The sequence below is a fragment of the Polyodon spathula genome, chromosome 22 (genome assembly GCF_017654505.1).
Source record: "Polyodon spathula isolate WHYD16114869_AA chromosome 22, ASM1765450v1, whole genome shotgun sequence".
Lineage (NCBI taxonomy): Eukaryota > Metazoa > Chordata > Actinopteri > Acipenseriformes > Polyodontidae > Polyodon > Polyodon spathula.
Genome location: NC_054555.1, coordinates 5,772,399 through 5,844,487, shown reverse-complemented (window position 1 = coordinate 5,844,487; position 72,089 = coordinate 5,772,399). Strand labels below are relative to the sequence as shown.

Genomic DNA, 72,089 nt, shown 5'->3' with positions numbered 1-72,089 from the left:
TCATATCACAGAGTCAGGCTGTTACTGTGTAGAACTGCAGAGCAACAGTCTGGAACCACAGAGCCCTGTATTAATTGATTGTGACAGTTTGTGATTATGAGTCACCTTGCGACAGGTGTAACTCCTAGCCATGGACACTTCCTGTTACTCATAAAATGCTCTTCCACTTGTCTGACTGATGAAGAAAGAGTAGCTCTGTCTTAGACTGGGACATAGAGTAGTAAACTGAAAACACTGCCTAGGTTCTGATAAACTATTACTCGTTTATCCCATTAAAGTAAACACTATAACATAATAGATACCACAAATGGCGTAACTTCATATCAGAGTTTACCATGGTGAATTTAAGGGTTAAGATTAGATTTTACAGTACAAGGGCCTTTACTTTTACTGCAGTGTTGCGTGTTTATTTTTGGTTTTACATGAACTAGCATAACCTGCTTTTCAAACAGCATGTCCACCTGTAAACTCACCCAACCAGATCTGACAGCTGGTCACGAGCAAGAAAACGGAGGTACAGTATCTACTGTTTAGGCTGTGGGACTTTAAACAAGACTTGTTTGGGCAGCTAGCACACTTTTGACTATAGAAAATATGAAAAACTATAATTCTAGTTTATCTCTAAATGTATAGTAACACTTAAAACAGGGTAGTGCTGCTGTAGTGTTTTGGATGAGGTCCAAAATACTATACTGTTAGAGTTTTTAAGTCAGGCTTCTTCAGTGGTGTTCATGTAAGTTTCAGTTTTGAATAATGTCAAAGGACATAATGTCAAAGAACAGCACGTTCATGTGCTATTATAATCAAACACATTTAGGGAGTCCCTACCAGCTCTTCTGGCGCATGAAAAACACAATATTCACATTGATATTCCCTGGAGTGGGCATCTCGTAGCTGTTTATTAGGGTCACCCCAAGGTCGTCCCTTTATCACTGGTGTGGAGAGTGAAAGGTTTAGTCAGCTGAATTATTAGAAGTCTTCTGTCTCCATCGATTAGTTTTAACAGGGAGAGCACTCCTTTTTCCCTGCAGCCAATCACACAGCTCTGAAGAAAGGTGTTGTTTCATTTTTACCAGAGCAAACCAGCTCAGTGTAACCACCACGACAGCGGCACCAAAACAAACTCAGCTGTTCCGAGGAGGTCACTGTTTTGGAATGTTTTTGAAGCTCTGAGTGCAAAGAATGGAAACAATGTTGCACTGGAGGGCTAGAGGAGACACTTCAAGGAAACTGTCAAGAATTCTTGTCATAACACAATCACAAAAGAGACTCGTGATGTTTTGCTAAGTGGGGTGTTGCAATAGTATAAAAGCAATTTGGATATAGTCTGACGAAACCAGCTCACAGGGTGGAACTAAAGTACCATTATTCATAATAGGGTGGGTTCTAATAATATGACTTTATGTCATATTATTGATTATAATATGATTATAAGAAAGTGAGCTGATAATATTATGTTAGGCCAGGGACAAAGTTAAGGATTTTTTTATAATGCAGAGAACATTTCAGTAGAAAAACAAAAGCACCGCTGAAAACACATTTGAGTAAGCTTCTGTTTTGTTGCGGTTGCAGCTTGTGTATTTTTAAATACTGGCTCATTCACAGACAAAGTTCTCCTGAGGATAGCTGTGATGTGATAGTCTACGTCACAGACCTCACCTAATAGCTTCTAGACTGAGCTTGTTAACTTGACAGACAGTCTCGCCCCGAAACTCTTGCTTCTTGACTCAGAACCAGTGGTGTGAATTTGATTAACCCTAATCTGTGTGTGTGTGTGTGTGTGTGTGTGTGTGTGTGTGTGTGTGTGTGTGTGTGTGTGTGTGTGTGTGTGTATGTGTGTGGATTGAAAACACTTATAAAAAAATAGTCCACAACAACTATACTTAGGTCAATCACGTCTACCTTAATATAAATATTTTAAAAGAGCACTAAGAGGATAGGATGAAAGTATTAAATGATACATAATGGACTTATTAGGACTTTTATACAGGAAGCAAAAATTTCCTAATGTGTTAGAATACTATTAATAATAAAAATACTACTCCTAATATTAATACTACTACTACTAATAATAGAAAAAAAGCATTATTATTAATACAGCAGGGGCTACTCCCCTGTCCTTATTTTGAACCCCCGGTGCATTCCCTGCTTACACTGCAGGCATGGGAAGGAACCGCGGTCACATGGCAAGCACACCAAACCACATGCAGTGTGCATGTGCAGCCAGCACTCTGACTCAGACAGTGATCTCTGCTTACAATCCCACTGGAGTCCGGATTAGGCATCCTTGGTATGCATAAAAAAGAGTGCCGAATCTGCATCAGTAATGTCACATCCAAACCGCATCATAGGATACTATAAGCCAGTAAAAATGTGAATATTTATAAATTCGTACTAATAAAACCATCATTCTGTTCTATATCTAATTTGTACGAATGTTGGGGTTTAATGTATAATCAGTTGATTACCAATACATGTTATTTCATACAAACACAACAACTGGCAACAGGCACTGCTCAGCTTGGCTGGAGAAAATGCTTTTCTTTTTTGATTAAGTGTTAACAGAACTTTATATATCTCTATTTGAGATATTAAGCTGTAGGTTAAGCAGCTGGGATACACTTTAACAGTGTAGACATTTGGTGCAGCTCTGTATAGATCTCATTGTTTCCCTGCCTCCCTAATCCAGTCATGGGAGCTGAGGAATCACATGCACAGTCACATAAGAGGACTCTCAATGCAACCTTTAATGAACTGTTACTCCTATAATCTTCCAAGTATAAATACAAAACCCTGGTTAATCAATACTCATAGGATTTAAATCAGTGTAAGGCTATTATATCTGGCGAGGGAGGGGTCTATCTATATAGTTCTCTCTGGTTTACTGTGCTGTATACAATTCTAACTGCTATTGAAATGTTCACCAGGATATTGATGTGTAGAGACATACATTTTATAAGAAAGGGAATCCTTAACCCTAAGCACACAATAGATGATAGAATATGCTGTCTCAATTGCAAACCTTCAACAAGGACATTTTGTACACACTGTAGTTCCAAGGTCCCACTGCCTTTTTTGCACCTGCACAGCAAAGAATATTTTTCAGTAGAATTCAAACATAGTATTATGTACCGAACTCTACTTTATACATATACAAAAGCCACGTATTTAATATTCATTTATTTTTTTATTTCTTTGTGTGGAAAATCTTTATTCTTAAAATGAAAGTTCTTAAAAAGTTCCATCGCAATTGGACAAGCAGATATATCCCTGGACCCTGTACATCAATGTCAGTGGCTGAATAAGCACTTTGAAATCCTAATGCAAGCTGAAAAAGAGGACAAGGCAGTGATGTGAAACAAATGTACTAAGACAGTGTTTGTTTTGAAGGGAATAAATACTTGCATTTATAAAGCCCAAACCACCCCCCCCCCCCCCCCCCCCCCCCAAAAAAAAAAAAAAAAAAAAAATTAAAGGGAATTAAAGACAACAAAAACAGCATGCTTAATGGCTGTCTAGAACTCCGACCTCACTGTGGCGAAGAACAGCATGTTTACTGTATATTGTGAATCATGTGAAATAGTGGTGGTTGAATGTTGGTGTTGTCTTTGTCTGTAATGGATTTAAAGAGCCAGGATTGTGTACCATTGTGATAGGTACCAGCAGTCCACAATCATGCCTTAGTCATGCCTTGGAAGGACCCCTTCCAGACTTTGGCATGTTTTTCAGACATGTGGCAAGTGTGCCAAATTGCTGGGTCTTGTCTTTTTATGGTGTCTTCTAATATAACCCAAAATAAATAAATGAAATACAATTTCAAAATCATCTTTCTTACAATGTAATTTGTCTAATACTCATTTTTGTACTCTACGTGATTATGTATCAGAAGCTAAAAAAACTCTCTAGCAGCTCCTGTTTCTAAAACACCTGTCCACAATCTATATTTAGTCATCTCTTGGATTATATCAGTAAAAATCTTGATGGCACATTTTTCACATGGCACAGAGGGGAGCTAACGTTCTTTTTTTTTTTTTAATTGTCAGTGAAATTCTTAAGCAAAAAATTAGCTGACGCATTGTTGTCTTCAACATTTCAGACCATTTTATTCACCTTGTACTAGTTTGCTTTATTAAAATAACAATGGAATTAAAAAAAAAAAAAAAAAGCTTCTTATCTTTACTTCCTGAGCTGTGGCACTGTAGCTACAGCTGACAGCACAATACACGCAAGAATGACCTTAGAAAATCCTGCTGGCCATGCATGCATAAAATAGTTTGGAAAATCAGGCTCTGTTTGTTTAATGCAGTCAAGGCTTGCTAGTTCTGTTGTGCAAACAAAATGCTATCCCAGTCACCCTGCACCAGTGTGACCTTTGTGTGTCTAAACCCTGGCAGATGGGTGATACACAATCAAGGGAGAGTCAGGCAAATAAAGCTCCTATACGCAAAAATCCATTCAAGATTGAGGAGTCAGGCCTGGCCCCTCTCATTTTAAATGCTCAGTCAGGACGTTCTGAGAAGGCACTGCAGTAGATGTGAATGTTCATGCCTGTTCAGGCAAAGCAAGTCTTTTTACCTGAGGGGCTGACAGAAGTGCATCAAAAGAGGAGAACACTTGGCACCACTTCAGTTCCCTGTGCTCTGTTAACACCCTTTCTTCCCTGTAGAAATGACCTCAAACAGCCCTATCCTTATTTAAGCATTTTGCTGGGAAATAGTTTATTCTGTTTTTCTGTACTGACAGTATGCAAGTCTCTTAGTCACTACTAATTAATTACTAAAGACGTTGCAGTTCCAAATTTGAACTTTTTCTCTGTTATAAATAGCACTATACAACATCTTCTCAGCATTAAAGACATTTTCAAAATCTTTCTCTAGAACCAGATGAAAACAAATACCTGGATTTGAAATACTGTGCTTCTAACAAAAAAAAAAAAGTGTCTACAGGCCCTTCAGTCAAAGTCCTATCTGCAGGAAGCCCTCTCTCATTTTGTAAAAAGGCTTTTATTAGAGCTCTGTTATGTAATAAGACAAACTGTAGGTCGTTCATGTTATATAAAATAATACATCATCTATCAAACATAAGAAATAATAAAGTCAATGAACCAATAGCTGAACACTTGACAAAAAAGGAACATTACAAGAATGACCTAAAATTTGTGGTTTTAGAAGAAATTTAATTAAATTAAATAATGTATAATACAATAACGGAACATAAATGGATAAATAGACTCACTATCGTGATGTCTGAAGGTTTAAATAGAAAGGAATAGTAGATTGTTACATCATTAACCATAGAGTAAATGACATCACAAACACATTCATAGATTTGAACTCGAAATTTATTCACCTTGTACTGGTTTGCTTTATTAAAATAACTTTATTAAAAGTGTAGTTGCCATGGCATCAAAAGCCTATAAGTGCCTCCACTGTGTTTTCCAACACCTTCCCTTGACAAATATATGTTAAACACATGGAAAGGTTGGGAAGTTGTCTCATTTTCAATCCACAAAAGACTTCATTCTTAATTCGCCCATTCACAAGGGCATTGTTTCTATTCATGTTGGTTGTGGTTGTTTAGTTTGTAACTATGGTTTTTAGCTTTAGTTCCCTTATTTGCCAGTGTCTTTTTGAACTGCGTGGTTGGCCTTTGCCTTATCTCTTGGTGACACTTGTGTTGTGAAGGTGGTTATACACCACATCTCAATTAGCCTCTTTGTTTTAGTAACCGAAATCAAAAAGCTGTTTGCAACATTCCACTTGTGTTGCCTTGTTGATCCTCATGCTTTATGCATTAAATTTTCCACTCCCCTCTCCAGAATGCTAAGAGAATCTCACTCAACCATTAAGAACATGCATGGTTTGTGGCAGCCAATAATAGAATGGGGCTTACAGTTTGCCTACAGTACTAATAAAAACAGATCAAATTACCACCTGTTCAAGGATTGTTATTAAATGTTAAGACCTTCAAACTATGTTTTGGGTTACAGTTTAAAAGGGGTGTATTTAATTTAGCACAAATGCTGAAATGGATGGGGCTTGCTTTCTAGGTATTGTACAAAAGTGATTAAACAAATGGATACCACATTTTAATGGTGGAATCACCACATCATATCACCTTTAAAGTTATAAAGTATACTTAGTATCTGCACAATATGCCTGTCGTCTGTGATTATTTTAATCTTCTTACTGTGTACACCGTGAAGCACATCACAAAAAAGCTTTTCCCAAAGTTTTATATTAACTGGCTGGAAAAAATGTCTGTTTCCTGTTTTCGCTGGTCAGCTGAACAAAATGCATCTGACAAGGAATGTGGTTAGACTGGTTTGTTTACCTATCTCTTCATCTAAACTGATGTGCAGTGTAGTGCAATGCAATGCATGGATCATTCACTTCTAGTGCTCAAACGTGCAATAAATACAAACAGATATATTCTATTTTCAGCTTATGTTATATTCAGTATATATAATGTTATGTTATGTTATATATATATCAGTACTTCGTTGGAAACATGTCTAATCTATGTTTAGGTTGTCAAAACGCACACGAAGAAGGCAATTTATGAAGCCTCCAAATGGGGCCTGTCCGGTGTACCATTCCCAGTTATTTGGTCAACCATTTATAAAATGACTATTACTGCCACCAGCCACATCACCTTGCTTCACAGACAGCCAATCTAGCAACAGTTCCAAAAGAGGCAGGCTCCCTGGAGAGCGAAAAGAAGCACTATATGGCTGACATTTCCTGCAATGACTGTATTATATCTTTGCCTGAATGCAAGTGTGTTTCTTTTATTTTAGACAATATCAAGAAATTATCAATAGGCCCCTGCAATTTGCTTGATCTCCAAGAGTATTATTATACTAATTGAATTTCAGTCCCTTTATACATTGCAGAGTGCAATCCCAGCTGCACACTTGCTAGTAGTTTGTGCTATATCCCTGCAATTTCACACAAGACATGGAAACCAAAGTCACATTATATATGGTTTCACTATATAGAGTCACATTATATCTCTTTCCAACTTATTTTTATATGACAAGATTTTTTTTTTTTTTGCATACATCTTAATTTTAAAGAAGAGAACATTTTGGAAACCATGATTCTGTCTTTTCATAAGAATATGCTTCATCTACAGCATAGGCTTCAGTGCACAGTGCAACACTAATGTGCTTACCTATCTCAAGTCCTCACAATTAGCTTTCATGAGCATTTTCAATAGCAATAGCTAGCAGGCATAACAAATCAGCAAAAATCAATAAGGAGAAGCATACAAAATACAAGGCCATAGACAGCTAATGGCTTCATTGACAGTCGTCTAAACAGTTTTATTGTTACGATGGATAAGTAGATTTTATAAAACAGGCTTTGAAAAGCATTTTAAATGAGTTAGGATAGAACCCTTAATAAGACATTAAACAGGTTAAAAGTTAAATATTTTAAAAAAAATAATGCTTAAAGTATATCTTTAAATTGAATAACAGAACAAAAATTCCCCAAAAAGTTTTTGCAATATGTGTTCAAAATGTTTGGATTCTTGTCTTAGTTCCCTATAAGTTTTACTTTATACCACTCATTGCATTATCAGCCATCTTCAACTGGGTACTTTTGTCAAGTTGCTTCTGTCTTGATAAAATGCCTCCAGTGAATACCAAATGCACAAACCCTTTTAGCTAAATTTGGCATACCCAACACATCAATATCTGACATTCTTAAGCACAGCAAAACCCTCTCTTTCGAGGCCTCACGGGGGATTTGAATGATTTTTTTTTTTTATTCACTCAGGAAACAGTGCTGTCAGAGACACTTGCAAAGGATGGATCGCTAACATTTTATCAAATCTGTGGGCTTTGCTCTGATGACAGCTGCTGTGCCTTCCTTCTATATTAACATGGTAAGTTATGGTTTGCAAACTACAAAGGAGATCTATTGCTGTGTGTATGTGTATATGTATATATGTAACCCAAAATGCCATAATTGCCAAATTGGTTACTACCCTATATTCCAAATCCCATTGCAGGAAGCTTAAGTAATCTCAATTAATGGGCATAGGTAGAGATCAGATATGACTCTGCAAAGAATAACAATATTAGCTGAGAAGAAATTCCCACCTCAAGTGTTTTCTCTCATCAGCAACCTGCACCATTTAAAACTGGTTTCAGCAGCTGTACAGTATGCAATGTATTTTTATGCGCTCTAATCTCTGTCAGCACACAGCTCCTGCTCCTTATACCTATACAGACAGTTTTGTTGTTGAAGGTCATGAGGTCTGTAATTGGAGGTGTTGTGGTTGAGCTGTCAGGGCTGAGGACTAGGAGATGGAAGATTGAGGAAATAAATACCAGTTTAGCCACTGACCTACCTCTCGTAAGTGACCTTGGTCAAATGACTTCCACCTTCCTGTGCACAAGACAGAATTCATGCAGCTGTACAGCTGAATGCAGGCAGCAACACAGCTACACCGAGTTAGAGAGGCAGGAAATAAACCAGGAATAAAACATGTGAGTTTTTTTTTTAAAACATTTTATCTTAAACTGTTTAAGGTGCATATGTATATAATATCAGCTCTATAGAATATTAAACTCTCAAAGGAGGGAATTCCCTTTTCAATTTCAGACACAGAGTGACTTAGAATTAAATTATATTAGGTATAGCTGTGCAAAAACATATTTTTGAAAACTCTAGTTCATCAAATAAACAGAGCAAATGGTAAGACTTCATTGATTAATGAGGAATCAGAATAGAAATGGACCCACAGGCCCTATGTTGGTTTGATTAATTTGCATGTTTCTAAATCCCCTTTCCCAGCACATAGTGGCAGTGCAGATTTCATAGAGTTTGTGTATCAACAACTAAAACAACCTTTGTGCAAGAAACCATTGCTGAATCATATTTTACTGAAAATGATCCTATTAACATGAGCTTTTCAAAGCATATTTATTTTTCATATTTGAATGGGCAACTGTTGAGAACAAAAATATGTTACGAACACTAGCCAGCTGTGTGGAGTTTCATCATCCTTGAGGAAAGACATGAACACCACAGGATGCCTTCCATCATTTGTTGGTTATTTGTTTGCTTTTCCCATGCAGAATCATCACCTATCCTTCATATGTAGCATATAACAAGTGTGGGTCAAGGCATATCCATGTACTACAGCCTGTAGTACATGGATATTATTATTATTAACCAAAAGGGATTTGTCATTTATTTTTTCAATGCAGCCTGTTGGAGCCAACCATTCAATCATGCATATATTTAGTGTGGACTGTATCAAACAATTAGGATAAGAATGTATTGTAATGAATTTCATCTAAGTGATCTCCTGACAGAAGCAATTATTGTTGTAGCAATAAGCATAATGTCTCTATAGGGAACACACAATAAGACAGTGCGTGCTACCAATATAGTAACCTTAACTTTTCTTAATTAATTAATTAATTAATTAATTATCACGTGAGACTAAAAAAGGAAATGATGCCAATTGTGGTTGATCATAACATATATTGGCACAACCAAAATAACAGAAACCAAAAATATATATATATATATATATATATATATATATATATATATATATATATATATATATATATATATATAATATAATATATATATATATATATATATATATATATATCATATATTATGGTGATGAAGAGTGTATAATTAAATATAATCAAATATATTCATCATTATTGAATTGCTCCTCTCAAAAGACACAGTCATAGTGTATGGCACGTCTTGTACAATTTTAGGAGGAAAGAATGCATTCCATTTGAATTAAAAGCATTGGAAATAACAATTTGAGTGGAAACAGAAATTATTGCATTAAAGTGAATTTTCTCTGGGTACGGTAGTTTGCCATTATGGGCTGCGTTTGTCCTTAAACCCAGGCGTTTATCCTCTAAATGTTTAATGGAAAAAGAGGGCTTGTTAATTATTATGCTCTGATGTGCTGCACCGAGCCATCTGGCCCATGTGTGCGCCTGCAAGATTAGGGGAAACAGGCAGGGATCAGGTTTTAATAATAAAGGTGGAATTTAGACTTCCACCAAAGCGTTTCTGTGGAATCTTTGAATTCAGAAGTTTTGCAGAACTAGTTGCTCTTCTTATTTCTCATGTACTCCCTCCTCTAAGCTATGCTGTTTCGTTCTTTTTGGTAACAACCTTAATAAACATACATATTTACATTGGCCTGTATTAAATCAAAATTATATCCATTTGTTTATAGATATGTATGGGTCTATACTGTTGTAGTCATAGTGCTGAATCCAGGCTATAGACCTAAGACCCAGCTAAAGCCTATGAAGTTTTTATTTTATTTTATTTTTATTTTAGGATCTATCTTTTTAGAACAATTAACTTATTCCTAGAGGTTAATGGCCAGAATATGATCTCCAGGGCAATGATAGAAGATTAATGTTTTGGGGGTTTTTTTGTATTGTTTTTTTTGGGGGGTAGGGAAGAAATATTTTGTAATTTATCAAATCTCTTTGCAAACCTCTGAGGGTAATTTCCACAAACTCAAGCAGTAAAAAAGTCATATATTCAACATAATCAACTGGGAAACCATACGTGCCATTACCAATAGCTACAGAGATGAATATCAAACAAGTGCATCTACTGGTACTGTGTTATTATTAACCTTAGCTTGTTACTGAGGAGAAAGTAACAATGCCAATGCTACATTAATATGAAGTGCACATGGCCCATTCCAAACTTGTTAATTTGTTAATATCAAACCTTAAGTTAATTCAACATTAATCACGGACAGACACAAATAAATAATAACAAAAGGGCATACATTAACAATGTCTTTCTTGATGTAGTAATCAGAGGAGATCCAGCTGGCTATATAATCTTTCAGAAGAGAGAAATTAGAGCTGGCATCTCCACGGATATTGTTCCGTGGAGGAATTTAAATTATTGATGAGACCCTTTCAGACATCATTCGGTGGAAGATAAGTTCCAGCAGCTTCTTACTCAGCAATTCTTTATCAAACTGTTTCAGCACACTCAGCAATGTAAGAGCAGAGATAGGTCAATCTACATGTGACATCAATATCCCAACAGGAAGGATCTGCGATGCAGTGCTTTGATGCGCCGGCCTGTCCCTTCTGCAGTTCCATGTGTTTAATTTAGCAAGGCATTGAGTGATTAAAAACCTTCCAGTCCCGAGGCTCCTGCAATGATAGGGAATGCAGCCCTGTTCTGTAAATGCAAAGGCACCAGTAGATATATAGTATAGGTATATTTATTAGTAACATCCTCGGCAGAAAAATAAAACTATTGAACAAGTAATGACATTATTTAATTTCAAGGCAAATTAGCAATGCTGGTTAGTGACGTTACTTATGCACTCTTATGTAATTATGCACTATTTTGCATGTGGCTTGTTAAAAAATCTGGGTTGAAGATGCAATTCAAAACTACTGTATAAGGTAGATTCCTCTAATTAACTCAGATCCCAGCTTTAGTCTGGAAACCAAAGTATATTTTGTAGATATTCTGAATGCAGGAGCAATGGCACACTAGCATGTTAAACAACCAGCACTTTATATGTTTTATTGAGCACATTGTAGATTAGGAAACTAAATAAAGTAAAAATGAACTGTCTAAAATGTGTGTGCTACATGTCGGAAATCTAGGGTTTGAAATCTGTAATATTTTTAACTCAGGTTCTCATAGACAATCCCTCATACTGCTGCAATACCACTAATGATAGCATTGTCTGTTATATATATATAATACATTATGCAACTTTTGAGGTTGCTTTACAGAATAAAGCTATATAATGTACAGTATAGTATGTGTGGCTTTTATAAATACATTTGAATCCTTCAAATCTTCTTGGGTGCTGCAGATGCTTTTCAGTAAAATGTACCAGCACTAACAGTCCTAATTTAAAAATCCAAATTGTGGCAGTATTTAGATCTGCCTCTGTTCAGAGCAGTCCACTAACACAACCCTGAAGTCTTCAGTTAATGGCAGAAGCAGCCATGTTGAACAGCACAATGATGCAGCAGTTTAACATGCTGTACATTGATGAAGGCAGATTGGACCGGCCTCGTTTTCATTAAGTTATGTGAAACAAAGCCTGCTTCTGTCCGTTGTACCAAAGCATTTACTGGGCACCACATGCACAAAATGCTTCAGCATGTTTTGATAGAGAACTGGGATGCAATTTGTATTTATATCTTTTTTTTTTTTTTTTTTTTTTTTTTGGCATGAATGCTCAGTGTTTACCTCATAGTGTATTTTATATAATCAATAGATCAAAGGGTGATGATGCAGAAGGAAAGCTGACTGATGGCACAGTGAGTTCAGAAACTCGATCTCCCTTCATCTTATCCCCTTAATTTACTGGCATAGAGAATTGAATCATTAGTGTATGACTTAAGGGTCTGATGGTGTAAAAGATTATTTATTGTTTCAGTTTGCCATGAAATAATGTTTTGATATTCTTAAAATCTTCAATAACTTTAAATGATATAATGATGATCAATTTTTTCTACTAGAAAAACCTTGCCAATTAAAGCCTATAGGCTGTTTTGAGAAAAGAGCAAACGGATATTTTCTGAGAGGAATTAGATATGTTTAATGCAACACTGTTTAATATAATGAGCTCTGTGACTATTTCTTGCTAGCTTATTGCCTTAACATTTAATGTTGCCTGTGCAGTTCTGCATACCACTATTGTTCAAATCTTAAAATATGTCTTCATTCCCTTTGTGTATTTTATTTTATATATATATAAAAAAATACACCCTTATTGGACAGAATTGCATGGTATCAGGTAATACAAGCCAAGATAATGGTCACTTCCCATTATTCTGCCTATGATTACCACCCTGAAATGCAAGGTCCAGAGTTTCATTTGGGTAAGCCCAAACCACACATATGCCTGTAACATTGACTTCTGCTGCATGTACAAAATAGGTGATACAGCCTTAGTGCAGAGGAAGATGTGCATTCGTCTTGTCCTGCCCTCAGTGAAAATAATCAAGCCGTAAAGCTCTATTACAGGCTGCAAATAGCAGCAGCTTACTTTAATGAGATTTCTGGCTCTAGCCCCAGCTGTTGTACACAAGGCACTCTCCATGCTCTATGACCCATCAATTTGCACTCCTACTGGTAATGAGATTGATCCTGTTTCCTAAAATGGGAATTAAAGAAAGCAGGTGCTCACCCCATGAATGTGACCCCACCCCACTTCTTTACAACTGCACTGGGACAGGAAGAAGGTAAGGAAGATACAGGCAATTTGGAGCTAAAATTTTTGCTTGTACCCACCTAGTTAAAGCATTCTGTAAATACTGTATTGCACTGCTCTAGAAACATTATAATAAAGACACACACCCCTCTTCATAACTGCTATTTAATTGAACTCATACTTTTACATCCTATATCCTTTATTAATAATAATTGATAATTATTGATATGAAAATGTAAATAATTATAATTATTATAATTAGAGTATGTATTATTATTATTATATTATTAGTATACTATTATTGATTATTTAATTATATTACATAATAATATAAGAATAATTAATAATAATAATAATAATAATAATAGCAACAGTAGGTATTTATTATGTTTAGCTTGACTGTGTTAGAATAAAATGACATTTTTATGCTGTAATAATCCACCACACTAAGAGCGTAAACACTGGCCCAATTCTTTTATCTGTGTTAACAGCACTCAACTTACTGTTAAAATGGACCAGCACATATGAGAACCAAGACCCAGAGCGATGTTAGGCTCAGACCAGCACCTTGTACCTCATTGCAATACAATACTTGACATGCTCATAAATGTGCTCACAAATGATTCTGTGTTGGTTTGCAAACCTGAGTTAACATCTCCATGTCTATCATAGAACATGTTCTTTGAAAACAACAAAATACAGTGATCAAGTGGATCTCACAGAATTGTATTTGTTGGAGCTGGACTTTTCACACAGTGACTTGCATTATCACAGAGGCAGTATTTGTGATGCAGTGCCATTGTTAAACATTATAACCAACATTCATGTGCAGCAACGTATATCAATATAATAACCGCAGTGTTTAAAAAAAAATGAACGTAAAGCTGGAAACATTTTGATAACATCTGTAAATAAGCATAGGATCTCACAGGTATGCTTATGTCATTTCTTTATATAAAAATACCTAAAAACATTCATTTTTATATTTAAAAGGACTCAAAATTTATACAAAAATAATTTTTTTGGCATTCAAGATGCATTCCAGGGTAGTGACATGTGCAGAGCAGCTTGAATTAAGCTTTCATTTACAAATAATTCAAAATAATCATTCAAGTTTGCTTTATTGAGGAGTAATGCAAAAAGAATCTGCATTTAATCAAACCTCACTTTTTAAAATGAATTTGTTAAATAATTATTTTGGATTAAAAGAACTAAAAAAAAAAAGACATCAAAAAGAATATATAATGAGGAACATAAAAGCCAGATACAGGGTTTGCTTACAGTGTGTATGGGCTTACTATTGAGTTCATTAAGATTTAATGGCTATTTCCTTGTGGGAGAAATCCCCTTTAAAAGCTGTTTAACCAGGAAGAGGAGCCTGTTAACAGCGACAGTCTACATTAAAAGCTGAAAACACAGCAATAACAGTGGCAGTATTGCAAAGTTCTTCCTTGCTTCCTGGCTGTAATATGTAGCTTCACATGTACTAAAGCTATGAGGCACTGTTACAGCAGGGCATGGTAAAGGCCTAGTGTTATACCTTAAATATACTTAAATATACCCCCTGGAGGGTGTGTCCACACATGCATTCACGAAACTGTGTTTCACAGATAACATGTTTTAATACTCTGCTTTTAGTTTTGTTATTAAAAAAAAAAAAAAAAAAAAAAAAAAAAACACAAGAGAGGCATGAATGTGACCAAGCAAAAGCAAATGCACAGCAAGGCCTTTTCTTCAGGTCTCTTGTCATGTTTCTCATTTGCATTTGTGCCAAACAAGGTTTGAAAGGATTGCACATTCATTTCATACGGATGGACCTTCAAAAAATGAAATACGCTGTTAAGTTATATCTGGCAAGCTTTTATTTGGTTACTGTACAAACAGGAGTTTAAAAAAAAAAAAAAAATAGGTCCCTTACTGTATTTGTCCTTTACACAGAGGTAATTGCTGTAACGTCGCAGCTAGGTGGCGCTTTCCTAAGACGATTGTTCGTAATTGTTGCTGTTACAGCAAATAGACTCCCTCAGCGCCACCCCCCACGATCACTGGGAGATCTGGCTTTTAAATGGGAGGGACTACAAGGGGCAAAAGGTTGTAATTTGATCCGCTGACCTTAATGGGCGTGCACTAAGTAGCTCATAGTTGTGGGGTGAAATTAGACGCGTCTCCCTTTCAGCTAGCCAATGAACAGCTGTGAAAGCAGCTGAGGGGGGCGTAACTAGGGGGGGGCGGTACCGAGTGACCTTGGTGGGTGTGGCTTGAGGAGGGGAAGGCTTTAGCCGGAAGTGTCTCTCGGCTCGTCTGGCTGTCATTTAGCTGCGGTCGGTTCTCAGGAGAAGGGCAGCGGTAAAGAAACGGAGAATAAAGAGAAAAAAAACAAAAAAAACAGAGAAATATACAAATAGAAAATGAAACCAACAGAGTAGCATAAAATCTGTACATTAATATTTCCATGTGAACACTAGATTTGAGTGAATTCAGGGACCGGCCGATGACGTAATTTATGTTTTTAAAATAGTTAAAAAATACGATAAGATACGGCTGCGTCATTGAGAAGTCAGCACTAGGGAAGACGGAAATATTTAAATAAATCCTATATTATAAGAAAGCAGTACAGCAGCAAAAAAAACATCACGGATTTGTAGTTTGCATTTGGAACGGACTCGTCAGAGGCGTCGCATTTATATAAAAAAAGGAGTCAAAGAAGGAGAAAGAAGTGTCTTTTACAGAAACATTGGGTTTTTAAAACAAATAGTCTGATAAGATATTTATGTAAGCGTTTTCGTTATTTATTTCTGTGGAGAAAAACTGGCCCAAATCCTGAACAAACAGAAGACGTCATCAAAATTTTCCTTTATTTATGGCGTGTCAGGATAAGGTGTTTGCTTAAAAATAAAGAAAACACGAAAAGGTACTGATTATTTCTTAATATTGATTTTAAAAAACAAAAAACAAACTTGTACACAAAATTGTAGCCAAGAAAATCTAGTTATGTAAATGTCTGTAAATGCAATGTACTTTTTTGTAAAATCGACATCTCATTCTATGTAAATGTATCAAGGCTAAAATTAGGATAGTAAAACTGCGTTTCTGTGTGACAACAACTGTTATGTTTAAATAACACGACAGAAAACGATATCGGATTTAATGCGCCATTGCTAGACATTTGCTTACCGGTAACAAATCAAATAGTAAGTACCTAATTGAATTTGGAGCTGCTTATAATTAAATAATATTTTTCGTTTTTCTTCTAGGGGGGAAAAAGAAACTGAACAAAAATACTGTCTTGTGGGAATAATATTTTGGAAAAGATAAATGGGGGATTACGGGTTTGGAGTCTTAGTACAAAATAACACTGGTAATAAATCGGCTTTCCCAGTAAGATTTCATCCACATCTGCAACCTCCACATCATCATCATCAAAATGCATCAGCAAGTTCGACTGCTTTTATAAATAACACGGCTGCCAATGGCAGTAATGGTGGATCAGCTTGGCTCTTTCCAGCAGCAACCACCCACAGCAACATGCAAGATGAAATTCTGGGTTCTGAAAAATCCAAAGCCCAACAGCAGCAACAGGAAATACAAGAAACACCAGAAAGACAGCAGCTATCTCCCAGTCATCAGGAAACAGGTATCATAGCTGATCTTGAAAAGGCAAGACCAGAGGAAAATAAAGGGGAAAATGGCTCCCCAGAAAACAGCAATGGGAAGGAGAAATTAAGAATTGAGTCCCCAATTTTGACAGGATTTGATTATCAAGAGACTTCAGTGCTCGGGACTGCTGCACAGTCCACCACCTCTTCTACTTCCTCTCTGACCGGTTTTAATAACTGGTCAGCGGCCATACAGCCCTCCCCTTCCGCAGTCATTAATGAAGATGTTAGTTTTTTTAACCCTGCTGCCTCTGCTAATAATGGGCCTCTGCTGTTTCAGAATTTCCCACACCATGTTAGCCCCGGCTTCGGAGGCAACTTTTCCCAACAGATCGGACCCCTTTCACAGCATCACCCACCTCATCCACATTTCCAGCACCCTCACAACCAACATCAACAGCACAGGAGGTCTCCTGCTAGCCCCCACCCTCCCCCTTTTCCACACAGGAATGCTGCTTTTAACCAGTTGCCACATTTGGGCAACAATCTCAGTAAGCCGCCCTCTCCGTGGGGCAGCTACCAAAGCCCCTCACCTACCCCGTCCTCCACTTCTTGGAGCCCTGGTGGTGGGTATGGTGGCTGGGGAGGTTCCCAGGGTCGGGATTACCGCAGGGGCCTCAACGGTGGGATGACACCCATTAACTCCATCTCCCCCTTAAAGAAGACATTCCCAAACAGCCATATGCCATCACAGAAGTATTCCAGGACAAGCCCAGGCTTTACCCCGAAATCCTGGATGGAGGAGAGCATGAGCCGGAGTGAGAATGTATTCCCATTTCAGGTGAGGCTGAGAAGCTGCCTTTTTTGTGAATTCTTCACAAAAGGAAGGCTGGCTTGGGCAGACTAGCTCAAAGCTGTAACTTTAAATGCCACAGGCTAATGTAACTCTACCACTCTGTACTGTTAGATGCTCCTTATATGTAATAAAATACAAAGAATAAGCAAGTCAAAAACAGAGTTTTTGATATATAAAGTAAGAAAGCTGATTATTTCAGGAAAACAGGCAAATGAACGATATGCACCTATACTATACTGTAGTCCTATACTGTAGTCTAATCCTCTTTTTTATTTATTTTTTTACCAGCAAGTAATGCACATGAAAAAGGGCAGATTTACATTTTCCTCATACAGTAAAGGTGATTAGTAAAAGTGTAACTTTCCTTTTTTTGCAGTGTCAGCCTCTTGGATGTTAAAGGTAGAATCAAAATGTTTAATCTATAATGCCCTATCTGAGAAGGATTTGGAAGTTGACCTTTTAATTGGTGGTAACAGATTGCCTTGCAGTGCCAGAGAACAAAATCTGCTCAATAAGTGATTGCTACTAAAATAATCTGACATTGATATTCCAAGTGTTTAAAAGCAATCTTATCACAGCGTCATGGTGATGTCATTTTAATGTTATAAAAATAAATTATTATCAAGTATTGTTGAGAATGTGTAGTTTGCAGCTCTACCAATCCAGGAAATGTCATTTTAACCAGCAGCTTCAAGTATGTACTCGGCAAAATCATTATTGGTGAGAGGCCTATATCCATACTAACCCAATGCCAGAACTCACAGGAGGAGCACTTGTGTTTTTTTGTTTTTTGTTTGTTTTTTACAGGGCTGAAACATTCCTTGATGAATCTCAAACTCATTTCACGAAGAATGTGGTAGACAATTCCCTGCTTTAGAGGCAATTTAATTTTTGTAGTGTGATACAGACATCTTATAATCTGGCCATTCTAAAAATCTCTTCTGTCTGTCTCTATCTATCTATATCTATCTCTATCTATCTATCTATGTGTGTGTGTGTGTGTGTGTGTGTGTGTGTGTGTGTGTATATATATATATATATATATATATATATATATATATATATATATATATATATATATATATATATATATATATATATATATATATATGTATGTAATTTTTCATGTGTGACTGGAGGATGATAGCATACAGTTAAAATGTTATCCTAGTTTCTTTGCGAAAGGTTAAAGAGTTCAAGGTATAACAGAAAATAGCTCCTCTGTAGAACATTCGTTACTAACCAGAGGAAGGTTTTTCATCGTCTGTGTGGAAATCAAGGATGTCCTAACCGCATTCAATCTGAAATCAAGAAAATGGAACATCTAGCTAATTACTGTTACCGTACCTGGAATTGTTACACAACATTCAAGCACATTTGGATCACAATATCCTTAGCAATACAATAATAATTTAGTTTACAAAAATGAAGTTTTGCACTGTACAGAATATCAGTCTAGATTTGGTTAATTTGGCATATACAGTAACAAGGATATCATTGTTTGTTCAGGGATATTGCACAGCAGTAGTCGATCAGGTGTGAAGGTTATGTGCATGGGTAACCTTTTTCTGGGGTTGGGAAACGAAGTATATAAATTAGTTAGAAGGTTCTTGAGAGAGCCAACAAAAACTGCAGTGGAGCTAAACCAACAAAATGGCTAGTGGCCATTATTGATTTTGACTTATTTATTAAGAAATAAAATACTGCACATTGAGAGAGAGTATCTCTGTGTATTCCAATATGTTTATTTGATGTTTCACTGTTGGACACCAAAGGTAAGGAGTCCCATGATACAGTATCATATAGTAGGTCAACAGTATATTATCAGTACTGGAATGTAGAATGGGTTTAGTACAGTCACATGTTACTGATTTACTTTCTTTGCTTTTTTACTTTTCCTATTTCGGCTAAAATTGTTCCAACATTACAAGTCCCGTTCGGTCATTTCTGCCTTGCAGCACTTACAGAATGTTTGTACCATCTCAATCAGAAATAATGCATATCAAAGAAATCTGGCTCAATAGTTAATCTAACATTTTTTGTGCAAAGTAGAGTTACTGTAGTAAACATCTGAAACATTGTATAATTTATTTGGAACCTGACATTGTTGACAAATACCAGGATTAGAAACTAACGCTTGCACAAAGCGAATTAAAACTGATGAGGACTAGTTGATGTCTGTGTCTCAGTAATCCTGTGCTTAAAGTGTACAGATATACTCTCACGTTCACAGGCTTGTGTTTAAAAGTCAGTTTTCTAACAGGGTGTATCAGTGTTGAACAAACATTCATAATGCATACAAAACAGTTACTCAGAACTGAAACCTCCCTTCATTGCCCCTGTTCATGCTGAATTTTACATTATTTTGAGAGATACGAATGCGTCGGTGTTTCATTTAATTTTATCTGTGCAATTACAATATTAATTCATTCATTGTCGTGGTTTAAATGTGAACTCTAGGTATAAATAAAATGTACATTTTAGACATCAAAACAGTTTAATAACATCCATTTAATTCACATTACGTAACATTTTTCAATTATGTGTTTCTTTTTTGAAAATGCCCAATTGCTTGAACACAACACACTTATTTGGTAGGTCGATCTTTAATCAGTGTAAAATATTAAAGTATTTGAAACTATAGATATAAGGGATAGTTGCTTAACTATGTCTTATAACTAACGTATTGGTATTACAAGATTTAGTGTAAAATATTAGAATAGCAATTTCATGTCGTCAGTTGCAAAGAAATGTAATGTGAGGAAAATGGCTATTCACTTGAGCTGTTTTGTATTTTGATGTCTAAAAGTACATTTAGTTTATAATACCGAAAGTTAACATTTAAACCTCCGCAATGTATAAATTTGTAGCATATTGCATCTTTTGAAGTAAGTATAATTTGGCTGTTCCATTACTGAGGCAGTGCTATGCAGTGAAACCCAGGCTATGTTTCTGGGAATGAGCATTAATGTTTATTGTATCTGTTGTTGTGTATTTTTTTTTTTAATCCAATACAAAACAAATCAAAATTTATTAGTGTTCATTTCTTAGGAAAATAAAATTTAAGCCTAATATTTTAGGGACCCCATCAGCTGTTATTGATTCACACATATGTGGTAATTCACAGGAACTTCACGTAAGGACTAGCAAGTTTCAGAAGGTACTAGTACCACTATTTTGTAATGTATAAATTAGTTAAATTATGTATGCAGCTTCTTTCTTGTGCGGATCAACACATAAAATATGCATCTCACGCAGCTGATCCTATTACAACTTCATCAGTTTCCCTCATAGGTTTATTGAAATTAACTGCATTAGTACACCAGGTAAACAATGTTGGTATCTTTTAGGTATAATATTTTTAAGTAATTTGTTTCTGTACTTCCAATAATTTAATTGGTTACTATTTTCAGTGTCCAACTCTCACTTTTTAAAATACAGGGCTATTATAATATTAAAGGGGACTTACTTTGCTCTTGAAGGGTGTGCATCGAATATTTGTTCCTTCTTTGCTGCTTTGGTTTCTTATTCACTGAACTTGCAAGCCAGAGAAATCCTAAAGGTTTAATAAGTAATTGAAATGCTGCAGAATATGCATGGTGTCTTCAAAGTATCCTGCTTTTCGTATCCAAATTCACAAAAAAAGTTGACTGTTTCCATTTTAATTCATAGTCCTATGTGTGTACAAAAAAACAAAAAACAAAGATGTTTTGACTCGACGCATTATGAAGGAACTTTGGTTACAAAAATATCTGCTTATTGAAAAGGAAATTCCTGGTCCAGTGACAGGATGTATATTTTACAGTACTTGTGGCTGCATTTTAGCATCACAGATGTATTAATTTGTTTTATATATATAAAATATGGTTTTGTACAGTCTTTAGGCTGTTTGTTTATTTATTTAGTTACTATTGTTTACACTACCAATACTTGCATAACATCATAATTAAATTTCAGTGCAATGTTTCTCTTTATATGATATGCAGTAAACAGTGCATGTAAAAGTAATATGTAGTACTGGGATTCAAAAAGGCTAACTGGTTGGTTCACATCCAGATATACCCATTCACACAAAACAATAAAAAAATCAGCCTTGCTCCTCTTTTTCAGCGCTGGCTAGTACAGAAGTCACAGTTGTAGGCAGTATGATTTCTTTATAGGTCAGAGGTGTAGGAACTAGAGACAGCACTTGTGAGTCTCAGGATCTCGGAACAGAACACAGGAAGGAGGAGTATAATGAATCAATAAGAGAGTAACTTGCAACAAAGAAAAAGGGCATGAAACATAAAGAGGTCATAGAAAAGCAAACCGTTGCAAAAAAAGTATAGGTAGGCTGATGGGAAAGTACTGTAGCAGTATTTGAGCAAGCCCCAATGTATTAAAGTATCTGGCAGTTCAAACAGTAATGAGACCCGATTTTACATTTCATCTGACTTTGTACTTGGTACTGCTTTTGTTTTTCAGTGTAAAATTTAAAGAAGTAGTTAATGTGATTTATGAAGGCATTTACCGAACATTTACACAGCTTCAATGTCATGAAATATTAAATATTTAATCCTACATTCATGGCAAAACCTTGCTGTCGACTCGTTTCGTAGATAGATTGTTGCCGGGAACAGCGGACAGAAATGTATATAAATCGGATAACTGACAAAAAAATGAGTAGTTAGGAGAACAGTAAAAAAAAATATATACATATTCAGCACACATACAGTTTGTGTATTTGTTACTTTTTGTATCTTGTCTGTTTTTGATACAGTCCTATTTATTTGTGTCTATCAGCTAAACAGAAGAATACAGGTGAACCAATGTAGTTAAAGGTCAAGTTGACAGAGCCACAATAGCAAGTGAATCTAAAATAGGTCAACCTCTTTGCGTTGTGTTTCCTTTTTTTTGTTGTTGTTGTGTGTAAATTGGCTGTTGCTGTGAATTTTTAAAGTTCACTTTGAATAATTGCCTGTCTCATATATTACCTGTCTGGTAAAGTAGTGGGGTGGTAGAACAGTTAACTGCCCTAGAGTATAATAAATGATGTGTGTTCAAAAACAGTTCACTTTACAGGATGGATCCATAAAAACAATATTGGGTGAAAATATATACAGTGTGATTAGAAAGTAAGTTTACCACATCAATGATATGGTGCATTGATGTGGTAAACTTACTTATTAATCACCCTCTCTCTGTATATATATATATTTTTATTTTTTTGGATCTGCAGTAAATCCCAAATTCTACTATACTGTATAATTTATTTGACTGTTGTGTGTGGTTTCTTTTTGTTTTTTTTAAATGTGGCTGACTTTTTCCAAAGACAAATTACTGTATGCCATCTTTGAGTTGCCTGGTTTCATTTTGTTTTTCTGAATTTGGAACATGAATGCTAATGTCCTGTGTCGCTGATATTCAGTAGGTCAAATACTCTGCAGTTCAACCCCATTCTGTGCAGATTGGTTGTCTCGTCCGAGAATAATTACTGATAGTTATGTTTGTTTAAACAAGGTTTCTGTGTATGTACCCACAGGAGCGTACAAGGTCATTTGATGGTTTCAACATGCACTCTTTGGAAAATTCCTTGATTGACATTATGAGGGCTGAGCAAGACTCGTTAAAAGGTATGTTTTTCCACTACCCACTTCAATATGACAGTTCTGTACAGGGCATCATACATGGTGTTGGATGCAGTGCAGTGGGTATTCAGTCAATAAGTTCGTTTTGCAGTGTATGTTTTTTATAAGGTAAAATTCACACATCTAAAAAAAAAAAACAACCAATTTTTTTTTTTTAATTGCTTTTTTTGTCACTTTTTACTCGCAAATTGATTATTTTGTCCCAAGAGGGCTGGGTTACCTTTAAGTATACATATCAAGTCTGAAACTTTTTTTTTTTTTAGAGCTTGTTGTCTTAGCAGTGTACTTTTAAGCTGAAGTTTACTTTTAGAGTTCTCTCAAAAATTGCATGTCTGTTTTACCCAGGGGCAAATACAGTAATAATTTCTGTACATTTATAAATGAGTATGATAGTTAATAAAGTTGCTGGTGATGAAAATGATCGTTTTATCACCATTCTTGCTCATCAAAAGATAATTGCTTATAATAACCTAGACGTTGCCTAACATAGACGTTTCCTAATTGCCAACCACTGAACATTTTTACAAAATGATTGTTAGTTAAAGTTAATTAATGTTAATTACATGTGGCATTGATATAAACAAAATGAAACGGACTGTATTTAACCTGTGACAGTCACATTGAAAAACTACAGTATATACAAGTGATTAATCAATCATCTCTCAAGTAAGCTATATGTTTCGAACTTAACACATTCACTGAATGCAGCAATGTGGGCAAGGATAATAGCAGAAAAGTTAAGAGCTGTGAGAACAACTTTAATACATATAGAGCTGAGGATAATATTCTGAAATAGGGTGTTTGTGAACTCTTATCTGATCTGTTTCATAGGAGGGAGTATCCTTCAAAGTTAGACAATGCTCAAAATAACACATAGGAAATACTAAAGTTTAAAAATATATTGATTATTTATTTATTTATTTATTTTTTAGTAGAGGTGGTAAAAGACCCTTAAAGATACCTACTTCATCAATAAAATGCGTCATTGTAGGATAACATTTACAAAATATTCACTTTTATTTAACCAGCAATACTTAGCATAATTTTGGAGTTACATGCTTGTCATTTCCTATTCCAAGTTCTGTAGATTGCTAGTATTAAAGGAGCCCTTCTTTCCCCAGCCATACTTTGAAAATCAGAACAGTATTAAAACAGGCCGTACTCTTGTACTGTTACTCAGGATGCTATAACCACCAACAGCTATTTCTATAAGGAAACGCAACTCAGCTTGCACTAGGTCAGAATTGTGCAAGGTGTTCACAAAATTCCTATACATAGACAACTTTTAACTGAAACAGGCAATTGTGGCAGCATTTGATATAGGGGTGTTAATCGTTTCGAGTTTAAATGCCAGTAAAATGTCAGATGTTTTTAACTTTGCTAATCGTTTAAACTGTCAAAAATGTGCAGGTCAGATATTAAAAAGAGGATGTCTTGTCACATAGCACCATTGCCACAGGTTTTCAGCTCCATATTGCGATAGAAAGGGAGACCAAAAAAGTTAAACGTAGACTGTGCTCTGCAGAGCTTAGTTACAGCGGCAGTAGGGGAACAATGTTAAAGCACATGAAAATAAATTATCCTGTACATATGATGTCTGCTTCTACTGCTGGTGCTGGATCTAGCACAGAGGACGTGGGTCTCGGACAAAACAATGCAAGCGTATTGCTAGTAGTGGTAAGAAATGTGGTAAAACTCGGGCTGAAAACATAACACGGTTGATTATTAAGACGATCGCAACTGACATGCAACTAATTTGAATTATGGAGGATACCGGATTCAATTTAATGGTTTTTGTTGAGCCAGATTACAGAGTGACATTTTGTGTTTTTATTTATTTATTTAATTAATTATTTTTAGTTTGCACCATATACCGAGGGAGATGCCGGTTTAGTTTGCAACTGCTAATCTGGGACCATTTCCAAGCAGAAAGTACAAAAGAGATTGCATCATTAATAAACGACTCGTCCTTATTAAAACTACAATAAAAAATAAAGTATTTTGCTGGGCACACTATTACAGTCAGTATGTGTGTCTGCGTTTGAGTCGGTTTTTCATTTAAATGAAAAAGTAAGACCTTACAATTTAAAAGCCAATTTAGTTGTTTCACAGAAAAAAATAAAATAAATAAGAACCCCAGTAAATTAAATCAACTTTACTATTCACAAGTTTCTCAGTTGTGATTGAGATACACGGATGGCTTAACAAGGATCAATTGCATTTAAGGAGAGTAAAACCCAGAAAATTTGTAGACATATGTGGTAATTTATAGAAAGCTGTTAATTAAAAAATAATTAATAGCACTGTCTCAATGTTTTTATTTTAACTTTTAAACTATATATATTTACAATATTTAAATGTTTCATAAATTAAACAGACTAACACCCCTCATTTAATATAGTCCTGCACAACCTACGTATGCATGAGGATTTGTTGGTGGGTTATGCTTTCCGTAGAGCATAATGGTAATAATGCTGACATAGTGAGGAGTTTGCATACAAAGGAGCTTTATGACAACACTTGATGGGTGTCCAAATAAATGTTTTATTGGTGACTGCAGTGTGTTTTCTTGATCATTCTGATTCACATGCAAATGTGTTTCTCTTAATCAGGAAAACTATCAGTACAGCACATCAGTTAGTCAAGCAAAACCATCTCAGTACATATGTTTACAGCTGCAAATATTTACTGTAAACTGTGTGTGTGTGTGTGTGTGTGTGTGTGTGTGTGTGTGTGTGTGTGTTGGTGCACCTCAAGTCATATTTTAATTAAAATAAATTCCCCCCCCCCCCCCCCCCCCCCCCCCCCCCCCCCCCCGCTTAGGCTTCTCGCACCCAGGAGCAGACAGTCCTTTGCCGATAAATGGTAATCAAATGTGCTAATTGTTGTATTGTATTGTATTTTTGTAACATGTAGTTTTAGAGTCTCCACTAGGAAAAATTACAGACTTTACAACTGTTTGAAATCAGTTGTGTTTATTTCCATCAGCAGCAGATCGAGATCAAGTCTATTTCAATTGGTACTGTGGCAGCCCCAGTTGGATATTGGAATGATTTATTTATTTATTTTTTCAGACTGGTTTATGGTGTAGATGGAAAACTGGTTTTATTTAAGTGTCTTACAGTAGTGCTAATGATCTGCAGACATTACAAAAGCGAAGAGACATCCCACATTTTTTTTTCTTTTTGTGGTCAACTCATGAGCTATAATATATATATATATATATATATATATATATATATATATATATATATATATATAATATTATAATTTAAAAAATACCAAGGGTAGTCCTAACTAATAGCTGATTTTTTGACGGTAATTTTGAATCATGCTTCATTTTAAAATGTTATGGATGCATTTTCAGTCCTTTTTATTTTGTCCAATAAGTTGTTTGATATGTGAAGTCATTTGTTTAAAAAAAAATAAAAATAAAAAAGCCTTTTAGAGATGGCAGGGAGTGCCTGATGTGCAGCCAGGTTTGATATTTGAAAGGTTGTTTTTTTTTTCTTGTTTTCATGCAGCACGGACATATGGGAGACGGCGAGGTAAAAACAAAAAGATAGATAGCATAGTCATTGTCGTGTGTGTGTGTATGTGTTGTTAATAGTAGTCAATTTCTAATATATCTTTTTTAACAGCAATTCAAATGTAATTGGGCTATATTTATAAATATAGTTAAATCTACTGTGGCTTTAATAAATGACTAAATAGGTAGGGGATTAGTATGTATATATATTTTTTGTTTAATAATAATCCATCCTTATATTTAACTATTTCAGAATAGTTTTGTCCTTCAATCCTTTTTATGTGACACTGGAAGTCCCAATTTTGCTGATAATTGTGTATAAGGAATTGTATGATCAGTAATTAACAATAGTAAGTGTATTCTTGCGAAACGGATGTTGTGTGTCTCCCTTTTATAACTTGCTGAATGCAGGTATGGAATCGATTTTAAAAAAAAAAAAAAAAAAAAAAAAAAAAAAAAAAAAAAAAAAAAAAAAAAAGACGTGGCTGTACATAAGATTAAGAAATAATAATTGATTTTTCTTTACATGGTTTAATTTGTGTTGCTTTTTCGACAATGACAATAAATATTCTAATTCAATCCTGAGATTTCAGTTATTTTTTATTTAGTTATTTTACTTATATTAAACAAATATCCCTGAGGAAGTTATGTTACATAATGCTTCCCAAAGGCAGTATCAGTTAACAGACTCTTTCAGGATGACTATTGCAGTTGAAATGTCTTGCAAAATTCTGTTGCATTCAAAACATGATGGGGGAACAGTATGTTACTGTTTAAACCTGATTTTTTTATCTATAATGTGCACAAAGCCTAATTTAGTTGTGTATTTTTCCATCTTCTGTTAATAATGTAATCTTCTTAAAGCAATGCAGTTTCAAAAGTTCTGGGCTGTTGCTTTGTATTAGTGCCCGTCTAACAGCCTGTAGTGGCTGTCCACCCAATTGACAGTGTTCTAGCATTTATTTCAGTTTTTTCATACTATACTATGCTGTATTTCATTTTATTTATTTTTTTAAGGTCATTCATCCTTGTTCCCGATGGAAGATGGCTTTCCTGATGATGATCGTGCTGAACAAGGTCTCACTGGGTTAGGTTCTCCACACTGCTTTCCCCACCAGAATGGAGAACGAGTCGAACGTTATTCACGCAAAGTATTTGTTGGAGGCCTGCCTCCTGATATTGATGAAGGTAATTGCAATAAAAACCGCTGTTTTGTTTTCTTTCCCTTATGCCCAGTGCATCCCTGACTGTGGTATGCCTAATCAATTGTTAACGAAACTTTAACCTGCTTTACAAGATAAGAAGAGTAGTAGGTAGAGCTAGTCTAAAAAAAAAAAAAATATCTAAGTTGCACAATGTTGGGTAGTGGCTGTATTAATAAAGTTGATCTATTGTATTTTAGAAACACATCACACATTTTTAGTTTTAATACTAATATTTTTATTTTCATTTTCATTATGCTCTTTTAGATGAAATTACAGCTAGTTTCAGAAGATTTGGCCATCTTTTTGTGGATTGGCCTCATAAAGCGGAAAGCAAGTCTTATTTTCCTCCAAAAGGTAAGTTAATCTTTTCAGAGCTGCCTAAAATTACCTGAATTTATTCAGGTATTCAAACCTTTGACTATAAATTAAAAAGAAGACATTGAACTATAAGTATGTACAACTGATTTCATTCTTGTCACTTTCTCCTCAGGTTATGCATTCCTCCTTTTCCAAGATGAGAGCTCTGTGCAAACTCTGATCGATGCTTGTATTGAAGAAGATGGAAAGCTCTACCTTTGTGTTTCCAGTCCAACCATTAAAGATAAACCAGTATGTATTTAAATTGCAGCTCCATAACACAGTATATCTTCAGCTTTATTGTTGTTTTTTACTCCTAAAACTCATAATAGTCATAATATAATTAATAGTTTAGGAATGTTATGTAGCTTCAGCACTTTTTTTTTTTTTTTTTTTTTTTTATAAAAAGTAGGTCTTGCAAATTTTCAGTTGTCTTTTCAGAAATATCTCACAGTATTTTTGTTTTCTAATTTTCCTTCACATTGTGTTTAACTGTAGGTTCAGATTCGCCCATGGAATCTTAATGATAGTGATTTTGTGATGGATGGGTCCCAGCCTCTGGACCCAAGGAAGACTATTTTTGTTGGTGGTGTTCCACGCCCATTGCGTGCTGGTAATGTGCCGTTTAAGTCAAAATAGACTAAAAGCCTTCAAACCTCTTAAATAAGCTGTTGTATATAGTTGGTCTTCCTTGTGTTTTAAAATACTTCTAAGCTTTTTTGTGAAATTATATTTAGGATGAATCTTATGACATAATGATATTAAGTTTGAGCCAGGCTTAATTGGAAACTAACATCTGTCAAAGCAGCTATTTTATCTGTTTTATGCAATATATCTGAAAACATTGAGGATAATGAAAATTAAACTGGGAGTAAATAGAATTTTAGTAATTGTGAAGTACTTAGTTAGATAAGAGTTGTATAATTAAACTTAATATGTAATTGAACAAACATGGTAACGTGTGTGTGTGTGTGTGTGTGTGTGTGTGTGTGTGTGTGTATATATATATATATATATATATATATATATATATATATATATATATATATATATATATATATATGTGTGTGTGTGTGTATGTATTTATTTATTTTTTAAATGTACTGCAATAAATGTTTAGCTTTGAGGTCAATAACATGGAAGGTTTCAGTAATTTTGCTTTTAAATTGATTCTCAAAGGTGTGTCTATTACTTATTTAAATGTGTTTGTTTTTCTGCAGTGGAACTTGCCATGATAATGGACAGGCTGTATGGAGGGGTCTGCTATGCTGGCATTGACACAGATCCAGAGCTGAAGTACCCCAAAGGAGCTGGGCGGGTCGCCTTTTCTAATCAACAGAGTTACATTGCTGCTATCAGTGCTCGGTTTGTGCAGCTGCAGCATGGAGAAATTGATAAACGGGTAAATTTACTGTGTTTTTAAAAAGAAAAACCTTCAGTTTTAAATACAGTAGACAAAATGGAAATACAGCTACAAAAAAAAAGTATTCCAATTTACTTAAATACGCAAAAAACATCATGACCATACTGCAATCTATTTCAGTGTATTTGGTTTCTTTTTTGTACCACTGTATGATTTATGTAGACATATACCCAGAAGTACAGCCCATTGATTACATTCGACTGAAAGATAAAATGCAGTATTTTGCTTCTCCAGGTGGAAGTGAAGCCATATGTCCTTGATGATCAGCTTTGTGACGAATGTCAGGGGACCCGCTGTGGTGGGAAGTTTGCTCCATTCTTCTGTGCCAATGTTACCTGTCTTCAGTATTACTGTGAATATTGCTGGGCTGCTATTCACGCACGTGCTGGCAGGGAGTTCCACAAGCCACTGGTAAAGGAAGGAGGGGATCGCCCTCGGCATATTTCATTCCGTTGGAATTGAAAGGTGCACTGTCGTCTTGAGCTGCAAATGTCATACAAATAAATGCACTTTTCTGTTGCTGGTTCCTTTTTACATGTCCCATTTCTTAAAACTGGAATTCTATATTGAAGTGAGTACATGTCAAGTAATCCTGTTTACCTTTTACTCAATGTGAGATATAATCATACACGTGGATAGTTCAATACATTAAAAGTCATACTCCCTTTTTGAGACTTTAGATCCCTGTGTAATGAACCTTCCAGAAACTGATCTGGCATACTTTAAGCATGATAAATAGAGGCACTTTTATACCTGTGAAATAATTTCTTCATAAGGCAAGGGCTTTTTTCCACTTGTGATATATTAGGTTGCCACTGTCAGTTGTTCCAGTAATTTGTCAAATATGTCTATAAATATACAGAGGGGGGTGGACGACTACAAAAGGATTAATTTGACATTTGTTGGCAAGATATTTAAAACATAAATAAGTAAACCCCAACTAATTTAATAAAAATATTAATGAAAAAGGTAGTTCTTGACTTGGCATAGAAGTATAAAGGTTTCTTGCTGGAGATGGGTGTACTTATTTTTGTACTTCTAGGATGCAGATTTGAGAATAATTGCCCCAGTAGTTAACCAAAGCTTGAGAAAAAAAAAAAAAAAATTGCAGACCGGTGTTTTCTTTCTTAAAATACAAGTAATGCATTTTCTTGAAACCATCCTAATGCTAGAGCTTACTTGGTGTACTAGCTGTTAACTTTTGTTCTCCATTTTGACATGCAAAACCTAATACCTCGAGCTTTGCTGCTAATTTATTGAGTATGGTGTGAACAACTGTCTATTTCCCCTCATAAAAGAACACAGTAAAAAAGGGAAAAGGAAACGGCACAAAGCTGTACTTTTAAAAATGCATTTCCAGTTGCATCTTTTGTATGGATAGAATTGCAGGCGGGGGTTAGAAATTAACAGTTTCTACAGGTTGTACACTCACCTTTTTAAAAGAAAAAAAGCATAAGAAATCTACTAGTTACAAAGAGTACCTACCAAAATTAAAGTTAAGAACTTTTAGTGTATTCAGGAAAAAATAAAGAAAATAATGTATTAGCTCCCAGTATTTTTTTTACCGTGATGTTATTCAGTAACTGCTAATTTTATGCCCTTGTCTCTGTGTATTTGTGCAGATTTCCCACCCTTTTTATGCTATTTTAAATTATTTTTTTATAATTTATTTAATGCAGGAAATACACTGACAGAAAAAAATTATATTAAGTGAAAAAAAAAAAATTTAAAAATGAAACCCGCCACCTTCATAAATTTTCTAGTGCCAACATTCTTGAGACTGCATGCTTTAGTGTAACTAATGTATAGCATGTGATGCAAAGTAAATATTCCTGTTGTTGCATGCTTTGCAGGTTGGCTTGTAATATTTCTAGCCACTTGCAAGTTAGTCACTCAAAGTAAGACTGCAATAAAGAGGTAATACCTAGTGACTTTAGGGAACTCCAACCAAAGATGGTTGTGCAGCAGCGAGACAGACGTCCTAACTGTTTTTCTTATCATGATGTTCTGATGGACTCCAGCAAACCAAAGATTGCCTCAAATTGTTAAAGAACAATCCGAAACCTTAAACATTGCAGTATAACTAATCATTTTAAAGCAGAGGCATTTTCAGAATAAACCCACAAAGTTCCAAAGGTCAAAATGGAGACATTTCTTGCCAGACAGTTAGGTGTATTAGGAAAAAAAAAACTGCATTAGGTGAAAAGAGATGAGGGAAAAAGAATTGCTTACAATAGTGTTGGTATTGCAGTAGTACAGTAGGATCTGAAACTTGCTTACATATAACTTGTCAGGGATTATAATGCTGATATAACATATTAATATAGTGAAATACTATCCTTCTGTTGGCTTGGTGGTGTGCAGTTACACCATTTCTAACATAATTTAAGTTTGTGGTGTGGTGGGTTAACATTTTAGTATATAACACTTTTTGAAGAATTTGCTGTTAATGGAAAGAAATTATTTTGTACATGGCCTGCTGATTTTTTGGTACAGTGTTTTCTAGCTAAATTATTTTGTCATGCACATAGATACATTTATTATGCACTACTTTTCTATATCTTTTTTTTCCAACAGTCATTTTAGGCACATTTTTTCACAAATGGGAAAACCCTTTTTGCAATACCTCAATTTTTCACATTGTGAAGGGTAGCTTTTGTACTTTTGTTACGGAGAGATCTGCATATATGGTAAACTTCATTTTAAAAATTGAATAATTTTAATATATATATTATTTTCAATTCCGCTTTTTATACATTTCAGTGCTGAGGAAACTTTTTAAACTAATAAACGTGCACTGGCTGTGCCGTTTTAGAATTTGCAGAGGAGAGATCGAACTGGTATCGTTGTAGAAAATCCTATATCTTTTTCACTAGATGTTGCTATATAAACTGAAAAATATTTGGTCTTAAAGCATGACAAGAATAAGTTGCTGTTTTAAACTAATATTTCATAACATGTATTCAGCACCTGGCTATATTAAAGTAAACCATTTTTGGCTCCCTCACTAATGGGAGACTGATATATATATATATATATATATATATTATATATATATATAGTATATATTATATATATGTATATAAAAACTATATATTTTATAAACAAAAAAAAAAAGTTAAACCATTATTGGTAACAAAGAACATGTGTGTTTTGTATCACAAGAATGAATGTTAGGTGTTTTAAATATTTAAAATTTATATATATCTTGAAATTGCCAATTAATTGTGATCTGTTTGATGATCCTTAGGCATCGCAGCATGCATGAAAAAAATACAAAAAAAGGTTAGCGTTTAAAATGATTTGTCGTGGTTGTGATACAGACGTGTTTATAAACTTTAATTTCTTAAGGACCCCTCCATGTGTTAATCTATATGCCTTCTCCATACACAGACCTCTGCGGAATGCACAAATAAAACTCTAAAAAAATTTGCAGTGCAGGAATTGAGCATTTTAAAGGACACTGTTGGAAAGACTTGATAATTGTCCCCTTTGTGTTGAAGAACTAAACCTTTCGCGAAAGGGGATTTAAGACTTGAATGTGGTAAATGTTGCAAGTTAACCTTCGAGTTGTTATGTGCAATACTTTTTTTGAACCTTTTCAGAAAAGAATCTTTGCAATGTAATTCTTTAATGCCATTTAATTGCAGACATTTAAAAAGATGTTTATGTTTTTCGCAGTCATTTTCTACTGTTAGTGTAATCCTTTTCATGCTGGTGTTTGTTAAAAAAAAAAAACAAATCTAAATATTTGTACTAATATAAATTGAAGTTATTTTTAAAACATTAAAAGTTTTGTGATCATTTGCTTATTTTGTTACTTTATTTTAAGCTACTGTGATTGATAGCATTGTAATTATTAGGTCAATAATGTATTTAGCAGTTTCATTGGTATATTTTTAATTGGAATGTAATTAATTTTATAATTTTGATCAGAATTTGTTATATTTTTGAGGTGAAGCTTTTAATATGTTAGTGTCTAGTTTTTACTAATTGCTATATTGTGCTCAACAATATATGGTTCACATTTTCAGAAGGAAAAGATATTTAAATATTTGTCTGTTGATGTTACTTGATGGCAAAATTTCAGTAGTTTTTAACTGTGTATGGGAAGGTTGTTGTATTTATTAATAGCATTTTTTACTTAAGAGATCACATTAATTTTTATTATGTCATTTCACATTTATAAGTTCCTACTTTTGTATTTTTCTTTCTAATTAAGTTATGTAATACAAATGTCCTTTTTTCTAGAGTTGGTCTGTAAAAGTCCTAGTGAAAAGAAAATCTGATGTTATTAAATTGTTTGCAGCCAACTATTTATAACAGTATGCATACTTTTTAAATATTTGTAATGTGAAATGTTGAATGAATAAAACTTTTAACTGTGAAGGCAGAATGGAGTTTGTCTTCAGTGCCATCGCAAGTTCTACATCTATAGTGAGGTTGTTTTTAAAAAAAAAAAAAAAAAAAAAAAAAGTTATTTATTTTAAATGCGGATAACAGCCATAAGCACAACTGTTTTTGCTGTACAAAGCCTTGTATGCTATTCAAAATGACAACTAACACAGCCGCTGTAACATACTGGATTTAACATGCAGGAATATCTGAAAAATACTTCCACATTTTGACGATATGGACCCTTGTACCTTCCCCGCAGTTTCTTTTGGTTACTCTTTGAGAAGTAGGCACATTTATGCAGAAATGAAGGAAGAATATTAAAAATAGATATTAAATAATGTATGTGAAATAGGAAGGGTTTCTTATAAACCTAATGGAAACAACTGGCACGGCTTGTGGTCATTGATCACATTTTTTTCTGTGTGCCATATACTGTACAATATTTGACAGTCCTATGATTATCGATATCTACAAGGTGTGATATCCGAAGCATAGTCAAGTGCAGAGAAATATCATCTGTGATTGACAAACCCAGGACTGAAAGACCCAAAAAGCTGTCTAACAAGGATGAGCAATACTTGAAGAAAATATCCATAAGAAAGAGAAAGAAGACAAGTGTTGAACTGACAGCAGAACTAGCAGAAGGCACGTGTCAAGTCAAGGTTGTTGAAATAGTAGAAAACACTAGTGGAGGCTTTGAGTAAATTGTTGATGCTCATAATACATCACAAGCTTCCATGTCTAAATCGTTTGTATAACTGTGTGTGTGTGTGTGTGTGTGTGTATATATATATATATATATATATATATATATATATATATATATATATATATATATATATATATATATATATATATATATAGTCTATACCCCCTTGGATTATTTTGTGTTACACAAATTTTAGCTTTCAATTTTGTTAATATAGCTTGAATTAAAATGCATAATTTTTTTTTATTTTTTTTTCATTTAATACACATCCTACCCCACAACTTCCAAGTGAAAAAAAAATAATAATATAGAAATTTGTAGAAAATTAATTAAAAATAAAAACTGAAATAGCTTGGTTGGGTAAGTCCACCCCACCCCCCTATCTGAGCTAACCCTAAATTAGCTCAGGTGTAACCAATCGCCTTCATAATCGCAGACCAAGTTAACTGGCCTCCACCTGTGTTAAATTGTAGTGATTCACATGATTTTCAGGATGATTTCAGTTTGTGGGTTCCCTCTGCTGGGCAATGCATTTCAAAGCAAAGACTCAACCATGAGCATCACGGTGCTTTCAAAAGAACTCTGCGACAATGTTGTTGAAAGGCCCAGATCAGGATCGGTATAAAAAACATCAAAGGCCTTGAATAACTAGATAGCTAGGCATAGATATTCTTTAGTAGTCTTGGCAACACCGAGCCAAAAGACGTCATTTGTATCCATGTTATGCTTCTTTCTTGTTTGGTTTTCATAGTGATGTCTTGCTGTGAGGTTTTAAATAGGCAAATACAGTACATGTATAGGGTTTATGAGATAATTATGACATAAGGATCTCAAATTGTTGTATAACTGAGTAAAACAATGCCACCTGGTGGTGGTTTGGTAAATTTCTTTAAAAATTGGCTTAATTGTTTTCAAAACATGTAATTACTAATTATTATTTCACTCCTTGCCCAAGGCCTGGGCCTTCTATTCTTGAGCAGTTATGAGGCTATGGCAGGTGCCTCAGCTCTACTAAGCAGGTCTTAAAGGTATTTAAACTACACTAAAATATATTTAAAGAGTAAGTAGCTTTTTTCATGTCCCCCTAAGTACCAGGACTGAACAGGCCTCCTCATTCAATTCAAATTGTGTGACTATGTGACTTTTCAACTATGCTGGTGGGGATGACAGAGCTGAAAAATGACATTGGGCCATATGCATGAAGCATTTACCTCTGTATTAACTTTTACATTGAGGTTTTTTTTTTTTTTTTTTTTTCCTCTCTTAGGATGATGGTAAGCCCTATCAATATTGTCCATTGTCACTGGCTTTGAATGGAATTTGGAAGGCTGATAGTCCCAGCACTTACGATTCTTCATGAAAGCTCCAAGCCAGATAAAAACTCAATACTGGAACAACAGAGCCCAGAACCACTCAGAAAGAGGAAGGGAAATGTATCAAAAGGAAATAAACTGACCCATTCTTTAATATTTTTTCTTAAATGCAGAATATGCAGATTGACTTTCAAAGATGGGGTGCAGTGGATAGACAATCCTGCTCTCACCTCCATCAAAGGCAGACCTATTCTTTTGTAAAGCATTGGATAGTTAAAATAAAACAAAACCCTTTGCTAACCTTGTAACTATTTGCAACATGATACTTCCTTTGCTCCATGTTGTTTTTATGATAGAATGAAAGGATGTGCTGAGGGCTTACAGCAGGCTTACTGCTCTTCTGCAGGAAATTAACAGGGAATAATAGCCTCCATAGGGCAGGGAGATGAAAAGCTCTGATGACATCATCCCTGCCTCTGTCAGAAAGACAAAGATTCCGCTGAGCAAATCCAGTTTGACAGTGTGTGGCAGCCTCTGGGGAAAATGGCCCCAGTCTGCTGGAAGAAAATGTCACAGTTAATAAATAGAATCTGTATTTTTAGATTAAACTTATGACATTCTCTTATGCTACAGAAGTGTGTGTGTGTGTGTGTGTGTGTTTGTGTGAGAGTGTGTGCTTTGGATCCCCTTTGTAGTCACAGAGTGTAATTTTGTTGAACCTAAACGGAATGTAACAGTTCCGTTTTTGAGCAGATGAACCTCCTAGTTTAATCTCAGATGTTCTTATTCTGAGATCTATAACAGATTAATTTTAGTCATGTCATGACAGAATGCTTTGCAATCTATTTGCTTACCTATTATTGCCAATATTACTGGTCCCCCTTTTTCTTGTCTTGAAGATTTATTTACTTATTTTTTTTTTGGGGGGGGGGGATACAACTCTGTAGATAAAAAAGGGAAACATTGCTACAGCTCTGTGCATGATTTTATATCAGGAAGTAGCAGAAACCTTTGTATGATCTGTAAAATCTAAATTAAAGTATAGAACCACAAAAATCACAGGTAAAGGTTTGAGGGGCACTGATAATAAGTGCTAGTGACAAGACTAGGTAAGAAAACAGAATGTGCATCAATTAGCACTCCTTTCTGTATTTTGATATGTGTTTATATCCAGAAGAAAACAGATATTCAGATGTTATACCATCTCATTTTGTATATGAGCCACATAAGTACATCTGCTGCCTCAGTGATAAATCAGACTCAGCTGTGAACACTGTGCAGATCATTTTCAGCTGGACAGCTGAAGGGTAGACAGTACTATAACGTGTCTTTGGAAACTATTCATATTGACAGTGTGATAGAACTGCTCATTCTATTTAAGGTGCTGACATTCAGAGTTTTATCTCAACTGTACTGTATATTGTTCAATAGACAAAGATGGAACTATGAGTCAAGAACGTGACGTAGTCTTCTGTTCCAAGACGATCATTCAGAACTGAATACATTTTTTTTCTTTCTTCTGTGGCAGGTACCTTACATACACTTTTACAGCATACTCATTAAAAGTAAAACATATAAATTGTTGTCCTATAAAACAAAAGAGCTGTGAATAGTTAATAGCAGGTATTAAAGTATATTTAGAACTGAAACTGCATGCAAGCACTGACTGTCTGCTGCAGAGGGAAAGTTTAATTACACATCAAAGCTCTCAGGTTTGCACTGTTAATAAGACTATGCTCCCGTCACAATGTATTGTTTTAATGATTAACTACATTTCCTAATTAGAAAATGAGCGTTGAATCCAATTTCTCATTAATATAAAATCCAAACCAATTATTATTATTATTGTATTTGTTTATTTAGGCTATAATTACTACAATTATATTTCTGGCATCAAGAATGGTATGCATGTGCCACCTGGTGGCAATACGAGAGACATTTCCCAAAACATATTTCTCCTGCAAAAGAGTAAAAAAAACTAAAAAAAAAAAAAAAAAAAAAAAAAAAAAAAAACAACAACCCCCCCCCCCCCCCCCCCCCAAAAAAAAAAACCCCAGAAAGATTCAAAACAGAATAATATTGAAATTATATTTGAGTCTATTTATTCTCAAATTAGCTTTTAATAGCTATTAGTGAACTAAGATGGAAGTTTACTCTGTGTCATGAAATGAATAGGAAATGCCATAACCCAAAGTGTAAGTCCAGAGAGTATAAAGATCGACCAGTACAACAAAGCTGCTTCTTTTGCAGGCTCCACAGACAGCTTGCACATCAACATGTCTTGGCAAGAACCAATCTACAGCAACTGGTGTATGCACTAACACACCCTGGTTCCATTCCATGCAACAGAGATACAATGGCATTACCTCTCCCCGCTGAGTGACTGCACTATCTGCAGCAAGCTAATCAAAAGTGATTGGGGCAGCGCCTTTCACCTAAATAGCTATTTCTCGCTCTGCGTCTGGAAGGAACAAGACATTTGACAATAATAAATGGAAGTGCCGCCTTTAAAGACACAGCAAAATGACTAGAGCAACGCATCGCGAATGGAACAGCGGGGTTCTTATTCAATTCCTGCAGAACAAATCGTGCAATGTATATCATCAGCTGAACCTGAATTTAATGGCATTAACGCACCTACTTTAAACAAGGCTCATATTCACATTAAAACATTCTGTAACGCTGTACACACGAAAAATCATCAAGATTCACAGATGTGCATCCGGGTGACTGTGTGGTCGGCCAAAACCGTTCAGCGAATCGCGAAGGCTCATAGTCGTAGAATATTTTTTAAAATCATCTATTTGAATTAGTAAAACTGCTGTTTGTTTATTTAAACTAATTGATAAAATGGTGAAGACCAAACCTGCACAACGCAAGCCAGTCAAATGTGTCTATGTTAACAATTTTGGGAATCATTCGTCTGGATCTATCATTCAGTTTGAAGCTGGGAAAAGGCCTAGTAATACAAAATCTACCAGAAAGGTTGATAAAGGTTTGGGGTTTCCTTCCCGCGTTAGCACTGAAATTAGAGTTAATAAGCAGGACTGCAGCAGACAGTACGAGAGTATGCCGGGTAAGAAAAACAACAAAACATTACAAGTAAAGATAGGAAAGAAGATAAAACAAACAACAAAGGAGTCCATCACAAAACAGAAGGGCATGCCCATTTCTCCCAAACATAAAACAGCGCGAAAATCACAACGAGACGGCCCAGAACACAACGGAGCAAAACGATGTAAAACTAGCATAAGCACAAAAGAAAACATCGACCAGACGCCAAATAATAACATAACCATCGGGCAAAGACGAATGATGACACAAAAAAACCAAGACAATGAAAGAAAGCAGAATGGAGAAGGAAGGTCAGATAGTGGTATGTTCAGGTTTATGCGATACAATTCTTCGTTTTTTTTTAGTAATGAACAATCTTGATTGTTGTTATTACTATAGGACGAAGTCATACATGCCAACAGTTTACCCATAGAAAAAAGAAACGTATGAGAACTACATTGTGTATCTGCATTGCAACTACAGTGCATCACCTGCATTAGAATCCAGTAGTTTGAAATGTTTCCACAGTTAAAAGTTTTTTGTTTTGACACTCATATTCTTTGTACTGAAATTAAATTATAGTTGATAAACCAATGTAAAACGTATCAAAGTTCACCAATGGTCTTTCTTTAGCGCGATTGTGAAGTTAGTACTCAATTGTATGTTGATGTTTTTTGTAGATGGCCACAGCGAGATGGATCGAGGTGTTTTTACATTTTCCTTCCCTGGAGCGGTCACGCCAATAAACAAGGTAATATTAATCTTACTGTAAAGTCGATCAGTGTACTGTCTAATGCAGGATAGTCCATGGGTGTTCATAGATTACTGGAGTTATTCCATGTGTAAGGATGGCTAGTTCGCCTAAATTGAGAATAATACAAATTAACAATACACAAATGAATGTAATGTTCTTAAAAAACATATATATATATATATATATATATATATATATATATATATATATATATATATATATATATATATGTGTGTGTGTGTGTGTGTGTGTGTGTGTGTGTATATATATATATATATATATATATATATATATATATATATATATATATATATAGTAACATTAAATATGTTTTTTAAAAAGTGTTTCCTATATTTTTCATTTAGTCTGCAGTGAAACAGGGAGTTCTCAAAGTAATTTCCAAAATGGTTAAAGAAAATGAAATGCTTAGAAGAAGGTTTATGACAAACAGCCAACAAAGCCAAACAGGTAAGTGTTTACCTTAATTGATACAGTGTGTTCCACAAGTTGCTGGCATGAGATATTCTATGCAAAATGCCACTCTTGCACTGACACGTTATGGCTGGCACTTTCTGTTGCTAGAACATATGCAAAACATTTGTTGGTGTCAAGCTTTTCAGAGAGGTTGTTGCCAACAAAATAACTATACATTCTACCAGCTGTGCACTCTGTGGTATTGCCTGTAATGTTAAATTAAAACAGTAATACTATCTGAAGTGCACCTGTACCATGTTAAAGGTAGTGTACAAAGTTATCACAATCCTTCATGTTATTATTTTTTTGTGCTTATTTTTGTATACTTTATGTTGGTATGAAAGATTTATCATGCTTACAATAAGTAAGAACACATTTTAAAGCCTTTCTTAATACTGCTATTGTTTTCGCATATGTCATAACCTTGCTGAGTGGCAGGAATAATAATAATCAATCAATATTTATTTTATGTAGCGCCTTTTATAGTGGACTACCATCACAAAGCGCTTTACAAGATAGTGAGGAACAATGCATAATACAGTAAATACAGTGAAATACAAGGCATGGCACATTAAATACAAACAGTAAAAGACAATGCAATATACATTAAATACAGGCATAATACATTGACTACAAGACTAGGATGTGAATTCTAAACATTGTGGATGCGTGTGTCTTACAGAATCATACGAATAAGAAAATCATATTTCAATCATACGAGTGAAAAACCTGAAATAGTAATTTAGACAGGAGCCAGTCAACTGGTTAAAAAAACAAACAAAAAAACAACAACTATACAAGCATTTATTGACTCCTTTGTAATTCCAACAATGTTGTTTTTGTTTTCACTAGGATGAATCTCTGTTTGGATGGGTGTAAACCGAAACAGGAGAGCTGATCTATATCTTTATCTATCTATCTGTCTATCTATATCTATCTATATCTATCTATCTATCTATCTATCTATCTATCTATCTATCTATCTATCTATCTATCTATCTATATATATATATATATATATATATATATATATATATATATATATATATATATATATATAGATATATATATATATATATATATATATATATATATATATATATATATATATATATATATATATATATATTCTAAAAAACTCTTTCTGAAACACTATATTGGTTTAAATTTGTATTGTTACTCTATAATGTTATACTATATGGATTTTCAGCATCAGTATGGTGTAAAAATATAGAATTCCAGAGACATTGGTAAAATGCTGTTTATTGTTTGCATGTTAATTTAATTGTATTTTAGAGATCCCGTTATAATAATTAATTCAGTACAGTATGCTGTTGTATGTCATCTATACAAATAAATATGTTGATTGTTGGAATAGCTGTGCATTCCATATGATTTGCTATGAAAAGAATAGACTCATCATCGGCACTGAAAATATGAAAGGGGGAGCAGCGTGGATTGGGATAATTCACTAGCCTTTTATGGCTTTCACCTCTGGATTCCAAGGTTTGAATCTGGATTGTGTCACAAGCAAGTGTGATTTGTGGGCTTAATTTAGCCTCAGTGACCACAATTCCTTTCACTACAGCTGTCAAGACTTCTCAAGAGAGAAGCCCAGGACAAAATGGCAGGAGGTGTTGAGGTCAGGTTTGTGTGCTGTCATGCCACCTGGACTACAGTGTAATAGTATAGCCAACACTGTTAGAAACCTGTATTGCCAGGAAGGTTAGCTTCACTTTATTTAAAATCAGGCTGTTAAAGTGTCCAGCCCAGGTTTTAATTAAAATCCTATGTATTATTGTGTTACAAGTGTAATTTACTGTTTTGAGTGACCTGTCATTCTTGAATATCAGTCATTGCAAGCTTTTTAGGAATCCAGCACCTGCTTAGCATTTTTAATTGGGTTCAATTCAAAATGTCTCACACTCCTTAAATAGCTGAAAAAAACCCCAAAACAAAGCACAGCTTTCATATATAATAGACTATTATTATTATTTATTAATTAGTCATTTTGGAGACACTGTTATCCAAAGCGATTTACAGAGACTAGGGGTTGAACTATGCATAAAGAAAAAAAAAAACTCCTGTAATCACTTTATAACGACCTCAGTTTTACATCAGGACAGAGCACAAGGAGGTTAAGTGACTTGCTCAAGGTCACACACAGTGAGCCAGTGGTTGAGCCAGGAATTGAACCAGGAATCTCCTGGTATCAAACCCTTTAACTGGAATGAGTAGACATTTTGGACCTGGATCCAATGGGAGACACACTCAGTTCCATTGTTCAGATGTCGTCATGGTCTGAGTGATGGAGGATCAATTGCATCTTGGATGGGAGATATAGCTGCAAAGGCCTTTATATAATTGGTTAGTCAGAAAGGTTTAGTGAAGGGGCTGCATTGAATTAAATATTAGGCAGATACTGAAATGTCAGGAAATATTGGTGACAGTGGGCAGTTATTATTGTTAACAATGCAGTAAAAGTCTGGTATAAGCCTAGACTCCTACCCTCAAACAAGCCAGCATCCCATGAAGGTACATGGAACTTTTTTTTTTTGATGGAAAAAATAAATAAATCCGAAGTTAGTGTAACTATCAAAATGTAGATTGTGAATCATTTAATCGGTATAAACAGTGTTTGTGGTCTACACTAGGATGCCTGATACCTTCTTTGAATGTGATTATTGTATATATATTATTGAATATATTAATAAACCACTAGGCGGCGCTCACAACATGCCGGATTGCAATAAACTTTCCGTTTCACACTGGGAGCAAGACAGGTTATAAACCCCCTGGTGGAGCTGGATGCAAAAAGCTGGTAGAGTGTTAGATTTGCCTGGAGGTAATGCGTGAACTGTCTTCACTACCATTCTCTCTGCCTTCCTTTCATCAACTGATAGTTCGCTTCTTTTAGGTTTAGCACTGCTGTTTTTCAGACTGCAGGCTCGTTGTTCATTCCCTTGGTTCTGCTTAAAAAAAGCTTACAGGATACTGCAAAGATTTACATTTTCAGTGAGTATATCGCCCCGTTTTTTTCCCCCATTGTTATATTTTGGGCGTAGTACGTAGAATTCTTGAGAAAAACAAAACGATGCTTTTGGATGTTGTTACGAGTTAACTGTCCGTAATGTACAAAAAGTGTCTGTAAATGTATTCTCGGTAATTAGATTTTTAAAATATAGTATATTTTATTAGTCTTAACTGTGTTCACCTGTGGATTTGTGTTTTTGTGTTACAATATAATATTTAAAACATAAATAATATTAGCAATTTCTAACATATATGTTTTGCAATTTTTGCAGTTTCTATATTGATACCTATTATGTATTATTCTGTTTTCACGTTTAGATTAAAAGTAAACAATTAAAGGAACTTTATGCAGATTTATGAACGTGACAGGTCAATTTTGTTAGTAGCGCAATATACTATTAATTGCCTGGGCTTTGATAAAATGCTATATAGCCAGAACGTTTTTCTCTTTATTCTTATATATATGTGTGTGTGTGTGTGTGTGTGTGTGTGTTTGTGCGTGTGGCTGATATGTTTGACATCTATAAAAAAAAATTATCTAGTTATATCTGCCATTGTGTTTATATATTTTTTGCCAAAGAGAAGAACATCATTAGTATGCATGGTTTGTTGGTGCAAATCCTGTCAATAAAACAGATGCAAAAGTGATTAATGTAAATTAAAGCTAACAGACTACGCGCAGACTCTGATTGCAGAATTTACTATCTCTGCCATCTGCTTCGTTAGTGATCATTAACCAAAAAAAAAAACCTTTTGTTTCTCATCAAGGTTGAAGATCGAGACATTTGGGAATTACTGAAGATGGTGAAACTGGGGAGTAATTTACAAGACAAAAGCACCAAACCGTGTAGTGTGGAGGATGGGTTTCAAAGTGTTCCCCTGATTGCACCCTTGGACGTAAACCATCTGCAGTATCCCGCTCCAGACAAGGTAAACCAGACAGTGGTGCTTCCTTTGTCATTTATTGAATAGAATAGAATAGACATATGCGAATGTGTTAATTGAGAGCACATCAAAGTGTTTGCAGTCCCTTCACTAATCAATAATTCATTGTGTTAAACACGACTGTACATATAATACTTACGAATTGGGCTAGGGGACACACCATATTCATAGCTAGCACACCGTGTGCTGTATTATTACAGCATTATTTTTTTTTGTCCGTGGCATGATAAATGAGAACGCCTTAGAAAGTGAATGCACTGGAAAAAAAAAAAAAATGAGGGTCTCAGATCCCTAGTGGAGAGCAGTCAGCATCACTGCAGTCTTTCACTTGATTGGCATAACCTGCTACTGGATGTAGTCTGAGATTGCAGCATTACAATGCTAACTAACTCCCACCATCACCTTCCTCACCAGAACAACAGAGTACTGTTCTAATTAATTGAACAGATCCAGGTGCAAACATACCATTTGGATAAGGTGTACAGTATATTCATTTATATTCAGTTATTATGATGGGCATGAACCAGAAACCCATATAAATACTATATCACTTTTTAAAGATATAACCAAATTCAAGAGAATTCAAGATGATTCTTAAGGGGCTTTATTGTATTTCAGCTCTCTGATCTGCAGTACTACTTGGTAAACCAAGACTATTGAAGCACATTTTTATTTTTTTGTAGGTCATGTGAGTTCTTTCATTGTTGATGTGCAGAGAGAATTCTAGCTATAAATTATTATCTTCTCATCTGTTTTTCACAAACCTGATTTTACAGTTTTATATATATATATATTTTTTACGCATTTAGGATTAAAGAGAGCCAAAGATGTACGTAATTAAGATCTTCCACTGTTTAGATGTTTAGATCTGATTTCAATCAAGACGAATATATTGTTTTCCAGTTTCTCAAACATTAATAACAACGACTCAACCCGAGGTTCATTATCAGCTTGAGGGATGGAATTATGAAAAATGGAGTAAGACTGGTCATCCTTAAGGTTGTGGCAGGTGGTTAGGACTCAGCTAATGGGCTTTGGGAAATTAGACTTTATTGATTCCATATGTGCTGTAAGTAGGGAATTGAAGGTGGGTATGGATTTCAACATTTAATAAACGCTCAGCTTACCCACCACCCAGTTGTCCACTGCAGGGAACCTATTTATACTATAAGACATGTCATTAAAAAAAAAAAAAAAAAAAAAAAAAAAAAAAAAAAAAAAAAGGAAGTGTGTGTTTTATGTTGAAATGCTATATATACAATATCTGTGTACTCGTAGAAGAGGGAAGAAACTGATTTGTTGCGGTGTTGAATTTGTTATAGTGTGGTCATACAACAGCAAAGAGGATGATCTGTCCTGCTTACATGCCAATTATTCTATTGTTTTTTTTCACTTGCTGTGAACCCCTGTCACCTGCATTCTTTATTTGTACAGTGAGGAGAGTTTTGTTGAGGTTTATTTTGGCCTATTTGGATGGTGTAACATACTTTGCTAAGTTTAGAATATACATGCAGGTGTGTTTCAATGTGACATTTGATTTTTTTATAGGTTGTTGTTAAAACAAAAACTGAATATCAGTCTGATCAGAAAAACAAAGGAAAGCTGAAGGTGCCAAAAATTGAAGAATTTACTATTAGCTTCAACAATGGAGTTTCAGAAAGACTGAAGGTAAGGCATTTTTATTATCATAAATTCAGAAAGTGTTCCATTTAATTCTACAGTGTTAGCGTTTTATAATGTCTATGAAAATAATTTCATGAAAGTCAATTACATTGCAATGTCAGTTAAAATATTTTGTATAACTGCAAGACTAAGAAAATAATTTTTTTGTAATCTGAATGTAAGAAGGAATAGAATTGTGCTCTTTGTGTGAGGTTTTTATATCTGGCAATTAAGTCGGTTACAAACAAATATAAAGCTAAACTCACACATGGCTTTAAAACTAGGATTACATCAAATCTAAAAATATTGGAAGGAAAAAAAAAAGTATAAAAAATGGAAATGAGGAAACACTGTCCTCCTCCTTCAAGTCATAAAAGCACACTGCTGAAGATTTTGCACAGTGAAATCATGCATTGTTATCTGTGAGTCTGCGTTTGTACTACTCACAATCCAAGTGACTCAAATGCTGGCTTGAATGCTTTCCATGAACTGCTCTATTTGGCAAGGTAGTTTTACAATTTACCATGCTGTTCCCATGCTTGTATACAACCCATGCTATGCTATGGTTAGCCCTGGTTCTTACTGTGCTTTTCCCTGGATGTCTGTGACTGACACTGCTTTACTTCAATGAGCTTTGCTTTTCAATGGTATACTGCAGTTTATTGAAGGCATTGAAAATGACTTCTAGTTCAGCTGTTTGCTGTTTGTCATCATGGGCTTAGCTTTAAAGGTGCTTTTTAGGTGGTGCAACTGCACCTTCAGCATAGACAAGAAGAGATAAAAAAATAAAATAAAAATCTTTGGAGGGCTTTGTAGTGTAGTTGCTCTACTCAGGAGTAAGCTTTTCCAGATTCAAAATCCTGTGCTTTCAAAAGCAGATCGCATGCTCTTATTTTCAAAGGTCTGCTAACTAACGTATTAAATAAAAAAAAAAGAAGGATTCAATATTAGTGCAGCTGGGAGTGTTCTTTTAGTAAAAAGCTATTAACCATACAGATTGGAGCCCGAAGATAACAGGCATTAGGATCCATTATTAGTATGACTAGAAATTAGGCCAATAGCAGGCTGCTGTCTTGAGGGAAAAACACTCATAAAGATATAAATACTGAGATTATAAAACACAGGCTTTTTAACGCATAATTGTGAAGGGCAGTAGGCTGTAAGCGGGGGTCATCATAAAGCATTATGATAAAATACATGCCGTTGATATTGTAGTTTCCTAAAGGAATGTTTGCATTTGTGTACTGGTATGTGGGATCCTGATATTTTTGCTATAGTGGCGTACTACTGTTACACCTGGGAGTCGCCTCACATAGAGTATAATGCACTCATAAAATCATAATAAAATGTAAATGTTTCTGCCTCATTAACCTCCATTATTCAAACATTAGTTCAATGAAAAATGGATTTGTTGAATCAAGTATTCAATTCTATATTCGGATAATGTGCACAGGCTTATACATTGTTTCTCAGTGGAAGCAAATATTCCTTTTTTGTCAGTAACCGTTTAGAGCTAACCAGAAGGCACAGAAACAGTGGAAGGTGCTGTGAGCTGCAGGAGTGTGGGGGTGTTGAATGTGAACCATAGAACTGAGCCAGGTCTCTGTGGAAAGCTCCATCAGTTTGCAAGGAAGGGTAGAGCATCCCTCTGTGTTTACATCTTTATTTGGGATTTAATCTTTTTTTGTTTTTGTATATTTAATAGAACTCGGCTCACCTCATCTAAGCTGCAACCTTTTCAACTGTCAAACTGAAAAGCAATGAGGATGTGAGATTAAGATGGATTTTCAGATCAAAATGCTAAAAATCAAAAGGGCTATTTGCTAAGCAGTGCGTGCCATAGATTTGTGTTTGCAGACTTTTAATGGAAAGCGCTGCTGATTTTGAGCTTGCAGACGATTTCTTATAGGAAGAGATAAGATGGAATCTTAAAAATTCTATCACTAACATTCCTGAAGCTATTAGGAGCTGTCGCTTTCAGAGGATAGTGGAAGTAATAGCAAACTAAGCTTTAAGTTAATATTTCTGCACTTTTAAAACATTTTTAGCATCCTTGCAAGCTAGGTGTTGATGATTTTCAAAAGTGTGGCAAGCATAATTATCAAGTTTTACCCTTCATAATTTGTAATATTTAAGCTACCGTATTATAATTAATTATTGATAAAATATGATTTATAGTCCAAAAAGGTTTCTTAGAGCTTAAGTAATTAATTGTATAGTAATGTCTGTGTTGCTATCACTCAGTACCTTTACATGAGGAAGCGTTTTTGGAAAACTGAATCAGAAAACAGATTTTCTTAAAACGTCACTTTTCTGTGTTTACATGATTAACAATAGAAAATCTAATTCGAATTCAACTGACATGGATTGAAGTTTTCAGAAAACGCAGGATATTTTTGCATGCAAAGTACTGTAGCAGCCTAAGTAAGATTTGAATTCCGGACATTTCTGCAATAGAACGGAGACCAATCCAATAACTCAAGTACTTTATCGAAGTTGCAGGTCTTAAATTCAGAGATTACTATCCTACACCTCTGTTCAGATTCCCCACAATGTGCAATCATCCTTTCCAACAGCTCATCCTGTTCTATATTACCAGTTTCTTTTGCAGACATTATTTTAAACTATCACGTCATTTTAAAGCTGGAAAACATTTACTGCTTCGGTATGGGCTATTAACAAATACATACAGACTTTAACAAATGTATTACTTTATCACTAACTAGACAAATGGGTGCATGCAGGCTGACTACAGATTATTATTATTTTCTCTATTTTCTAAAACCACATGCAGGAGAAAGGGGTCAAAGTGTGCACATGTGCAGTATGCTATTTCAATAAGTTTTCCAAAAAGTGTATTTCCATGTTGTTAATTTTCGGAATTTAATCGGAAATTTCTAGGTGCTGTTTTCCGAAAACTGACTTTTGGAATATTCCGATACTTTTTCCGAAAACTCTGTTTACCTGACTTTTGATATCGGAATTAGTTTTCCGAAAAATAATGGAATTCTTAAGCTCATGTAAACGCTCTGGCCCTCGAGAGCTAATCCAGTCCAGGTTTTTACTCCAAGCAGGTTCTAATGTAGTTAATTGAAGCTGCTAAAAGTCAATTAACTAAATTTAGAACCTGGTTGGAATAAAGACCAGGAATAGATTTCGAGGGCCAGAGTTGAGCACCACTAGTTTACACTTTGGGTGAATGACAAATGAATTAAAAAAAAAAGCTGTGATAGACCTGATTGTCTTCTTCATGAGAGTCAGTGTTCTGAATGATTCATCTTTATTGCTTTGCATTTGGCACAACCTACCTCTTGCTATTGAATCAAGAAGCAGCCTCTAAGCTACCCACTAAAAATGCTAATCAGTGGTTCAGGGTAATGGAGCTTTGCATATGGCCAGATCAATGTGGCAATCATATAGTGATATATATAATTATATATATATATCTATCGTATATATATATATATATATAGATATATATATATATATATATATATATATATATATATATATATATATATATATAGTACACTACAGAACACAATCAGTTATCAAACACCCCCAGGGCCTACCACATTCCTCGAAGAGTCTGAAGAAAGTGGTACACCCACAAATCATGTTATAAAACGAGCTACATCAGTCTGTATCTTGGTGCTGGAGTATGAAAAAAATGGTAAAGGAGCGGCTTAATCTCTCTTGAAACCACCGTCACGGTTGAATGGATAGACGGGTATTTAAGTAGATAAAAAGGCGACTAGCTGCTATCTTTAGCTGATGTTGACGTGTATTTATGGGTCCAGAATGATTTCCGGACAGAGAACAGCTCCTGAAAATGAAAGTTAATGGTTGAATGGTTAGATACAGGGCTTTAGGTTGATAACACTGGGAACACCTGGCTGACCACCAGGCGGTCCTAAGCGATTTTGTGTGTGGCACAGTGTGTTAAAAAGATAAGAGGAAAGTCCTCTGCTTTGAAATTAACTGCTGAAATTGACGTAGCACAATAATGAAGAACAGAAACAACCTTAAAGTCTATATGCATATTTTATACACTGGAAATGCAACTTCAGATTGCCAACAGGATCCTGTTTCCTCTCAGTTTCCAGACCCTCACAGCTCAGGTAGTTTTCCACTAGCAAGATACCGGAGCTGATCCGTACCGTGAAACTCCAGCCCCCCACCGCCTTCCACACACACACACACACACACACAAATCCATGATAAGAAAAATATTTTATTCAATTAATGCTTAGTTCTATTTTTGCAGTCTGTGACGTTTAATTTAATCGACTCAGCACGTTGATTATGCATGACTTCTCAGCTCGGCTTGCCTTTCTCTAGTGTAAAAGCAACTCAAGCTAGCTGAGGTGTATCAGGCTGGCTCGACTCGGCACCGGCTGGGCTCGGGTGTGCAGGTGGAAAAGGGGGTAGCAGTATAGCCAGACCTGAATTAAATCAACGTTTGTGGATATAGTGATGCCATAATATTGGTTTAATTCAGGCCCCAGTGTCTAGCACATACTCTCCTCATTGTTGGTCTGTTGGGCCTACTGTAAACCACTGCTTTCCTCAGAGATCTTTAAAAGCAATTAATTGTTTCTTCTTCGAATCATTAGGATGACTGCTTTAAGAAAAAAGGAATAAAAAAGATCGCCATTGTGTGAAAGGTCTCCTGGATGAGACACACAAGAGGAATAGGCTTTTAGTAAAGAAGGCAAAGCATTTCAGCTGCTGTGCTAAAAAACAAAGGATACACTGCAATATCTGAAAATATATTGCTGTCATTCTTTTGTGTTCATTTAAAAACAGCAGAGCTGTATTTTTCTTTTTGCTGTGCATTCTTATTGCAAGAATGTTTATTGTTGTGTATCTTGGTAAAAAGCAGGATGAAATGAAAAAAAAAAAAAACTTTATAAAATAACCACCTATTCAGTCAGTCACTTTCCACTTTATTTATAAATGATTTTTATACATCTCAAAAAAAGAGTCATTTTTCAGAAATTCTGCAAAGCGGAGCAAACATATTAGGCCCTTCCATTACCAGACATTCATTGGTCAAATGGCTAGTATCGCCTTCATCATTCGATTAACAACACATCCAGTGATCAGCTACAAAGGGCTTACATCTTACCTCAATCCATTTGTCCCTGTTGTGTGTCAGAGTTCTCCTTCTCTTCCCCAGCCTCTTCCTGTTTTACAGCTCCGTCTAACGTGGGAGGGCAGCTATCCTTCCCCCTGCCCATGGCTTCCCTACAGGCAGCCTCGCCACTATCAGCAAACTAAATTCTGGGCAGGGGTTACCTTGAAGAGTGAGGCCAAAGATGTAATGAAAATATGTATAATGTAGTAGTGTCTTGTATAAGCTATAATAAATATTGTACTCTCTATCGCATTTACCTGACTGGACCTTTGTGCTGTAATAACAAATCGTGGAATGTTATTCAGAAAAACAAACAGCAATATTTAAAAGAATAGGTGACTTCGGTAATAATATTGTTGATACAGTTTTGTAGCATTATCAGTTTTATTTTGCTTTCACAAAAATGGTGCAAATTGCATTTTGGTGTAAAAGGCAGCGTTTAAAATTCTTTTTTTTTTCTCTTGATGTTAGACCTTATTATCATAAGTCTTTTAGATGCCAGAATCTATCCCCACAGTTTCACAGAAATCAGACTCATGGATTCTTAATTATAAGTGAAAAAGTATTTTGCACATACATAGTTTGCGATTTCCAGATAAGCTTAACCTAATTAGGTCAGTTTAGTATAATTTGAAAATACACAGTCACAGATGCCATAATACATATTGAAGTTTAATATTACATGTAGCAACAGGCTTTTAGTAGAAGAATCTATTATATTTTTAAAAAATAGATACATAATATGCATATACATGGTGACATGTTCATTTTCAGTGGTTTGCTAGGTTACCTCTCACTCCCCAATAATAAAATGAATCTCAGTACATTGTCTTTGCTGTAAGCTAGTAATGCTAAGACTTAACAACCATAGAACAGCTGTCTGTCACCACTGAAATAGGTAATGTAATTAATTCATACATCACCATGTGAAGGCTTGTGCAACGTACCCATTGGTGTAAAACACAATGGCAACTTCTTAAGAATAAAAGACGGATTTGGCTTGGGAAAGGCTTTCTTTCAATTAACCTACTTTTAATTTCTGGGCCAGATTTGAACTATGTTAGCATAACTCATTAAGATTTGATCTTAAGGCATTCATGGAATTTGCTCCTCAAGCTGTATTAAAAAAAACAAAAAAAAAGCAGGAAAATGTGCTGTTTTTTATACTAGTAACACTTCATGGGAAACTGTATGTTATTAATTTTTTGAGGATTGGAAAACACATGGCTCATTAGCATGAAGTGACAAATCACTATGTTACTCGTAGCAGACCCAGCAATTGATAGTTATTAAAGTAGTTATTGCTAGTGATCAACTTTTCATCAACAACAATTAATCACCAGCGACAATTCGTCACGGACAATAACTCGCCGATTAAAGCCGCAATATATCATGCTAAAAATAAGTAGAGCTATAATAAATCATAAATAACAGATACAGTATGTATTCACTTACAAATTACATAAATAAAACCCATAATGTACTAACTTTTACTAGTTCATGACCACCCAACTAACAAACAAACAAGCAAATAAAACAAAACAAAAATAACAAGTTTGCTTTTCAAGCCTTTATTTTATCACTAGAAGCGCCGAAATTTTGAACTACAAGCGCCGCAGTGTTCATTTTCACCTGTAGCGTTTCAAACAGCTGTGATATGATAATGTACCCTCCGTGATGAATTGTCTCTGGTGATGAATTGTACCTGGTGGTGAACTGCTTGTGATGGATTGTTGGTGATAAATTGTCATAGACCTGTGTGCAGTATAGGTGTCTGAGAGAGAAAAGGAAGACAGAAAGGGCATCTTCAAATAATGCATAAATTTCTTCTCATTGTTGCAGGTTTAATTGGCGTGCATGTGATGAGCTGTATAAAAATAGATACGTGTTTCATAGTACTGGGAAAGAGTCTGGAGCGATATTCTGAGAGCACAAGTAATTCTCCAAAACTGAATACAATTAAAAGGACACACACACAATAAGTTGTGAAATCAATAAATCAATCAGTAAATATAGGGTTACAACCTCATTGCCAGTGAAATGTCTCTGCATCTAAGAATTGTTTATGATGTACAACACCTATATTTAATGTGATTTAATGGTGAAATCCTTGGGGAAAACCTGGATGTTAAAGATGGGAATCTGTGGTCACTTAAAATGCTCCATGTGCACAGAGAGCTCTTAAAAGCATGGTGTGAATTCAGAATACTCATTCTAATGAGAACGATAATATCCCTAATCTGAACTTGAATCCTGACCTGAAACAAGTACTTCAGCATGGGAAGACCTGTCTAAGCATCTCTGTAATACATGCTTACAAACAGTATCTCTGAACAGTAAGCCAAGACTTGGAGAAATACCAAACAGCTATTTTTGAAGCAGCTTGTGTTTTGTAACCAAATTCTTCCCAGCAGATGCATTGATTCAGTTGCGCTTCAAATTAAGGCATGTAGGTGAAGGTAATTTGAATAAATGAATGTCAATAAAGTTGATTCTGCACTACTTATCTTCTTAATCTGATGGAAGCGGTCTGACGGTTTAATAGTGTGCGTTAACAAATACTTCTGATTTCCACCTTTTGGGTAGTGGATTGATTTGTATATAATTAATAAGGACTTAATTGCATGCCTGGTATTTTAAACTTGATAAGTGTTTTTAAGTCTGATTTAGAACCTCAAACATGTTTAAACACCAGCAGAACAGCCAGAGAAGTGAGAGTAGGATATGTGAAACAGATCATTATTTTTTAAGCTGATCTTCTACTTTTTGTAGAGACCATCTGTTGTTCAAACAGCTTTTCACTGAGATATAAAAAGGGAAATACATTCTGCCAATACCAAAGGGAAAAAGTAGCTTTTAAGTTTTTTTGCTGTCAGATGGAAAATTCATCTTTCATTAACAAGACAAACAGTTGCAATTTTTCTCTATTATTATTATTATTATTATTATAAAAAAAAAAAAGTGTCAGATCCCCAAGACATTGAACTTTTAATACACTAAATTGAGAGAATTAGAAATAAATAATCAAGGTACATTTCATAGCTGCATACAGTTTTTGTATCATTTGGTACATATTTATGCCAGGTATTTACACCAGCAATACTGTTTTTAATTATCACACATGTATCTAACTTGTACCATTTAATGACACCACCTACTTTTTGGTGAGCAATTTGTATGTTTTTCCCATAAAAAAGGGATGTTGTTTCTTATCTCTAAAATGTGTAGATTCATTTTTTGCTAATAATGTACAATGGCGTTTGGTTGGTGCTTTTCTCAGGTGCTTTCCTGTTGTTTCTAGATTCAAGGAAAATAGCGAGGGATTAGAACAGCTCTGACATGTTGATTTGTGTTCTCTATTGGAAACCACAAACTAGCAGCGAAAGCTGTTCCTCTCCTTTTCCTTTAGAGAGCACTTTAATATTTATGCACCAAGCTGTGTTGTGTTTACTGAACGGAAAAAACAAACTTTGACAGTAATGGCAGCCTTTGATTTAAGAAAAAGTCTGGGACAAGTAATTGCTTCCATCTTTTGGGACTTTTTCTTTCACAGACTTTAACAGGTATACACTAAACCACTGGGGATTATTATTATTTTTTTTTTTAGGTGTCCTCGATCTCTCATACAAAATCTCTGCCTATCAATCATCTTGTAAGCTTTACTTGTGGTACCGCTATCTCTGAAACAGGATGGGTTATCAACCCTGATAAAGATATCTGCGGATTAGATTTAGGTGGAACTCAAATGCTTACAACCTGTTTATTTACTTTTAGAAAAAAATACCAGATTTTTTTAAATGTATTTTTTAATCCAGTCGATAATTACATCATGTGAAGAAATGCTGATTAATCTGCTGGAAGCTGCACTTTCTTTCCAAAAGGGACAGTAGGGAGGCAGTGAAGGTTGTTAAGTTTTGTATAGTAGGTTAAGAACAATTAAAGCTTCTTTTGTATACAGGAATCCGACCATGCTCATCTTCCCAATGATTGCGTCTTCCCAATGATATATATAATTTGTGAATGTTATGAGAGAAGAATTGACAAGAGTGCAGATGTTACCTGCCAGTTTCAAAGACAGGTGTAGAATGCATGCTGTGGGAACAGATCCACGTCCATGAACTGTGAGTGTTTGTAACATCTGTAATGAAGAACAATCAAACAGGACACTTGCACCTGATATACTTAATGATATATAAACCCCAGCTTCTTGTATTAGTGATATGTTAACGTATTCCTTTTTATCACTATAGGTTACCATCCTTATTTTCCTGGCTCTTGCATTCCTTGCATGTATAGTGTTCCTGGTGGTATACAAAGCATTCACGTATGATCACAGCTGCCCAGATGGATTTGTGTACAAGGTAAGTGGCCAATCAAATCTGAAGGAATTACGGTACTGTATGTTGACTGTTCACTATAGGGCACATTTAGGCCACCCTTTTTTTTGCGGGCCTTTTTTTGTTTGTTAACTGTTAACAAACAGCTAATAAACATGTTAATGTACATTATTAATTTTCTGTTAACTGTTAGTTAATAATGTATAATAGGCCAGTTAAAACTGCAAACACCAGAGCCCTATGGATGAGCAATCAAACACCAGAGCCCTGTGGATGATCAGTACCCAGTCGATCATATGCTTGAAATCGGATAGAATTGTTAATATAGTAATGTTTAGCAAATGAAGGTTTTTAAATGAAGGTTTTTAACCCGAACCCTAACCCTAACCCTAACTTTAACCTTATCCCTAACCCTTAGCTAAAAATTAACAATGTCTGTTAAGTTAATAAACTAAGAAAATGGCCTTTAAAATAAAGCGTGACCTTCATTTAAGAAGACAGATATCTGTGCTTCTAGTTACAAACTGAAAACATTTAAGCAGTCTAAACCACTGTTATTGGGAGGTTTTTAAAAGTAGGTGTATGTAGTATGGAAGGCATTGGAAGTAGGGTACAACAGAAATAATGACTGGTATATATATATAGATCGCTGTGTTTGCCAGACATCCACAGAACAAACAAGGTACAACATGCCCTTTAGATCATTGCAGCTAATGTTTGAAATAAATCCACCACTGGGTTAATGCTATTTATGTGAGGTAAATAGCAGGGCTTGGGAAAACACATCTGCATTCAAAATGAAATTAAACAGCCTGCATTTCACTCATCCTTTTCTCTCGGTTTTCGCAGCACAAACACTGTATCCCGGCCTCACTTGAAGCTTATTATTCAGCTCAGGACAGCAGTTCACGGAGCCGGTTCTACACAGTCATCAGCCACTACAGCATGGCGAAGCAGAGCACCTCCCACTCAGTCTCTCCATGGCTTCCTGCAGGGTCAGTAGACCACGAAGGCAAGGCACCCAACACAGAGGGCCACTGAATGACACAAACACATACTTTTAAAACATGCTTCTCGTTTTAAATTCTCAGTGCTCTAGCAGCAAAGAGGATGACCTGTAATCATCTGACATTTTGTTTTTCAGTTCCTTGTTATTGCTGTTTTGTATTTGATATGAACAAGCATTTGTACAAAGGCATGATCAATGTTGGTGAAATTTATGTTGTAAAATCCTTTTGAATACAATTTAGAATCAGCCCGTTCTAACTTACTCATTGTTAGATGTTTCTACTGTACAAGAAAGGCAGAATGCATATTGGATACAGAACACTGATCACAGTGTATAAAATCTTCACTGTTAGTGATCCATTCATAAAATGTGTCATCAGGAAAAAAATTGATTCAGGATCTTTTACTGTTGTTTTTTTACATATATTCAAGGAAGACATCTTAAGCTGTTATATACACCTAAAACAAGTGCCATACCAAAAAGTAACTCCCAAATTTGAGAAATTTCAGAAGTGGGGATTTAAAAGGTTTTTTACTTGTTGTGAATCTGGATTGTCCCTACTACAGATTTTCAGTTTGAGCCAAGTTGTATATAACTTCTTTTATAGATAAACCATAAACACATTGACACCAGTAGTTCATCCATCCCAGTTCTGTTACAGTATCTCATTTTTTATGCAGTGTGATTTTCTTTTGATAAGTCAAAAGCAACACATTTTTGACAAAAAAGCACTATTTATGCTGTGATTTCAGAAACACTTCTTAATTAGACTAATGTGCAACCAAAATGTTTTTTAAGTACAAAATCTATGATATTTAAGGTGAAACCATACAAGTTCCATAACGTTTACATGCTAATTTATTGTTTTTTTTGTTTTTCATCCATTGTAAAAATATATGCTTTTTAAATCTTTGTGGTGTAATTTTGTCAAAATCTAGCAAAGCCTGAAGTATTTTTGAGTGTGCTTCCTTTAGTTTGACAAAACTAAAATAAAGCAAGATGTGTCTGACATTGGTTTTCCTTAACTTGTTTTAATGTGATGAACTTAAATATATTAAACTACTTTAACGTCTTCAAAATAGTCAAATGAAGAATCAGAAATTCAGTGGACTTAGGTTTTTGCTTAGCTGAATGAGACTAACGCAGAAAAAAAAAATAAAAATCAGAATATAGTTCCAACGGCATCTACCTATATAGTTCAATCAGAAATCTTCACAGCACCTTATTTCCCAGGCAAGGTACTTCATCTAAACCCAGCCTTCATGTTGCACTGCTGCATTTGTTTTGAATCCTTACAGCAGCTGCTATTTCTCTGGATTTTTAAACACCATTCACATGTGGAGGAGCCCTGGCTGTTTGAACGCTACTGAACAATTACACTGTTATATAGAGTCTACATAGCCTAAAAAAAGTGTTAAAATCATATTAGCTTTCAGGACACACTTACTGAACTTATTTAGCCCTTTACTGGGTACTGGGTGAGAATATTCCCAGTCTCTGTCTTGCTTGGTTAATTGAGTATTTCATGCTAGCTACAGTACTACTAATAGCAGCTGCTTCCGTATGCTCACAATGCATTGTTCAATTTGAGGCAGGATGAAGGAACTGAAATGCATTCAAGGTGTGAAAAGTACAGTGTCAAGTCTGTAATTGTTCAGATAGCTCTGTTTATTTAATACCAAATCAATAAGGAACACCATGATGAGCATACCAGTGATAAGAGGTATGGGAAAGGATGCAGTATTTCACTTTTAACATGCTCAGTTATCCTAGGAGAATATTGATTTAATTCTACAGGGTGTTTCAACTCTTTGAAGGCATGTTTCATGTTTGCAGTGCTCTGGTCCATACATCTTGCTCACCACCTTACATCCACAGGATGGTTACTGTAGTGTACCCAGTGCATGAAGAGGTTAGACATGATTCTGGGAGCTATTTTGAGACCACTGGGGTGCTTTTAAAATGCGATTAGGGTGCGGCGACTGGAACAGAAAATGATACACAGTAAAGAGCAATACATTTTTTAGGATAACTCTGCTGTCACAACCACACCCCGCTGCTCTGTAAGATCTGAACACTGCTCGCTCATTTGCAATTTTGATAAATCAAGATTCTGCAAGCCTGCAGTGCAGGACCATCTAAGATCAGCAATCGTGTCCATGCATGTGCATTGTGAACAGATATTTGTATTTACTCATCATAAGAAACCAAATAATATTCAACAAATGAGGCACAGAAATGCAGGATCACACACAATGAATGCGCATCAATTTGCAATTGGCAGGGAATGAAACAATGCATGCAAACAATCAAGGGATACATATATTGTGACATTTTATGGAATATATCTCCATAAGATGTCACAATTATGTTTCATGTCTTTTTATAGCATAAACAAGATCAAACCGTTACAATTCTGAGGATCCAACTTAATTCATCGGTAGAGGACGGAAGTAATTCGAATGACAGGCTATTTATTTCTCACAAACGTGCTCTTCCATGCAAATTCGTCAGTTTAATATGTTAAAACCAGCCGTGCAAAATGACCCTTGCACACTACAAAAAAAGATTAAATGGCAGGAAAATTTAAGCTGATACTATTTTTTTTTTCACCTTCCCTGGAGTTTCTTGCTAAAATTGCCTTCAATTTATATATGCGGTTTATAAAAATATCATTCAGTTACCTTTATAAAATACATTTTGTTCTCATGGTTCCTATTAAATAAACTTGCTTCTATTCTTTGATTTGTTATATTACAACAGTTGAATAAGGAAAGGAGACCTTTAAGTAATAAACACAACACATATTTCTACATTTCCTTTCAACAGAATGTATAATAGGGCTGTGCAATCAAAACTAAGTGTGTGGGTTGAACACCAAAAGCCCAGACACTATTGTATTTTAGCAAAGAGGTATTTGAAAAGGAATCTATTCCCTCGTTTCATCAGATTTTTTTTTTTTTTTCGGTGCATCTGTGTACCATATTTTATTTTTTTAATATGTTCCAAAGGAGCTTAGGGCACTGGAAAGTTAGATCAAATATTCAATTAAACACACAATATAGAAGGTTTAAAACCTTTTCACACTGAAGCAGATCCACCATCTTGAATGTGAAAAGGGGAAGAGAACACAACTGCAGTGGCTCTCAAAAGTATTCACCCCTCTTGGACTTTTCCACATTTTATTGTGTTACAACATGGAATCAAAATGGATTTAATTAGGGGTTTTTGCCACTGATCAACACAAACAAAGTCCATAATGTCAAAGTGAAAACTAAAATCTACAAATTGTTCTAAATTAATTACAAATATAAAACAAAAAATAATTAATTGCATAAGTATTCACCCCTTTTGCTATGACACCTAAATAAGCTCTGGTGCAACCAATTGTTTAGAAGTCACAAAATTAGTTGAAAGGAGTCCACCTGTGTGCAATTAAGGTGTTAAGGTGTCATGATTTCGTGTTAAATACACCTGTCTCTGGGAGGTCCCACAGTTGGTTAGTACATTTCCTAACAAAAACTACATCATGAAGACAAAGGAACATTCAAAGCAAATCCGGAATAAGGTTCTTCAAAAGCACCAATCAGGGGTAGGATATAAGAACATTTCCAAGGCATTGAATATCCCCCGGAGCACAGTAAAGTCCATTATTAAGAAATGGAGAGAATATGGCACAACTGTGAATCTGTCTAGAACAGGCCGTCCTCAAAAACTGAGTATCCGGGTGAGAAGGGCACTTGTCAGGGAGGCCACCAAGAGGCCTATGTCAACTCTAAAGGAGTTACAGTCTTCCACGGCTGAGCTGGGAGACACTGTGCATATGGCAACAATAGCCTGGTGCTTCACAAAACTGGCCTTTATGGGAGAGTGGAAGAAAATAGAGCTTTTTGGCCTCAACACTAAGCGCTATGTTTGGCGCAAGTCTAACACTGCACATCATCCTGAGAACATCATCCCTACCGTGAAGCATGGTGGTGGCAGCATCATGCTATGTGGATGCTTCTCTGCGTTAGGGCCTGGAAAGCTCATGAAGCTAGAGGGCAAAATGGATGCAGCAAAGTACAGAGAAATCCTGGAGGAAAACCTGATGAAGTCTCAAGAAACCTGGGACGTGGGAGAAGATTCATCTTTCAGCAGGACAATGACCCCAAACATACAGCCAAAGCCACACTGGAGTGGCTTAAAAACAAAAAGGTAAATGTCCTGGAGTGGCAGATAAATGCAGATATTCTATTGGTTGGTAATTGTAATTTTTTTTATTTTTATATCAGTGATCAACTCTTTAGTTGATTAATCTGTAATCGGAACAGCTACTATAATATATATATATATATATATATATATATATATATATATATATATATATATATATTATATATATATCTATATATATATATATCTTCACTCAATTGAGTTAAATCAACTTAATTTGACCAGTAATAAAAACATAAAAACAGTCATTATTTAAAATTCTTTGGTGTATTATTTTTATACGATTTATTATAAATGAATTAAGACACAAGCGACAAGGATTACAATACATTAACCTTCTGATCCAGCTTTATTTCTTTAAAATTGATAAAATGTAAGAGCAGAGCACTTCACGCTTGGTAAGCTGACTGACATCAGCTCTCATACTGGAACTTCTGTTGCCCCTTCACCTTTAAGTGTTGTGCAAGAGTAACTTTCTTCAACAGCTGTACAAAATAATTCCATCATCTGAAGCAATCTGTGCTGTTGTCTCAGGATTGCAATTGTGAAGGTTTTTCCCCTTAAGATCTCCAACTTGATCAGAAACATAGAATTGTACGGTCCCTTGAGGATACTGCTAGTCAGCTGGAAATAATTTTACCATAGCCTACTTTCAGAGGACCGATTATGACTGATGCCTAATTAGTCTGGCACTAATCTTTTTTAATGTGCTGAGGGACACATTTTTATTTTAGTGCATGCAATATTTAAAGAATGACGAGAAAATTAATTATTTAGCAATGTGTCCGATTCCAATAAAGTAATTTGAGACAGCTAAAATATATTTGGACAGGCAGGTTAATGACGTTACTATGGTAACTATGATAAGCCATTTTATTTTGGTTTCATTTAGACAGCCTGCACTCCAATCTGGTCACATGCTGACTATAAGTTCTGTCAATGTGGTGTACTAAATTTGTTTTGATAAAATGTTCAGCTGTCTTTTCTTAACACACATTTTCAAAACTGTTTTTTCTATAGTATCAATCGCTAGAAAATGCATGTGAAAATACAAGACATAATAAAAATGCTTATTATGACTGAGTTAAGGAGGGTGTGTTTATTTCATCATTAAGGTTCTCATTACTGATTTCAGAGAATAGCATTTAGGCATTTTATGTTTTCCATGAGAAAGACAGTAAGCTTTCTTTGGGAGCCAGAATTCACTTCAAGCTCAGGGAATCATGTTTGAAATTCCTTAATGGGCTAATTCCTAGTTTAAATATGTTGTCTTTCCTGAATGACCTCATCTGTTTGGCCTGACTCCTCAGAGCAATCTGTAGTCAGCCTGGAAATGCACCATCAATCTGGGAAACAACAGGGTTCTGGAGAGGAGATAACCGAGAGTCAGGCTGCCCTGCTGTCACTGATCTGAGTTTCATCTATGGTTTTAACTCCCTGAAAAAAAAAAAAAAAACACCCTTAAATATTAGAAGCCTAAATGAAACTAAAACTAGCAATCTTGTTGATTTTTGCACAGGTCATCAAGGACTAAAATACTCTAGACTGTATAACCGTAAAATAATTACTGTAGCTCCAGAAATAATACATACATACATGCATAGAAACATATATACTGTTTATCCATTTATTTTTAATATCAACTATTTGTTAAAACTGTTTTTAATAGCTCAAACACACTATTCAAACCCCCACTCCCCAGAAATAACACATCTTGGCACTTGTATTTAATTTCTATTGTTCTGCAGTGAAATGGTAAGCACTGATTTACCGTTTGTGCACCAAAGACGAATTTGTAATTATATGGTTGGAGGGAACTTATTCTAAATCATCTGTACTGAATGTTTTAACTGCTTCTTCGGCTAAATTTTAGACTTCTGTCTCAGCAAAATGCTGCTTCTCTTCATTGCAATGCCTTTGTGTTATAGCCAGCAATGATGCTTTCAGAACAGAATAACACTTGTGTATGTATTTGTGGTACCCCCTTACAATCTGAACTAGCATTAGAAATAGTGTGCGGGTGTGCTTGTAGCAATGCCTAGCCTCTAAGGTATTAGGGAAGAAAAACTTATTCAAGACAACTTAAAATTTGGTGGCATACGAGCTGGATCAGACATCCCTGACCTGGCTTGTGTCCCTGCTTTGATCTCTTTCATGTCTAATACACTGGGGACTGGCGTCCTTAAAAGTAATCGTGATGGATGGTTAAAATATTTTATAGATATGCACAGATTGGAAATCTTTCTGTGTGCAGCAGACTGCACAGCATCAGCTCTGCAAATGTCACTGTGATGACAGAACAAGGTCATCTCCTCAGAAAGTAATGTGATTCACCTTTTAAAAGGGCAACCAGCACTGATTTAGCAGGGCCTTTAGAAACAGCAGTGCCGATGAGTCAAAGAACAAAGGAAAGGTGAAGGTCTTGTGCATTCTTTAAGTTACTTTTTCAATCAATTTTATTATTTTTCAAAATAGCTCCACTATTCAGTTATTATATTTTTTCTCTGTTTCTATGTTTGAACTTGCTTGACGAATCCCAATTGCCTGTTTTACAGGCTTATCCTCACTCCAGCCTAATTCCCACCTCCTTGAGAATTAGCCTATGCTAATTATCACCGCATCAAACCAATTCTCACCCCAGTATTCTGTCCAGAGAGGGTGACCATTAGCCCAGGCCAATTCTCACCAGTATTCTGTTTGTATAAGTTTAAACAATGTATTACTTGCTCTATGAATAATTTTATTTATCTTATCTCATTACCTTGCAAATTGCAATATATAGATAAAACTAATCAACCTAAACGAAAGACATCAGTGAACATAAAAGTGCTATCCAAAGATGTGACCCCATTCTCCCATAGCAAGACATTTGCAAACCACACAGTCTCGGCCTTGAGTCTTTATGCTATTGAAAGAATATCACAAGACCGTAGGGGTGGTAATCTTGAGCAAAGACTTCTACAATGTGAATCTAAATGGATTTTTTTATCTTAAAACTATGGCAGTCTGATGGTTTAAGTAAACAGTTAGGGTTGTCTTGTTTTCTGTGAGCACGTTCAAAGGAACGCAATATTCCCTTTTCTAATTGATCATTATTTTGGTATTGAGCTAGTATTGGCTGTGATGTATATCGTTTCCCATTTTCCCTTTCGTTCAGTATTCTTTCTCAAATATTGTTTAAATCATGTTTAAATATTTGGTCCTAATTCAGGTGCTTTTTTGTAGTTTTTTTCTCAGGTTATTATAAAGCATGACTTTAAGGATTAAGAATAAGGATTTTTTGACTCCTTTTGAAAATGTTATAATTTCTCCTGATTTCAGATTTCTCCTAATTTCAGATGATAGTACCCATACTCAATCTACATAAATTTGACTCTCAACATGCCCAAGACTCAACATTTCTTCCACTGACAATGTCGACGAGGCTCATGAAACCACTAGGTTTTCTGAAATGGTGTAGCATGGTGAAGAGATGCTATATAGAATACAGCGTGACTGAAGGGTATTAAGAATTTTAATGAAATATGAATACAGCATTGTACTGACACTACTGAGCAAGTTACGAACAGCTACTTCAGAAAGGGTAGCTTTGATGCTCAAGATGACTTTTTTTCCGACCACAAGTGCGATTTATTCATTATTCCAGATTATTTTTCTGAATTAATTTACTGTATCAGCACAACCAGAATGGATATAATTCTTAGAAACCCAAAGAGCTCCTTTTGAGTGCACTAACCACACAGTATATATATATATATATATATATATATATATATATATATATATATATATATATATATATATAATTATGTCTGTATCCTAAAATTCTAGGTGATGCAAACCTTTTGGCCAGAGCTGTACAATGTTGTAGACAGGCTCGTTTTTTAAAAACTCACGCAGGGCATAAAAATGCTTTTTTATGACATGCATTTGTCTGTCTAATAGGTGTGCCACTCACATTTGGTAAATTAAAGAACCAATTGGTATTGAAGTCTATTAACACATTCTGTATGGGCTTGAAGAAGCACATTTCCAGCCAGACGTCACATCCAATTTGCTTCTAAAAAATGACATTGCAATGGCTGAAGCTAGCTGGCACATGAAGTTGATACATCTCTCGTGGCTGATTTCAAAGGACCTCAATTTGCACTAAGCATGGACTTCCTAATGCTACTTAAATAGGAAAAAATAGGCCACAGTTTGAAATGTGTATTATTTCCAAGTAATAGCTTTGTTTCAGAGTTTTGCATCTGCCAGTGGATGCTTTTAAATATTTTCTACTGAGTTATATCCAAAAACACGTCTGAATTAAGTTTTCATCTCTGCACATCAAAGTAATTTGCATAAAACTCCATTAGTTGCTCAGCGTTTTGACAGCTGCAATTGTTCTGATTTTGAAGCCTCCACACTATAGTTTGACGGACTGAAATGCAGAACCCTCAAACAATAAAAAAACAATATTAGATATATTGCAAGTGATAAGTGTAATACGGCCGAGGGATTATGAATTATTTTACAACGATATGCAGCGTTCAAGACCATTAGAACCTAATGCTTTCTACAAAGACATAATTCAGACTCAGAACTCTCATTTCTCATATTAAAACAACCTTTAACCCACAAGGCAAAATATCCTCAGCTCCAAAGTCTAGATAAGGACTCTCTTATATTTGCAAGACAGAAATTAAATGGCCTTTTTATGCATTCTAAAATAATAAAAAGGCAGTACTTTAAAATGGCTTCAGAGATCCCCCAGCATTTTATTTTACGATCAGCTTTACATGATTTATGTCAGCTAACCTTTTATTATTATTAATGTCTAGGCTGTTATTGAAGAGGTTGTTTATGTATTGCTGTGTAGTGTTTTAGTAGTGTTTGAGCTTCAGTGAAAGCAGATTAACCCGGTAAGTCTGGCAGCCTAAGTCTTGCCTCTATTCACTTATGGTGAAACATTACAATTAAGAGTTCATTTGCATATTAATTACCAGCAAGGTGGGATGCTGATACGCTGTACTGTGCAATGTGCTTAAAATAATAATTTCATATTAATAATAATGCTTCAATTTATTTTGGTATAGTCCAGAAGCTGCAAAATGGAAACAGGTTTGCCATGATAGAACAATTTGTATGCAGAGGTATGTCTGTTAATTACTGAGCACTGAGAATACTTCCCCACGCATATTAATTGACAAGATCAGTCTTGCTGCAGCAATCGTATGCAATATTTTTTTATAGTCAGGATGAGACATTCTAGTGAGACCCTCAGTAGAGAATTCTTTAGAATAAAGGTACAATAATTTTGAATTTAGGCAAGATCAGGTTCATGTGGCATTTTCAGCCTGAATGAATGTTGATAGGTTTTAATGTATACCTTCTGGTAGTGCTATTGCACTGGGAAATTGCATTTTATTAAAAGAGTGCATGACACACTAAAGGCTAAGTTACCTTTTTGTTTCCAGTATTGTTCATTTGCTGCATACAAGACCTAAACCAGACCTAAAGAATGAAGGAAGCAATCAGAAGGGTGGTTGTTAATAGGTATGAAAAAAAGAGCTCTTATATAAGGTCTTTGCTGTTGTTGCATAACTATACTATACTCCTGCAGGGTTAGCACAAACTAATGCTAATGTAAGCTTTTTTTTAGCGGTGAAAAAATCCAGTTTAGAACTCACTATTGCAGTGGTACCTAATACAAAGTCAAGTTAGGTGAGGAGCAGAAAGCAATAAATTTTGTGTAAAATTCCTGTCCTTGACCAAGCATCCCACCTCTCTCCTCATTTGATACCTAATGAACCCACTGCTTATTTTTTTCAGCCACAGTTACTGTTTGCTAGCAGGGAGTTCCAGTTGCAAGAAGAAAACTTCATTTCTTATACATTACTTACACTCCTCATGTATTGTAATGTATTATACATGTAAGCCAAAGCCCAGCAGAATCATGGACAAGTGGATTGTCATCTTGCCAGTACCCATCTACCTTAGTAATCAATTCTAGTCAGACACCTAATGGACATATTAATCACTGTTGTCATAATCAGAAGATGCAGTAAGCAGAGCTGCAGTATAAACCATCTGGCAGCACTGGGGATTCAGGCCTGCCTTGATATTCACCACTCAACCTCACCTTGGACAACAGCTGGATCTCAATCCAATTGAGGCCATATGGGACAAACTTGACTGAAATCTTTGGCTAGTACAGTAAGCTCTGGTCTAATTAAAATATGATAGCAGTATAGTATACAATCCAAACATACTCTAAAGTAGCACAACACATACAATTTGTTTGATGCCTATAAAAAATATAAATACACAAAAATGATTTTAGCACCGATGTGCTGCCACCTACCCTGCCTCATTTTCTTGCCGTTCATTAATCGAATCGATTACTGAGGGCTCCAAAGAGAGAGAGAGAGACCTTGTTGTAAGTAAGAACATTACAGTGTAGAAACCAAGCAACATCAATTTTTAAATGAATTGCTTCTGAAGAATTTGAATGTGACTGTAATATATTTCCTAATGACATATTTTTTGGGCCTTGACAAGATTTTGTTTGAATGCGTGCTGCACTGTGACTTATAAAACCATTCATGTTATCTCTTGTCAATAATGCTGTCGTCATTCATGCTCTTTCCAACTGTTTTTCCATTATTGTACTGGAAAAGTCAATATTGTGTTTCTGTACACTTCAAGCTGATTTTTTTTTTCTAGGTCATTTGTACCTGCAGATTAATAACGCATATACTGTATACTGATCGGAATATGTGTTTTTTTCTGTAATATCGATTGACAATATCATATTTGCTGCCCTATTAATGTAGATTGCAATCTCTTTTTTTAAGGTTGGTAAAATATACCCAATGACTTTTACGTATTAAAAATAATTCATTTCAGCAGGAATCAGAGAACTGTATGTACTAATAACAGTACAGAAACCAGATCCAACAAAATCTTTCAGACAGACTGTCTTCAGCTAAAAATAGCAAACTGTAGGCTTGTGTCCCTAGCATTCAGAGCCTTAGCATAAGATTCTCTGTCATGTAACAACAAGGTGGATAGATATTCCAGTTTATTTATTTATTTATTTATTTCTAAAATGTAAAACTTTAGTACTTGACTGATGGCTCGGGAGGCTCCAATTCTCTATTGATTAGCAGCATTAAGTGTCCTCATACTGCCCTGCCAATGAGCCTCAAGCTGGAAGGTAGTTTTGTGGTTCCTCTGAGAAACCGCCTCCAAAGGTGCCCATTACAGTGGGAAGGTGTTATTTTTGAGTCACTCTTCAAGAGTTCTCTGTGTGTGTAATTGATCTACGGTGCTTCATCTGGGATATCTGGGACGTTGTCATCATTGCCCAGCATTCAACCTCTGTCCATGACAAATACATGGCTGTCAGAATGGGCAACCAAAATAAATTATTATCTTATCGCTGTTTTTGTAATGTGTTTAGGAAATTAAAAATTCAACAGAGATATATTTTTTTAAAAGATCTGAGGTCTCTTTCAGCTCAAGATTACAATTCTCTGGTTAAAAAGCTTTGAAGTGAGTTGTATAATGTTTACTGACTGTAAAAAATACCAAAATTCCCTGCAGCCATTGAACAGAGCACATTAATATGCACAAGACTTACTGACAGCACACATACAAAGCAAGTCAGAAAAAATGATGTTAGCAAAGAAAATCAAAAAAGATTATCTATACATATGTCTAATTCATAAACCACTGAAGCATGAGCACATAATGGAAGGCATATAATGGAAGCCTTTTTCATGTAAGCAACATTATTATTTTTGAAAAGTTCAATTTTTTCTTTCAGTATATTTGTAAACCATTTTCATTCAATATTTATAACAGTGTATTTATATTGAACTGTAGTTATTATAATGTAGTAAGTCACTCCAATAATTTAATTAATGCTGTGTGAAAATGCACGGAAAGATAAATCATTAAGTGTGACTTCAAATAAATAGAGTATGAATTTGATTAATACTCTTAGCTCATACCTGAAAAATGCTGTGAGAATACAAATCTACTTTGCATGCATTGAACTCACATCAAATAAGGCTTTTGTTAAAACAAATGCTTGGCTGTGAATTTAAATTAGAACTCATTTTTCAGGATTAGGTTATGCAGATAATAATTCAGCCTCACACCCGATTCAAATGAGCAGTTCTTGAAAATATCCTCAGGTGAGACTGGCACAAGAGATAATGATGTAGCCCCACCCTGGGGCACAAGACTTTTCCTTTATTGAATTTATTTGTGAATTTACCACAGTGACAGGTGACTGGGCACAGCATGCACAAACTGATAGGCACCCCAGGAGCTTCCCTTAACAGCTCTGCAGACGAGCATTACAGAGAGACTGAAACCAAATTAATTTAACTTGTTATCAGAGCCGGATTGAGCCCAGGCCTCCAGAACTCAAAGACACAAGAAATTAGTGAATTAGCACATTATACTCCATAGGGCAGTGGTCCTCGACTCTATTCCAGTCCTGTTCTTTATTCCAAACATGTCCTATATTAGTTAATTGCCTCTTAGCAGGTTTAATTAACTATTTTAGAACCTGCTTAGATTAAAAACCTGGACTTGTGTGGATCTCAAGGGCCAGAATTGAGTACCACTGCCCTAGGCACATTAAAGAAACAATTTCTGTGTAGAAAATGAGCTCCATGAACAATATGAGTCAATCAGTGCGTTTACATGAGCATAAGAATTCCAATATTTTTCAGAAAACTAATTCCGATATCAAAAGTCATGTAAACACAGTTTTTGGAAAATGTATTGGAATATGTCCAGTCTTCAAATCATACTCAAGCTACTATAGTATTTTGCTGCAAAAATATCTTCCATTTTCCGGAAACTTCAATCCATGTATACAGTTGAATTCAAATTAGATGTTCTATCGTTAATCATGTAAACACAGAAAAGTGACATTTTAAGAAAATCAGTTTTCTGATTCAGTTTTCTGAAAACATTAGTTTTCGGAAAATGCTTTGTCATGTAAACATACTGAATGATTCTCTCTTGTGTTATGTAGGAAGAATACAGTAAAAGCACTATTCCTTTTAGAATGTCTTTTTAAATGATCGTACACCATTACAATGTGCTGTACAAAGCCCCCTAATTTCAAATTTGACCAACCGGATCATGGTTCAATATGCCTCAATATCCCTGTATACTACTGTATTCTAGTCAGGTTTCTGAAACATAATAGAATATCTGATGTGATAATCTATGTAAATGACATCCACTCATATAAACACACACTACAGTAAAGCTGCAATATAGTTTAAATGTATTACATTGCTGTAGAAATCACAGGAACAAGGCATTGCTTTTTACTTTACATTGATACACAAGTGCAACTTAGTTTAATGGTAGGAAAGTGGATTTGTAAATGAAAGCATAGTAAAATGAAATCTGGATTATATGCATGGTCACTGATACACTGGTCACATCCATGTACAGCATGATGAAAGAAGAGTGCAGAATCTTCTGTGGGCAGCTATCTTTTTTCTAGAAGCATGCACAAAATACTTGTACACTAACACTGTCTGGAATACAAGGAAAAAAAGAGTAGAATCTTCCAAATGGGCCTTCTAAAACAAAACAAAAAATAAAGATGAAGGGGAAGGTTACACATCCTATGGATCATTGCAGGGTAATATTTGTGGAGATCTGCTGTTTAAATTAATACAGGGATTGTTCATTATTGTCATGGCGAGCAGCCTATAATGAACACCGGTGACACTGATAACAACTATGTATTAATAGCTCAGAAAAAAGAAAACCAACTAATCAGGCATGGCTTTGTTTATGCAGATTTTCAAATAAAATCACAAATACATTGTATTTTTTTAATTCGATAATTCACATAATTGGTTAATACACAGTTAGGTCCCATTGAAAGTTAATTTTACTTGTTCTGTAAGGGCATTTCACAGATTTACCTCAATATTTCATTATTTATTGATGTCACCTGCAAAATGACTTGTTGTCTCCCAAAGAATCATTCAGTTGTTTCATATTTCAATTTTTTGTATTTGCCAGTACAAAGGTGTTTTGAACACATGTTTGGTGAGATAGTACACTTGTGTTTTATGTTTAAAATTCATATTGTTAACCTCAGCTAAGTACCTCCGATGCAATTAAAAGTAAACAATCTATTGTATTCTCTGCCACATTCTGGAGAACTAACATCTGTGTGTCATAGTAATTGAAAAGAAAAGTAATTACTAAAGCAATGAAACACTGTGTCTTGATGAAAACTGCAATTTGAGATATGACTGAGCTTAATTAAATATGCTTTACTGTGTTTCCTATATGAAAGAAAATCGACATTGAACTGCAGTGATGACTTAAATGCATGGCAATTAGAGAATTAATTCACAGCAAAAAGAAAAAAATGTCAAGTACCAGACCTTTTTAAATGTGATTTCAACTTTTACATAATGCATGATTTAGCATCTTCCTACATAAAAATGTACAGCAATGTTTCCAACCTAGCTCATTTGAATGCGGATGGATTGACAGCACTGGAAGCCAACTTTCGGTTCATCGTTCAGAGATAAGCACTGTGACTTTTTCCTCACATTCTGATTCCTGAAAAATCCCTCAGACTGGCTTTGAAATTCACAAGTGCATTTTGATTTTTAGTTGCTGTACAATTCAAGACATTGCATTCTCATGATCTCCCACTGAAAATGAGATTATTAAATATGCTGTGATTCTAGAAACAAGATTAGTAGCAGCCAATGAGCATTGTTATAAAAGCAGCTGATCTAGACTGGCGATTGGCCGTTTCTTTGCCTCTCTAAAAGTGCTTCTATTCTTGGGTGTAAATCATTTAATTCAATTAAAAAACAAAACCCTAACAAAGTGGTAAATAAAAACAGGGCTGACATTTGTCACAAAAGCAGCAACTTGTATGAACGACAGCTAAGCTTCTTGAGGATCGGCGTTCTTCCTTAAAACTGCATAAGCTGATTATAAAAGCTGCCGTGATGACTCTGCTTAATCATTTAACAATCCCTTTAATGAGCCAGAAACATTAGCTGTTAATGAAACTATTACATTCATTTATGTTGGGCAGTAAACTTAAAACACATTTTTTATATACCACTAACAGGATATTACTTTGAAATGGACATGTAAAACAATAGCCTTTTTATTGCATCTGGGAAAGAAATGAATAGTTCTGGTTAAAAATCGAGATGAAACATTTTATTTTAGTAA

The 72,089-nt window shown here is 35.1% G+C and overlaps 3 protein-coding genes and 1 long non-coding RNA gene across 7 annotated transcripts; 3 read left to right on the top strand and 1 right to left on the bottom strand.

Annotated features, from left to right (window-relative positions):
• Positions 1-15,494: 15,494 nt before the first annotated feature.
• On the top strand, positions 15,495-32,855 carry LOC121296885 (cytoplasmic polyadenylation element-binding protein 4-like). Of its 4 annotated transcripts, XM_041222779.1 has the most exons (11): positions 15,495-16,126; positions 16,470-17,652; positions 23,189-23,281; positions 26,111-26,159; positions 26,819-26,842; positions 27,841-28,011; positions 28,293-28,382; positions 28,519-28,637; positions 28,884-28,998; positions 29,606-29,787; positions 30,043-32,855. In XM_041222779.1, exons 2-11 carry the CDS (start codon positions 16,531-16,533, stop codon positions 30,268-30,270), a joined length of 2,193 nt encoding a protein of 730 aa, XP_041078713.1. In that variant the 5' UTR covers positions 15,495-16,126; positions 16,470-16,530; the 3' UTR covers positions 30,271-32,855. The 4 variants fall into 4 exon arrangements, with proteins under 4 accessions (XP_041078713.1, XP_041078715.1, XP_041078714.1 ...); XM_041222781.1 differs by lacking the exon at positions 26,111-26,159 and having other exon boundaries at positions 23,189-23,279; XM_041222780.1 differs by lacking the exon at positions 26,819-26,842.
• Positions 32,856-38,938: 6,083 nt separating this feature from the next.
• On the top strand, positions 38,939-41,448 carry LOC121297588. Its single transcript, XM_041223984.1, has 4 exons — positions 38,939-39,604; positions 39,963-40,033; positions 40,402-40,504; positions 41,363-41,448. The coding sequence occupies exons 1-4, from the start codon at positions 39,079-39,081 to the stop codon at positions 41,365-41,367; spliced, it is 705 nt and encodes a 234-aa protein (XP_041079918.1). The 5' UTR covers positions 38,939-39,078; the 3' UTR covers positions 41,368-41,448.
• A 1,879-nt stretch (positions 41,449-43,327) lies between these two features.
• Positions 43,328-57,647, top strand: LOC121296899 (neuronal vesicle trafficking-associated protein 2-like). The gene is made up of 5 exons (XM_041222805.1): positions 43,328-43,525; positions 44,312-44,473; positions 46,037-46,156; positions 55,541-55,651; positions 56,477-57,647. The coding sequence occupies exons 2-5, from the start codon at positions 44,345-44,347 to the stop codon at positions 56,666-56,668; spliced, it is 552 nt and encodes a 183-aa protein (XP_041078739.1). The 5' UTR covers positions 43,328-43,525; positions 44,312-44,344; the 3' UTR covers positions 56,669-57,647.
• A 3,741-nt stretch (positions 57,648-61,388) lies between these two features.
• Positions 61,389-67,284, bottom strand: LOC121296902. Its single transcript, XR_005947112.1, has 3 exons — positions 67,198-67,284; positions 66,297-66,347; positions 61,389-62,288 (listed from the first exon to the last, which is right to left on the bottom strand). It is a non-coding gene; the product is annotated as an uncharacterized LOC121296902 (long non-coding RNA).
• Positions 67,285-72,089: the final 4,805 nt, after the last annotated feature.

Coding starts and splice junctions, on each gene's coding strand:
- LOC121296885 (XM_041222779.1), top strand. CDS start 16,531: ATGGGGGATTACGGGTTTGGAGTCTTAGTACAAAATAACACTGGTAAT. Junction 26,843..27,840: donor GACATATGGGAGACGGCGAG/GTAAAAACAAAA, acceptor TATTTTTTTAAG/GTCATTCATCCTTGTTCCCG. Junction 28,638..28,883: donor CAACCATTAAAGATAAACCA/GTATGTATTTAA, acceptor GTTTAACTGTAG/GTTCAGATTCGCCCATGGAA.
- LOC121297588 (XM_041223984.1), top strand. CDS start 39,079: ATGGTGAAGACCAAACCTGCACAACGCAAGCCAGTCAAATGTGTCTAT. Junction 39,605..39,962: donor AGAAGGAAGGTCAGATAGTG/GTATGTTCAGGT, acceptor TGTTTTTTGTAG/ATGGCCACAGCGAGATGGAT. Junction 40,034..40,401: donor CGGTCACGCCAATAAACAAG/GTAATATTAATC, acceptor TTTTTCATTTAG/TCTGCAGTGAAACAGGGAGT.
- LOC121296899 (XM_041222805.1), top strand. CDS start 44,345: ATGGTGAAACTGGGGAGTAATTTACAAGACAAAAGCACCAAACCGTGT. Junction 44,474..46,036: donor AGTATCCCGCTCCAGACAAG/GTAAACCAGACA, acceptor ATTTTTTTATAG/GTTGTTGTTAAAACAAAAAC. Junction 46,157..55,540: donor GAGTTTCAGAAAGACTGAAG/GTAAGGCATTTT, acceptor TTATCACTATAG/GTTACCATCCTTATTTTCCT.